The 72,089-nt window shown below is 46.9% G+C and overlaps 2 protein-coding genes across 2 annotated transcripts; one reads left to right on the top strand and one right to left on the bottom strand.

Moving 5' to 3' along the window:
- Positions 1 to 21,586: 21,586 nt before the first annotated feature.
- LOC121009382 (ficolin-1-A-like) lies at positions 21,587 to 29,111 on the top strand. The gene is made up of 8 exons (XM_040442468.1): positions 21,587 to 21,732; positions 23,509 to 23,622; positions 23,705 to 23,758; positions 25,002 to 25,028; positions 25,675 to 25,802; positions 27,191 to 27,320; positions 27,479 to 27,613; positions 28,602 to 29,111. Exons 1-8 carry the CDS (start codon positions 21,642 to 21,644, stop codon positions 28,841 to 28,843), a joined length of 921 nt encoding a protein of 306 aa, XP_040298402.1. The 5' UTR covers positions 21,587 to 21,641; the 3' UTR covers positions 28,844 to 29,111.
- A 1,445-nt stretch (positions 29,112 to 30,556) lies between these two features.
- LOC121009381 (dual specificity testis-specific protein kinase 1-like) lies at positions 30,557 to 63,755 on the bottom strand. The gene is made up of 9 exons (XM_040442467.1): positions 63,665 to 63,755; positions 39,414 to 39,613; positions 35,327 to 35,448; positions 34,222 to 34,270; positions 33,164 to 33,313; positions 32,860 to 33,033; positions 31,205 to 31,288; positions 31,015 to 31,101; positions 30,557 to 30,846 (listed from the first exon to the last, which is right to left on the bottom strand). Coding segments are annotated over exons 1-9 (969 nt in total). The 5' UTR covers positions 63,666 to 63,755; the 3' UTR covers positions 30,557 to 30,744.
- Between the last annotated feature and the right edge of the window lie 8,334 nt (positions 63,756 to 72,089).

Here is a 72,089-nt window from a genome sequence, read left to right as displayed (position 1 = left end):
GACTCTCCAAATAGTAGGCCTTGAGCCTCCTTTCCCGTCTCTGTCAGTGCCAGGTTTGCGAGCTTTGGTTCAATTTTGAACAAGATGGCCTTGCGCCGTTCCATGGATAGGGACGTATTCACGTTTCCCGTAATGCAAATGGCGCGCTGCACCCATTCGCGCAACTCTACTGGGTCTACCTGACCGCCCTCAGCCTTAGCTGACTCCGCCAGATCAAAAATCTTGGCTAGAGGGCCGAACACGTCCAGGAGCTTGTCCTGGCAGGAGCGCAGGGCTGACTCCAGGCCCTTACGCGGGTTCCAACCCGCTTTAGAAAGGAATTGGATCATTTTCGGATCCACAGACGGGGTATCGCAGACCTTGTTGGGGATGATCGGTCTGGGGCATTCCGCCCTGAGCTTATTGCGGGCCTCTCTGGATAGAGGGCACCGCACCCGCGCCTCCAAATATTTGGACACATGGTCCAAAGGTAGCCATTCCGCGGAACGCGGGTGATGGAGTGAGTCAGGGTTAAATAACGGGTCCCCAGAGGGGTCCACCAAATCTGCAGGAATTGCGTCTGCAAACGACCTCTGAGTACTACACCCGGGTAGCGGGTTAGATTCCATGACCCCGGAGGGATCCTGCTCTGCCTCCTCAAAGGCGTCATCAATAGCCTCCTCCTCAGAACCGACCTCAGAGTCGGAAGCCCAATCCTGTTGTGCTCTAGCACATTTCCATTCTCGCGTGCGTTCTGCCTGACGCGGACAGGCTCTCTTGCGCGAACCAAGCGCGCCAACATTGGTGGCAACATCATCACCAGTCAAGGTTGTTCTGGAGGCATGCGGCCCAGGCCCGGCTGGTTTGGAAACCGTAGCGGGCTGCGGCATACTAGAGGTAGCTGGATGGGCAGCTAGGGTCTGTGCAATGGATTGGGATATGACAGATGTCATGGATCCCATAGCTGCTGCAATGGCATTTGAAACAGACATCTGCAAAGCCTGAGCTTGATTTGCCTGCATTCTGCCCTGATCAGTGTGCCCAGAAGGGGTTAAATCGGCCAGAGGAAATTCCTCCTCTGCTGAGCCCTGATCACTAATGTGGGACCTAGGCATCTTCTGGCCCTAGTATTGCCCCAACTTCCTGATCTAGGAAAATCTATAATGGGATGTCCCTATGGAGTGAATGGCAGGGGGATTTGCCCCAAGCCAACGGAGAAAAAAGGGACAGCGCCGGAGGGAGAGGGCAAAGTACAACCTGTCTGCATGCAGGAAACGCTGGCAATGATGTCCTGAGCGCAAGTAAACCAGAAGCGCCCGAAATCTCGCGAGATCTCGGGCGCCGCGCTCAGAAGCAGAGAGCCGGAGGCGGGAAATCCCCCGACAGGAGAGATCAAAGAAAAAACGCCGCGTCAAGCGCAGCACTGGAAATCCCCCGCTCTGAAGACAGAAACAGGCGGGGGAAGAGCCAATATGAAGGGGAGGAAGCAGTAAGTACCCGGATAGGGGTACAGGGGTGCCAGCAATATATATAATGCCTAAGAAGGGCTAAAATGAGACCCATAAAGATATAGGCAACCTGTAGGGGCAAAACCCACACCACAAATAGAGCCAGCAGGCTCCCCCAAACAAAAGGTTAAGAAACCACAAAAGCCTATAACTATATATGTATATATATATAACCCAACACAGTATAGTCACACAGTATAGTCACAGTAATGCTTTGAATGTACTTATCTCTGCGGTCAGCAGCAAAGAAAGAGGAGGTTTTACAGGAGGAGTTACCTATTATACTAGGACTATGGGGAGGGGTTTGGTCACATGTTCATTTTTTCTTTGCTGCTATTGGTCGGAGTAAAGAAGGAGAATAGCAATAGGAGCCTCCGGGTCTTGTAATAAAATCTGTATGTAGTGAGCTCCCTCTAGTGGTGACTGTATAATCTGTATGTAGTGAGGCCCCTTTAGTGGTGGCTATATAATCTGTATGTAGTGAGCTACCCCTAGTGGTGGCTGTATAATCTGTATGTAGTGAGCTCCCTCTAGTGGTGGCTGTATAATCTGTATGTAGTGAGCTCCCTCTAGTGGTGGCTGTATAATCTGTATGCAGTGAACTCCCTCTAGTGATGGCTGTATAATCTGTATGTAGTGAGCTCCCTGCCACAGCCTCAGTGTTGCGCGCTGTGACACGTTCGCCGGGCATGCTGTTGCCTGGGGCAATGTGTTGTTATGCAGCATGTATGTGTTCTGCCCCTCATAACATGGTTCTTTCCCTGTCTGGTGCTGGAGGGGTTAAAGGGGTTATCCGAGTTAAAAAAAAAAAAAAACACTTAAAATCCATCAGGATATACATATAATTTGGTTAAGCTAGATTTCATCAAGTTAAAACCCATATTTACACCTTTTCATGGTTCTGTCATTGCTGTGTTTACATGATGTACACTGCTCAAAAAAATAAAGGGAACACAAAAATACCACATCCTAGATCTGAATTAATTAAATATTCTTCTGAAATACTTTGTTCTTTACATAGTTGAATGTGCTAACAACAAAATCACACAAAAAAAAAAAATGGAAATCAAATTTTTTAACCCATGGAGGTCTGGATTTGGAGTCACACTCAAAATTAAAGTGGAAAAACACACTACAGGCTGATCCAACTTTGATGTAATGTCCTTAAAACAAGTCAAAATGAGGCTCAGTAGTGTGTGTGGCCTCCACGTGCCTGTATGACCTCCTGATGAGGTGGCGGACGGTCTCCTGAGGGATCTCCTCCCAGACCTGGACTAAAGCATCTGCCAACTCCTGGACAGTCTGTGGTGCAACGTGACGTTGGTGGATAGAGCGAGACATGATGTCCCAGATGTGCTCAATTGGATTCAGGTCTGGGGAACGGGCGGGCCAGTCCATAGCATCAATGCCTTCGTCTTGCAGGAACTGCTGACACACTCCAGCCACATGAGGTCTAGCATTGTCTTGCATTAGGAGGAACCCAGGGCCAACCGCACCAGCAAATGGTCTCACAAGGGGTCTGAGGATCTCATCTCGGTACCTAATGGCAGTCAGGCTACCTCTGGCGAGCACATGGAGGGCTGTGCGGCCCTCCAAAGAAATGCCACCCAACACCATTACTGACCCAATGCCAAACCGGTCATGCTGGAGGATGTTGCAGGCAGCAGAACGTTCTCCGCGGCGTCTCCAGACTCTGTCACGTCTGTCACATGTGCTCAGTGTGAACCTGCTTTCATCTGTGAAGAGCACAGGGCGCCAGTGGCGAATTTGCCAATCTTGGTGTTCTCTGGCAAATGCCAAACGTCCTGCACGGTGTTGGGCTGTAAGCACAACCCCCACCTGTGGACGTCGGGCCCTCATATCACCCTCATGGAGTCTGTTTCTGACCGTTTGAGCAGACACATGCACATTTGTGGCCTGCTGGAGGTCATTTTGCAGGGCTCTGTCAGTGCTCTTCCTGTTCCTCCTTGCACAAAGGCGGAGGTAGCGGTCCTGCTGCTGGGTTGTTGCCCTCCTACGGCCTCCTCCACGTCTCCTGATGTACTGGCCTGTCTCCTGGTAGCGCCTCCATGCTCTGGACACTACGCTGACAGACACAGCAAACCTTCTTGCCACAGCTCGCATTGATGTGCCATCCTGGATAAGCTGCACTACCTGAGCCACTTGTGTGGGTTGTAGACTCCGTCTCATGCTACCACTAGAGTGAAAGCACCGCCAGCATTCAAAAGTGACCAAAACATCAGCCAGGAAGCATAGGAACTGAGAAGTGGTCTGTGGTCACCACCTGCAGAACCACTCCTTTATTGGGGGTGTCTTGCTAATTGCCTATAATTTCCACCTGTTGTCTATCCCATTTGCACAACAGCATGTGAAATTGATTGTCACTCAGTGTTGCTTCCTAAGTGGACAGTTTGATTTCACAGAAGTGTGATTGACTTGGAGTTACATTGTGTTGTTTAAGTGTTCCCTTTATTTCTTTGAGCAGTGTACAATGCTGAGGGGGCGTACAACAACAAAGCCTGAGCTCTGCCTCATGAATATTTCTGGGCGTGAACAACCTGAGCTTCCCCTCACCGTGCTCTGCACTTTGCAAAAAAAAATAAAAATACACACACAGGGCAGAAGATCTTCCTGTCACATTGCAGCTGTACAGTACACCACGTGTGTGCACTTAGGGGTAGGTAGAGGTACATTTTCAAAAGAAACATGTCCCACAAGATCTCCCTACTCCTGAGTGGAGCAGTTCATCCTTACCGCAAAGCTGAGTTCAGAAACTCGAGGTAACAACATAGCGGAGCTGAGTGCAGGATATTGTGGTAATATCCAGCACCCAACTCTGCTATGTGGTGACCTCGATATTCTGCATTCAGCTCTGCGGTAAGGATGAACTGCTCCTTATGATTTCTGGTCGCGTTTGCACTCAGGGGTACGGAGATCTGATGGAACATTTTTGGCTGGAAAATCTACCTACACCTAAGTGCGCACGCGCAGTTTCGAGCATGTGCACAAAGTGCTTTTCCCACAGCGCTTCCATGAATTTTTGATAATCAAGTGGATGTGCGCTTGCAAAATGCCGCACAAACCCTCATCCAGCTGATTTCTGTGTGGCCGCATCACTTGCGGTGCAGCCTCTTCACTTGCGGTATAGAGCTCTGGCAAGGTATAGAAATTTTCCAGAACAAAGGCAGTGTAAAATAACTAAAGGACGGATCCGTCCTTCCGGTCTGCGCATGCGCAGACCGGGAAAACGGAGAAAAATACTGCCAGAGGGATCCGTCCATCCACATGGCAAGCGAATCGACGGATCCATCCTTTCGGTGCATTCGTAGACGGATCCGTTCTTGCAATGCATTTCTAGACGGATCCGCACACGGATTCGTCTACAAATGTTGTCAGTTGACAAACCGATCGGCAGATCCGGCAGGCAGCTCCGACTACGGAACTGCCTGCCGGATCACACTAAGGCTCCATTCACACGTACGTTGTGTGTTGCGGATCCGCAAATTGCGGATCCGCAACACACCCGCCCGGCACCCCTATAGAAATGCCTATTCTTGTCCGCAAGCTGCGAACAAGAATAGGACATGTTCTATCTTTTGCGGAGCTGCGCACCTGAAGATCGGGGCCGCGCTCAGCGGATCCGGACAGCACACTGTGTGCTGTCCGCATCTATTCCGTCACCATAGAAAATGAATGGGTCTGCACCCGTTCCGCAAAATTGCGGAACGAATGAGGACCCATTTGCGGATGTGTGAATGGAGCCTAAGGGTACTTTCACACTAGAGGCAGGATCGATCCAACAGGCTGTTCACCCTGTCGGATCCGCCCTGCCGCTATTTGGCCGTGCCGCTGGACTGCCGCTCTGTCCCCATTGACTATAAAGGGGACTGTGGTGGAGCTATGGCGCAGCACGGCGGTGCACAGGGAGCTGCCGCTTGACTAAAAGTACTGGATTTCCGACTTTTTAGGGTACTTTCACACTAGCGTTAGTGTGATCCGGCAGGCAGTTCCATCGTCGGAGCTGCCCGCCGGATCCGCCAATCAGTGTGACAACTGACAGCATTTGTAGACTGATCCAGGTGCGGATCCGTCTAGAAATGCATTGCAATAACGGATCCGTATATCCGCTTGTCATGTGGATTGACGGATCCCTCTGTCAGTCTTTTTCACAGTTTTCATGGTCTGTGCATGCGCAGACTGGAAGGGCGGATCCGCAAGGCAGCTCCGTCGTCAGAGCTGCGTGCCTGCTGGATCCGCCGATCAGTGTGACAACGGACAGCATTTGTAGACGGATCCAGGCGTGGATCCGTCTAGAAATGCATTGCAATAACGGATCCGTCCAGCGGCACGGCCAAATAGCGGCAGGGCGGATCCGACAGGGTGAACAGCCTGTCGGATACGTCCTGCCGCTAGTGTGAAAATATAATTAGCATTATCTGTATCTAAGCAATATCTATATTATTCAAATATATATTCAATATGGATATTGCTTAGATAAATATATATATTGGTGGCAGATAAGGATTTTATATAGCTGAATAATGATGATGATAATAATGATGGCCAATTATTTATTTCTATTTCCCAGGGGGTGTTCAATGTGTACTAGTGTGGGGGAGGGGGGCAGGGCTGTAATAACGATCCCCAGATGCAGAGGGGAACGTTTACAAACTGCCACCTCTCGCCCCAGTGAATGCAGGAGGGAGAAACATACCCTGTGCTGCCGGAGAAGAGATCGCCTCGGCTCTGGTACGTACTGCGCATGAGCGATCACATACAAGAGCCGAGGCAGTGAGGAGAGCACCAGAGGCTCTGACGTTTCGTTTACAGAGCCTGGCCACTCCCTCAAGCAGGGAGACGGCTGTAAACGAGACTTCATCAGCAAAGCAGGCTTACTGACGTCGGGGGTCACATGACCCAGAACTGAACTGGCCAAATAGTGATAGATAGGTGATGAAAGTGATTTTAATAAACTTTCACTGGACTACAATAAAAGTAATTGGAATAGATTTATTTAAGTCGGATAACCCCTTTAACTTCCTGGATGGGTGTGGCCACTGGATGGATGGGTTGTGGTTTTTATCACCTGTGGCTTCCAGGCTGGAGTCAGTTGTACTCCAGCCTTTGTTGGCGCTGGAGCTATGCTCCAGTCCTGGGTGTTTCATCTGCCCAGTCTTTGAGGGCCTCCTAGTGGGACATCGATGTCTTTCCGATATCATCTATGTCAGTGTTTCCCAACCAGTGTGCCTCCAGCTGTTGCCAAAGGCTGTCCGGGCATGCTGGGAGTTGTAGTTTTGCAACAGCTGGAGGCACACTGGTTGGGAAACACTGATCTATGTCATCCCATTGTCTACCTTTCCTTCACTACCCTTGCATATGTTTGGTGATGTTTATGTATGGGTGGTTGTTGTCTTGTCTAGTGGTTGTTACATGTCTGGTCTGGTTGTGTCTGTAGTCTAGTATGTTTGCTAGAAATGTTCCGTGTGTTGTGCCCCCGGAAGTGGGTCTCAGGGTTTCCTGGAGGTGGAACCACTAGGTGGTGTGCAGCTCTGCTGGTGGCCGCTATGCATCCTGTCTGCATGGGGGTTCGGTCGTTGTTGTTGCTGCGGCAGGTAAGTGCTAGTTTGTTCTGGGCTTTTGCCTGCCGATTCAGTAGCTGTGCACTGTCTGTCCCTTATCATGCAGCTAGGCCAGTGAGACTCCTGTTCAGCCATGTCTGGGATGAACAGGTTGTCTCAAGCCCTTTCTTTATTTGAGGGATTATCAGGGCGACTCAGGGTCCTAGGTTCCTGGGTATGAACCGTCCTACCATCCAGGTCTGCTCATACGGTGAGGAATAAGGGCGAGGATTAGGGATGCTCTAGGAGGTGACCTGCTCTCTTTTCCCAGTGTTCTGGCCTAGTTGCTGCCATATTGACCACACTTGGCCTTATAGTCTGTATATAGTGATCTCCCTCTAGTGGTGGCTCTATAATCTGTATGTAGTGAGCTCCCTCTAGTGGTGGCTGTATAATCTGTGTGTAGTGAGCTCCCTCTAGTGGTGACTGTATAATCTGTATGTAGTGAGCTCCCTCTAGTGGTGGCTGTATAATCTGTATGTAGTGAGCTCCCTCTAGTGGTGGCTGTATAATCTGTATGTAGTGAGCGCCCTCTAGTAGTGACTGTATAATCTGTATGTAGTGAGCTCCCTCTAGTGGTGGCTGTATGATCTGTATGTAGTGAGCTCCCTCTAGTAGTGACTGTATAATCTGTATGTAGTGAGCTCGCCCTAGTGGTGGCCGTATAATCTGTATGTAGTGAGCCTCTTTTTAGTGGTGGCTGTATAATCTGTATGTAGTGAGCTCCCTCTAGTGGTGGCTGTATAATCTGTATATAGAGAGCTCCCCTAGTGGTGGCTGCATAATCTGTATGTAGTAAGCTCCCTCTAGTGGTGACTGTATAATCATTATGAAGTGAGATCCCGCTAATGGTGGCTGTATTATCTGTATGTAGTGAGCTCCCTCTAGTAGTGGCTGTATAATCTGTATATAGAGAGCTCCCCTAGTGGTGGCTGCATAATCTGTATGTAGTAAGCTCCCTCTAGTGGTGACTGTATAATCATTATGAAGTGAGATCCCGCTAATGGTGGCTGTATAATCTGTATGTAGTGAGCTCCCTCTAGTGGTGGCTGTATAATCTGTATATAGTGATCTCCCTCTAGTGGTGGCTGTATAATCTGTATGTAGTGAGCTCCCTCTAGTGGTGGCTGTATAATCTGTATGTAGTTACCTCCCCCTTGTGGTGGCTGTATAATCTGTATGTAGTGAGCTCCCTCTAGTAGTGGCTGTATAATCTGTATGTAGTAAGCTCCCACTAGTGGTGGCTGTATAAACTGTATGTAGTGAGCTCCCTCTAGTGGTGGCTGTATAATCTGTATGCAGTGAGCTCCCTCTAGTGGTGGCTGTATAATCTATATGTAGTAAGCTCCCTCTAGTGGTGGTTGTATAACCTGTATGTAGTGAGCTTCCTCTAGTGGTGGCTGTATAATCTGTATGTAGTGAACTCCCTCTAGTGGTGGCTGTATAATCTGTATGCAGTGAGCGCCCTCTAGTGGTGACTGTATAATCTGTATATAGTGAGCTCCCCCTAGTGGTGACTGTATGATCTGTATGTAGTGAGCTCCCTCTAGTGGTGGCTGTATAATCTGTATGTAGTGAGCTTCCTCTAGTGGTGGCTGTATAATCTGTATGTAGTGAGCTCCCTCTAGTGGTGGCTGTATAATCTGTATGTAGTGAGCTTCCTCTAGTGGTGGCTGTATAATCTGTATGTAGTGAACTCCCTCTAGTGGTGGCTGTATAATCTGTATGTAGTAAGCTCCCACTAGTCCACCCCTGTTGAAATGTATCCACCACGGTGATCATCCCTGGTCCCCCTCCTAGCACGCCCAGTAAAAAGCGGATTTTGCCGGGTGCAGTCAGGCGTTGGTGCTGGGGAAATGTATTATCATATGGTGACCATGCTAGCTGGCTGGAGTTCTCCAGAACAGGAGCTGCTGGTACAGAGTGGCTACACCTTCTGGCTCATATTGAGGTTTCCAAATGGAGGACCACCACCTCTCCCCCCTTGATGTCCATACACCCTAAAACGGCATATTAATAGGAGTTGTCTTTTGGAAAGCCTAGAGAGGTGGTCATATACAATATTAGGTGGTTTCAGATTTATGGCTGATGTCACTAAAAGGCACATTTAGAAATAGGAACATTTGGAAAAAAACTGACAAATCAGCAGATTGAGTAACATCAGATCTTGAGAAATGTGCGAGGAATAGATGGTCACTTCCAGGGCTGTCAGCAGTTTCCATCGGGATTCTTTTAGTCATTTCATTTAGTAATCACTGCTTTCAATTCCTAGAGGTTATACAATATTATCACTGCCTGAAAATACCCCACATTGTAATCACTATTTTCTATAATTTTTTATATATATATATATATATTTGGCACCAAAATATTGATCCGGGTTACATTTAAATAGCAGGGATTACACCCTAACTCCATGCTATGGGCCGGGCCTGACAGGACTCAGCCAGCCAAGGATCTCCTAGGGCCCATGGCGTGTACCAGACGCATCTGGCAGCAGTGCAGTAGTAAATTCCCTCTGAAGTCCACTCATTCCGCCATGACCTCCTTCCTATATCACCCCACGCTTCCTGCTAGTCTTATCACGTCTACAACGAGACCATGGTTTCAGCGGGGGGTGTTTCGGTTCGCTGATATTGTGGACCCCTTCACTAGGGTCCTCCTACCGTTTACTACCCTGCAGGCCAAATATGATCTCCCCCCTTCCTCCAACTTCTTCTACAGTATATCCAGATTAGGCACTTTGCCCAGTCCATCTTTTCGGGGGTTACGGTTTCCCTTCCGACCCCCTTTGAGCGCATATGCAGGGAAGGGGTACATGCAAAGGGGTTTAATTTCTGAGATTTACTCCATATTGCTGACTCCATTCCCGGATCGGGCCCAAAGGCATTCCTACATGGTGCGGTGGGAGGAGTACCTGGGGAGTACCTTACCGGACTCACTCTGGCACCTTTATATGGAGGAGGGCAGCGATATCATCTATGTCGGTACTTCACCAGGAGAACCAATATAAGATCTTAATGTACTGGTATCACACTCCTGACCTCCTCCATAGAATGAATCCAGTAGTTCCGGGTGATTGTTGGAGATGTGGCTTACATAGGGGTACATTGCCTCACATTTTCTGGGATTGTCCCAAGATACTGGACTGAAGTAGGCGCCCTCCTGACCGATGTTTTTGGAATTGAAATCCGACCGGAACCTGTGTCCTTCCTGCTTATTGTGGTCCCCATACAAGTCAAAAAACGTGCACTCAAGCTGCTGCTACTGATACTAACAGCAGCTCGTTGTCTAGTCTCCCGAGCCTGGAAAAGCCCCGATCCACCACGGGTTTCTGATTTGTATGCCAGGGTGATGGAGGTCCGAACAATGGAGTACTCCACTGCTATGTTTCAGGACAAAATGGCTCTCTTTAATGCCATATGGGACATATGGGATACTTACTGGGCCACTAGGCAACATTGAAGAACCCTGGTGGAAGGATTGTTCCCTTTCAATACTATAGGCTAAAACAGACAATGCTGTGTAAACACCCAGTGGCCTCCTCAGATGCAGGATAATGCGCGGCTGTATATTGCCCCCTTAGATCTTTAAAGGGACACTGACAGGGCCAATAAGCATATTGAGGTATATATATGGCAGTACAGGTCTTATAATGGGTATTACAATCATCTAAGTATCCCCCCTGTCCACATTATACATACAGTAAACTTAAGTTTTATAACCTGCTCCAACGGTCTTCAATCTGCCCAAGGGGCGGCGTTTCACCTCTCTTGCGCCCAGCCAGCCTCCCCCAACTGCCGCTTTGAAGCGCCGCCCAGCTCATGAATATTCAGTTTGCTGGGCGACTTCTGCGGTCCCCGCTCTGAAGCGCTGCGCTTAACAGTGCCCTGCGCATGCGCCGGATCTTGTGAAGTCGGGGACAGTAAGCGCCGCCCCGCGAAGTGAATATTGATGAGCTGGGCGGCGCTTACTGTACCGGACTTCACAAGATCCGGCGCATGCGCAGGGCACTGTTAAGCGCAGCGCTTCAGAGCGGGGACCACAGAACCCGCCCAGCAAACTGAATATTCATGAGCTGGGCGGCGCTTCAAAGCGGCAGTTGGGGGAGGCTGGCTGGGCGCAAGAGAGGTGAAACGCCGCCCCTTGGGCAGATTGAAGACCGTTGGAGCAGGTTATAAGACTTAAGTTTACTGTATGTATAATGTGGACAGGGGGGATACTTAGATGATTGTAATACCCATTATAAGACCTGTACTGCCATATATATGCTTATTGGCCCTGTCAGTGTCCCTTTAAATACCTTCTCCTAATTGTCTCTAGGTACACTCCTGTTAATAATTACCTGTCTTCGGCATCCACTAGCCGCCCCCAAAGGGGATGTCATCTCCTCCTCCTCCTCCCCCACCGAACCAGGAACGCCTATACTTGTGTTCCATTCCTACCGGAAATACATCAGGGCCAAGCGTTCCACCGTGGAACGCACTCCCCATCCGGATATGTCATTAGGTTTATTCTCCAGTACAGCAGGTCGTGCGTTACACAGTGGAACGCAATCTCAATACCACATCAAGGAGACAAATAATTGGAGAGGAGGGTATTTAGAACTCATCAGGTAGGACAGGGATAAAGGGGACAAAAATAGTGAGAATGGGCAATAGAAAAAAAAAGGGGCCATTATACATCCACAGTACAAAGGATTCCTATTTCCTTTGCCACCGTTTTTTTGCGTATAATGTTGCAGCGTCCCACTCCTGTACGTGGGCACTGCAAAGTTTTTATATTATATGTTGTATCATGTTGTATTGCACTTTTGTATAAAGATCCCTGTTAACAGGCTGTTAGGTGCACTACACAGATTCCACCACTAGACAGGGATAGCACCACAGTATATATACCAAAGTTCAAGCCTAGTTAGGGAGTTTAAAGTGTGGGAGTTGGAGGAGATGGAGTGAGGAGCAAGGGGGAAGGAGAGGACCCCCTCCTCTCAGCTCTCTCTTGGGCTCCACGTCTCAGAGGAGCCAATTCGTTTCTCTGTGTCAAGCTAGGAAAGCCGACAGAGGTGAAACCTTGATTCTACCGTCTACTCTTCCAGAGTGCCAAGTGGATTTTACCATTTTCTATGTGGAAAGACAAAGGAAGGACAATAGCCATTATTCTAGGCTTTAGGCGCCTTTGTATCAAGGTGAAGGATTTATTACCTTCCGGCAGCCTCACTGTTGCTTCAAGGACAGACAGGCCATCTGTTGTAGCACTTGAGTGTAGAAGATAAGGATTGGAATCACCTTTATTGAGATTATAACAAGGCAAAGGGCTAAACAACCTCCTACCATAGCCTGAGATATAGCCACATATACAGCCTGTTACCTGGATTTACAGCAACCAACCACCATATTCATAAGAGACTGTTTATATCTGGATGTAAATTGCTGTCAAGACCCTGTTTACAGTAAAGTTCTTTGTTGGATTCGAACTCTGTCTCATTCTTCCATCTCCATACTACAACCACTCTCATCATTTTGCACCACCAAGGTGCTGGCGTCACGACTTTGCCTAGTTCAGGGGCCCAGCCACACAAGCCCCCAGAAAATCCAATCACCATCAAGGGCACCTCGATCACCACCTGGCCGATGACCCCTGTAATAGAGTGTGCCCCGGAGAATTTGGTGCTCTTTTCCCCTTCACTGTAGCCCGGCCCAGGGAGCGTCAAAACTGTGAGTAAAGAACTGTTATTATTCCTCGGTACACCGTCGACCTCACAAGTTATCCCCCTGCGGTCTCGGCTCGCTGCATATAAAATTGGCGTCACAAACAGCATACAAATCCTTTGTGCCTCATAGAACAGGATTGGACATTGTATAACTGTGCGCCTGGGGCAACGTGTTGTTATTCAGCATGTATGTGCTCTGCCTCTCATATCATAGTTCTTCCCTGTCTGGTCCTGGAGGGGTTAACTTCCTGGATGGGTGTGGCCACTTGGTTTTTATCACCTATGGCTTCCAGGCTGGAGTCAGTTGTACTCCAGCCTTTGTTGGCGCTGGAGCTATGCTCCAGTCCTGGGTGTTTCATCTGCCCAGTCCTTGATGGCCACCTAGTGGATCATCGATGTCATCTATGTCATCCCGTTGTCTACCTTTCCTTTACTACCCTTGCATATGTTTGGTGATGTTTATGTATGGGTGGTTGTTGTCTTGTCTAGTGGTTGTTACATGTCTGGTCTGGTTGTGTCTGTAGTCTAGTATAATTGCTAGACATATTCCCTGTGTGTTGTGCCTCCAGAAGTGGGTCTCAGGGTTTCCTGGAGGTGGAACCACTAGGTGGTGTGCAGCTCTGCTGGTGGCCGCCATGCATCCTGTCCTCATGGGGGTTCGGTCGTTGTTACTGCAGCAGGTAAGTGCGAGTTTGTTCTGGGCTCTTGCCTGCCGATTCAGTAGCTGTGCACTGTCTGTCCCTTATCATGCAGCTAGGCCAGTGAGACTCCTGTTCAGCCATGTCTGGAATGAACAGATTGTCTCAAGCCCTTTTTTTATTCGAGGGATTATCAGGGCGACTCAGGGTCCTAGGTTCCTGGGTATGAACCGTCCTACCATCCAGGTCCGCTCATACGGTGAGGAGTAAGGGCGAGGATTAGGGATGCTCTAGGAGGTGACCTGCTCCCTTTTCCCGGTGTTCTGGCCTAGTTGCTGCCATGTTGACCACACTTGGCCTTAGTCTGTATATAGTGATCTCCCTCTAGTGGTGGCTGTATAATCTGTATGTAGTGAGCTCCCTCTAGTGGTGGCTGTATGATCTGTATGTATTGAGCTCCCTCTAGTAGTGACTGTATAATCTGTATGCTGCATATAAAATTGGCGTCACGAACAGGATACAAATCCTTTGTGCCTTTATAGAACAGGATTGGACATTGTATAACTGTGCGCCATAGTGGACTGCCTTATGTGAATGACCTCCATTTGTTTGACCATTTTGTTGGGCTAAAGAACTGTTCAAATTACTTAAAAAGTGCTTGAATGTGCTGTGCCAATAGTCTACACTAAAATTGCACTGTTAAAACTGGAGAAATCGCAGACTTTTGGGTCACTGGCCCTGCTTGCTGTGACTGAATTGACTTTTTCCTTTTTTTCCTTGAACCTAAAATGGCCGCCGGAGGCCTTCTTGCTTAATTTATGGCACCATCACTCTGCAAAACGCCCTGCTTGGCGGGAAACATTAAGTGCCACCCCATGCGCGAAAAGTTTTTCTGCTGTGCCATGATCTCATTAACATGGATTACAATATGAGCGCCGCCCCCCCCTATGCTGCAGAACCTAGGGGCGTGCAAGGGGAGCCTGCGTGATCACTGGATCAGTCTGCTAGACGAGTGGCTGCTTTTAGACATGCAGAGAGACGCTGTGCCTGCAGATATGTTTCCACCGCCTGGGCCAGAGTGCGAGATGGGTGCACCGCCGGCATACAAACCAGGTGAAGGACTGCTGCCTTATCCTTGCCCATGGCTGCGTGAAGGACCCTGGAATTATCACCAAGGCATCTATGTAACTATTGCACGAGAACCGCCGTCACCGCGACCACGAGGTGGGTTCGCCACATCTAACCCTTTATGGCCTGCGCTTATGGCAGAGATCCGCGAGGCCGCGGTGAAGAAAACCAACCAAACCAAAATCTATTTTGAAGAGCTGACTAAACGCCTAATGGAACACCCAGCCGACAGCCATCCCCGGTTGGAGAGGTGAGTGGGAGTCGTGTTAGCCTTCGACAAGGAAAGAGGCTTTGGGTTCTTGAAAGATCAAGACACAGGCAGAGACTACTATGTGAACCGCCGGTCCGTCAAGAGGAGCTATCTACCTGACCGGCTACACAATCTTCAGGTGGGAGAGTCAGTGGAGTTTACCTTCACCGAGGGCATGCGAGGCCCATACGCCACTGCGGTGTCCAGACCACGACCCGAATCGGAGGACTGGGAAGGTTCGGATGATGACGCCGAGACAGGTAGAGAACCAACTACCCCGCCAGGACCTGTCCTGTCCAGCATCAGGCCTCCTTTATTGGGCCTAACCTCTTTTGGCAGCCGACCGTCCTAGAGGGAGGAGCCAGGCCTTTTCCGTCGCCTGACCTCAGCAAAAGGGCAAAAGAGGTAGCCACAACTGAAGAGCGGGAGAAGCTTTGGGCCTACCTGGAGAGTCAATGCCAGATGGCTGCGCAGGAGGAGAAGAATGACCTCCGTGAGCAGGATCCTGAAAAACAGGTTAACACCGGAGTCGGCCTGCCCCAAGCCTGCACATGCTCCAGAGAAGCTGTGCTATGCTGTTCGTTAACCGTCGCTCTGTCAAGCGCGCGTACCTGCCTTAGGCCCGACACAGTCTCTAGAAGGGCGACCAAGTGGAGTTTACCCCTATGGAGTCCCTCAAGGGCCCATTTGGTACTTGCGTGACCCTCTTGGAGAAGCCCCTCGTCCCAACGGCAGCACCGGAGTGCTGGCAGGAAGACCCAGCATCTGCGGGACGGGTTCGATGCCTGCAAGAAACTGCAGGGGGAGTACTGCGCTTTTGTGAAAAACCCAAGCCAAGCCGGAGCTGCTAATTCCAGGATTGCCCCCGCCACCAATTTGCCAATTGGGATGCGTATCCACCACTACCTTTACCTACAGTCCCACGGTGGAAACGTATCAGCTCCCATGGAAGATGATGTCGGCAATGGAGAGCGCCTCCCGTGATTCACCACCACGACCGGAGAATTACCTACCAGCTCCCTTGCAGCAGGAGGTTCTAAATCCCTTCCCTATGGCAGGAGGTTCCGGTCCAGCCAAGCAAAGAGTTGCAACTACGATGACAAGTCTGACCCCCAGGTCACTACCAAGATCCGCCAGCAGGAGTCGCCAGAGCACCACCGTTGCTGCACGCCTGGACTACAAGAGGCAGGAAAGGCCCCTGTAGTTGTTCAGCAGCAGTGAGGAGGACATCAGGTCCTTCCTCTAAGGAGCTTATCCACCAGCCTGCTTAAAGAAAAAAGAACCATGGACTAATGGGAGCCATGTCATGGACTGGACTTGACGGGTGAGGACTTGTTGGCTGTGTTTTATTTTGTTTTTGTTACCCTGTTTTGTCCTCACCCAGATGGCCATGTTTGTCAGGACTCCCCCATCTTCAGGAATATTCCAGATTGCAAATGTCTGCGTCAAAATTCCCTTTTTTCCCCCTTCTCAGGTTAATTGGGAGCCCCCCTTTTCTTAAAAGGGTTCTCATTACCATTGCTGCTACCTTAGGTTTTATATTACTACCCCATGTGGATTACAAATGACATTGTTGCCTTATATGGATTACAAATAAGGACGACGTTACTTCCCGTGGATTAGGCTACTTTCACACTAGCGTTCGGAGCGGATCCGTCTGATGTTTCATCAGACGGATCCGCTCCGATAATGCAGACGTTCGCATCCGTTCAGAACGGATGCGTCTGCATTAAAACTTAGAAAATTTTCTAAGTGTGAAAGTTGTCTGAGCGGATCCGTTCAGACTTTACATTGTAAGTCAATGGGGAACGGATCCGCTTGAAGATTGAGCCATATGGTGTCATCTTCAAGCGGATCCGTCCCCATTGACTTACATTGTAAGTCTGGACGGATCCGCTCGCCTCCGCACGGCCAGGTGGACACCCGAACGCTGCAAGCAGCGTTCGGTGTCCGCTCACTGAGCGGAGCGGAGGCTGAGCGCTGGCAGGCGGATGCATTCTGAGCGGATCCGCCTCCACTGAGAATGCATTGGGGCCAGACGGATGCGTTCGGGGCCGCTCGTGAGCCCCTTCAAACGGAGCGCACGAGCGGACACCTGAACGCTAGTGTGAAAGTAGCCTTACAAAGGACTTTTGTGCTTCATGTTCCAGTCTGGTGCCCTTGATCCGTCAGCACTGAAGCAAAGGACTCAAATGTGACTTTATTGCACTATTTGATTGCATTATATATGTGCCTTATATATTTGCACTAACCTTTTGAAGTTTTCAGGAACGTTTAAAGTATTGTACCCATTGTGTGTATTCCTTTACGGGTACCGCAATGTGATCTTATCCACTTTAATTGGACTCTGCACTTTATACCATCAGCCAGATAGTTAGCACCTTACTTTTTTGCTCATATGGACTGCCTCTGAGGACGTTAATACTAATGGTTCTTATGTTACCTTGTGTTAGTTTTGAAAGCCTAGGCATTGTATTGTATTTTTGCTACACAAGGGGAACCAAGCGATAAGTCACAAGCAGATCTAACATCGTCAAGGGTCACCTCGCTGCTAATGTGTGTTTAGAGGGATTAGCCCTCCTGGAGTTCTTGGAGAGAACCGGCTCCTTCTCCTAATTTAGTGTGTCCTAAGGCCTTGCATGCCGCCTTAAGGAAAATTTTGTAGCTACCGGTTTAGTCATCAAGGTGACCATGCGAAAAGCTATTTATAGACCTTGGTGCTTGGAAGGGAATACAGGATAAAGCCACCCTTCTATTTGAGGGCGTCTCAACGCATCGTGGAGGGATTACATTACATGATACCCCCACACTCCATATACGACTATGGCCATGTTGTGGAGTATTTGAGAGCTTTGCGCAGTCTTGTTGGTTCACTTGTTATTATCGAGAGGGCAAACTGTGAATAGAAACCCTACTCATATGGTCAGGAACCTAGTGGCCGGCTCTTGCTGGGAGTAGGTAAAGAGTTGGGCGGGTGCCTACTCCCCACGTTCCAGAACCAGGTTTTGGAGCTGGGATTTAAATTCCCAGGCAGCAACCTCAGCTGGGAGGAGAAGGAAGGGAAATCACTGTGAGTCTGGATGGTTTTTGCAGTGTGTGGAGGTGAGGCCTGGACACCGATACAGGCGTACAGAGCGCCCAGCATCCTGTGAGAATACTTTATGTGGCTGTGCGATCGGCCAGGACAGGACTCATTCCAGTAAAGGAGCCAGGTGAAGCTCTCTGTTATTTTGTGTGTGAACGAACACCAAGTGACTGTTCTGCTTTTCTGTTTGAGCAAGTGTGAAATAAACGCTCTTTTGCTTCATTACCTGGACTCCATTTGCCTCTATACTGCACCCGCACCCCTGTCTACCGGAGTAAATTCCCACATAGTCCACATTCTCATGCAGCACTTTAACGTTTCCTTGGTACCCTTAGAGCATACCCGAAGGGTAACAGTTTAAAAACACTATAAAACTTTAGGTACAGTTTGCATTTAAAGTAAGGGGGAATGTAATGCCCCAGAGTGGCATTACCACTCCTACGCCCTGCTTCAATCTGTGTATGCTAATATCATGTCATCTTGTGTATTTATTTCAGGTCCACTACAATGTGCATTCCTAATAATGTATGTAACTGTTATGTTCAAATGTAATCTGCCTGGTTTACCAGCAGGAGGCAGCAAACATGGCAGAGCTACAGTTAGGTAGAATGGAGCTTTCCATTCCATTCTAAACCCCCCCCCAGAGGGAAGTGGGCGAGTAGAAGGAGGGTGTTCTGATATGTATCTATCAATCAATCCTATATTATGTACTAATGCCATACCTTTTTGTTTATACTTCAATAAAACGAGTTCAAATTCTCCCTAGGTTGTAACAAGGAGTCTCTATCTAACGATACTCTCTAAGAACCTCCTCCCCTCTCTATGTGGCTTTTAGATTCCTTGCTTGTCTTATAAATCCAGAGGGATTTGAACAATTTCTCCTTACCCTCATATAACGGGTGGTGGCTATCCTATCTTAGAAAACTATTTGTAGCCGTGGGTTTACGATAGATCTCAGTCTTCAAACCGCCCTACTGTTTTTTAATCACATCAAGAAGGGATCTTTTTGTCATCTGCCTCCCATGTGAATTTAAGGCCCACCTTGTTCTCATTAAGGGACTCCAGAAATTCCCTAAACAAATTCTTCGTTCCATTCCACAACACCAAGATATCAATAAATCGGCCCTAATACAGGATGTTAGACGTCCAAATTGTCCTCTCTTCCTGGAAAACTTTTTTGAGTCTTTCCAACGGCCCAAGAGCAGTTTCGCGTAAGTTGGCGCACAGGGACTCCCCGTTGTGGTAAACCTTGGTCATTTGCCAAGTTCCTCAAGGCCTCTATTTCTTCCTTATTTAGATTATTTTCAAAAATTGTATTTCGTGAGGGAATTTGTACTAATTGTTCATTGAGCACTTTAGAGAACACATCAATAAACGATGTCTCCTGGGAAAGGGGGGGGCTTCTTTGTACTTTGTGAAGGGTCCTCGCCCTTCTTTCTTTTCCACCTCCTCCTGCGCATTATCCTGCATCTGAGGAGGCCACTGAGGAGGCATGTTTTCACCTATAGTATTGAAGGTCCCCTGAAGAGCCCAGTATATCTTAGGCGCTGGAGAAACGCTGGAGTTATTTTAGAGTTTTTGAGGGTTTAGCCACCGAGAAGTGGGATCGCCCCTTTCGGGGCGGGTGCTCCGCTTATAGGCAGGGGTAGTTAAGAGAGCCATCAGGGACAGCTGACCTGGCTCCACAAAAGGACCCGACTTCTCTTGAGGAATCCAAAGGGAACAGAGGAACTCTGATGAAATAAAAAGATAAATCCTATGGAGAAGACATTCGCACTTTTTCTAGATCCTAATTGGTGGTGAAGGATTGAACGGTTTAACTAGGCCTCACCCATGTAACCCGGATCAATATTCTGGTGCCAAATATATATAGGATATAAAATTATAGAAAATAGTGATTACAATGTGGGGTAATTAATGGTATTAGTAAAAGTTATATTTTAATAGTGGTATTTTCAGTCAGTGATAATATAATTTTATATTGTCATTCAAATCATATAAAGAGGTAATCTCCAGACACAGACTGTATAATCTGTATGTAGTGAGCTCCCCCTAGTGGTGGCTGTATAATCTGTATGTAGTGAGCTCCCTCTAGTGGTGGCTGTATGTAGTGAGCTCCCTCTAGTGATGGCTGTATAATCTGTATGTAGTGAGCTCCGTCTAGTGGTGGCTGTTTAATCTGTATGTAGTGAGCTCCCTCTAGTGATGGCTGTATAATCTGTATGTAGTGAGCTCCGTCTAGTGGTGGCTGTATAATCTGTATGTAGTGAGCTCCCCCTAGTGGTGGCTGTATAATCTGTATGTAGTGAGCTCCCTCTAGTGGTGGCTGTATAATCTGTATGTAGTGAGCTCCCCCTAGTGGTGGCTGTATAATCTGTATGTAGTGAGCTCCCCCTAGTGGTGGCTGTATAATCTGTATGTAGTGAGTCCCCTCTAGTGGTGGCTGTATAATCTGTATGTAGTGAGCTCCCTCTAGTGGTGGCTGTATAATCTGTATGTAGTGAGCTCCCCCTAGTGGTGGCTGTATAATCTGTATGTAGTGAGCTCCCTCTAGTGGTGGCTGTATAATCTGTATGTAGTGAGCTCCCTCTAGTGGTGGCTGTATAATCTGTATGTAGTGAGCTCCCTCTAGTGGTGACTGTATAATCTGTATGTACTGAGCTCCCTCTAGTGATGACTGTATAATCTGTATGTAGTGAGCTCCCTCTAGTGGTGACTGTATAATCTGTATGTAGTGAGCTCCCTCTAGTGGTGACTGTATAATCTGTATGTAGTGAGCTCCCTCTAGTGGTGGCTGTATAATCTGTATGTACTGAGCTCCCTCTAGTGGTGACTGTAGGCAGTTATAATTTTATCATGTAACATTATGGCTGTGTGAAGTGAATTTGATGAAGACTATTTTGCTCCAGTGTCTTCCATGCATAGATTGGTATTTGTCGTGTGACTGTGAATATGATAACATGATGAGTGACAACCCAGTGTCTGATGAGGGTTATTAATGCATCATTGATTTATCTTCAATGCCCAGAATATTAGACAATTCCGCTTATTTAGGCTACTTTCACACTTGCGGCAGAGTGATCCGGCAAGCAGTTCCATCGCCAGAACTGCCTGCTGGATCCGGGAAAACGTATGCCAACTGATGGCATTTGTAAGACTGATCAGGATCCTGATCAGTCAAAAAAATGCATTGAAATTCCGGATCCGTCTTTCCGGTGTCATCCGGCAAAAATGGATCTGGCATTTTATTTTATTCACCTTTTTTTCGGTCTGCGCATGCGCAGGCCGGAAGGACGGATCCGGCACTAATACATTCCTATGGAAAAAAATGCCATATCCGGCATTCAGACAAGTCTTCAGTTTTTTTGGCCGGAGATTAAACCGTAGCATGCTGCGGTTTTATCTTTTGCCTGATCAGTCAGAAAGACTGAACTGAAAGCGTCCTGATGCATCCTGAACGGATTACTCTCCATTCAGAATGTATGGGGTTTAAACTGATAAGTTCTTTTCCGGTATTGAGCCCCTAGGACGGAACCCTATGCCGAAAAAGAAAAACCCTAGTGTGAAAGTGCTCTTATTGCAGCTTTGTATCTGCTGAGTTTAGCAGCGGTGACGTCTTCCGGGTATGAGGAACCTCATATTGAGACACAGCGGAAGGTGCAAATCTGCTGATGTAGAAATTGTTCCCAGGTTATATAAAGCAGCAGTGCAGTGGGCAGTGCGGGATGGAAGCAGCAATAAAAGGGTGTGTGCCGACAGCTGCCTGGCTCCTGCTCTGGCTGATGGCTGTGAGCTCCACGGAAGACATCTGTCCTGGTAAGTCATGGTCCAGACCCTTGGCAGAGGAGTCCAGTGGTGATCGTGTTAGTTGCGTCATCAGCCACCATTTATAGGAGTCTGACTGCAGGCAGGACGAGCACTGAGCACATGGAAGTGATCCCCAATATGATGCGGGAAGTATGCCACCTGGTGCTCAGAAATGGTATTGCATGCTTCATTCTCTAGTCAGTAACTGCAAGGTTTTATAAAGTGTGGAATTTTGAGAGCATCCTGATAAGCTTAGATACACATCCCAGCAGACAGTATCACACAGGATAGGATTAGATACACAGCTCAGCAGACAGTATCACACAGGACAGGATTAGATACACAGCTCAGCAGACTGTATCACACAGGATAGGATTAGATACACAGCTCAGCAGACTGTATCACACAGGATAGGATTAGATACACAGCTCAGCAGACTGTATCACACAGGATAGGATTAGATACACAGCTCAGCAGACAGTATCACACAGGACAGGATTAGATACACAGCTCAGCAGACTGTATCACACAGGATAGGATTAGATACACAGCTCAGCAGACTGTATCACACATGATAGGATTAGATACACAGCTCAGCAGACAGTATCACACAGGATAGGATTAGATACACAGCTCAGCAGACAGTGTCACACAGGATAGGATTAGATACACAGCTCAGCAGGCAGTATCACACAGGATAGGATTAGATACACAGCTCAGCAGGCAGTATCACACAGGATAGGATTAGATACACAGCTCAGCAGACTGTATCACACAGGATAGGATTAGATACACAGCTCAGCAGACAGTATCGCACAGGATAGGATTAGATACACAGCTCAGCAGACAGTATCGCACAGGATAGGATTAGATACACAGCTCAGCAGACAGTATCACACAGGATAGGATTAGATACACAGCTCAGCAGACAGTATCACACAGGATAGGATTAGATACACAGCTCAGCAGACGGTATCACACAGGATAGGATTAGATACACAGCTCAGCAGACAGTATCACACAGGATAGGATTAGATACTCAGCTCAGCAGACAGTATCACACGGGAGAGGATTAGATACACAGCTCAGCAGACAATATCACACGGGATAGGATTAGATACACAGCTCAGCAGACAATATCACACAGGATAGGATTAGATACACAGCTCAGCAGACAGTGTCACACAGGATAGGATTAGATACACAGCTCAGCAGGCAGTATCACACAGGATAGGATTAGATACACAGCTCAGCAGGCAGTATCACACAGGATAGGATTAGATACACAGCTCAGCAGACTGTATCACACAGGATAGGATTAGATACACAGCTCAGCAGACAGTATCACACAGGATAGGATTAGATACACAGCTCAGCAGACAGTATCACACAGGACAGGATTAGATACACAGCTCAGCAGACAGTATCACACAGGATAGGATTAGATACACAGCTCAGCAGACTGTATCACACAGGATAGGATTAGATACACAGCTCAGCAGACAGTATCACACAGGATAGGATTAGATACACAGCTCAGCAGACTGTATCACACAGGATAGGATTAGATACACAGCTCAGCAGACAGTATCGCACAGGATAGGATTAGATACACAGCTCAGCAGACGGTATCACACAGGATAGGATTAGATACACAGCTCAGCAGACGGTATCACACAGGATAGGATTAGATACACAGCTCAGCAGACAGTATCACACAGGATAGGATTAGATACACAGCTCAGCATACCCAATCGCTCATATTTTCTTCTCTTTTAATCCTAGATGTTAAGGTCATTGAAATTCAAGGATCAGACAAACTGACCATTTTAAGGGGATGTCCAGGAATTCCTGGTGCCCCTGGTCAGCCTGGACCCCCAGGACCTGCAGGACCTAAAGGTATCATGTTTTATCTCATCTTTTCCTATTTAAACCTTTCCCTGACATGAGATGAATGCCTGAGAATTTCTTCTATTCTTAGGGGAGAGCGGAGCCCCAGGAATTCCAGGGAAAATGGGTCCACAAGGAGTTAAAGGTACAACATTCCTGATACATTATAATCCCGGGCCTGGATACTGGAGTGGGCCGGTGCAAGGATTATTACCACCCCTAGCAAGATAAAAATTGTCACTCTTTTCTCCCCCCCCCCCCCCCCCCCTCCCTGGTCACTCTTTTCTCCCCCCCCCCTCCTCCTCCCTTGTCACTCTTTTCTCCCCCCCCCTCCCTTGTCACTCTTTTCTCCCCCCCCCTCCCTTGTCACTCTTTTCTCCCCCCCCTCCCTTGTCACTCTTTTCTCCCCCCCCTCCCTTGTCACTCTTTCCCCCCCCTCCCTCCCTTGTCACTCTTTTCTCCCCCCCCCTCCCTTGTCACTCTTTTCTCCCCCCCCCTCCCTTGTCACTCTTTTCTCCCCCCCCCCTCCCTTGTCACTCTTTTCTCCCCCCCCCTCCCTTGTCACTCTTCCCCCCCCCCCCCTTGTCACTCTCTTCTCCGCCCTCCCTCCCTTGTCACTCTCATCTTTGTACAGCTGGTATAAGTTACATATCTTCTTGTATATAGTGATATGGACCATGCTGGTATAACCTGGGCATCTCCTGTATATAATTATATATGTACAGCTGGTATAACCTGGGCATCTCCTGTATATAATTATATATGTACAGCTGGTATAACCCTGGCATCTCCTGTATATAATTATATATGTACAGCTGGTATAACCCGGGCATCTCCTGTATATAATTATATATGTACAGCTGGTATAACCTGGGCATCTCCTGTATATAATTATATACGTACAGCTGGTATAAGTTATACATCTTCTTATATATAGTGATATGGAGCATGCTGGCATAACCTGGGCATCTCCTGTATATAATTATATATGTACAGCTGGTATAACCTGGGCATCTCCTGTATATAATTATATATGTACAGCTGGTATAACCTGGGCATCTCCTGTATATAATTATATGTACAGCTGGTATAACCTGGGTATCTCCTGTATATAATTATATATGTACAGCTGGTATAACCTGGGCATCTCCTGTATATAATTATATATGTACAGCTGGTATAACCTGGGCATCTCCTGTATATAATTATATATGTACAGCTGGTATAACCTGGGCATCTCCTGTATATAATTATATATGTACAGCTGGTATAACCTGGGCATCTCCTGTATATAATTATATATGTACAGCTGGTATAACCTGGGTCTCTTCTGTATGTTGGATGTGGACAGCATTACCTTATAGTAAACGTCGCTGTTTTCTCTCCAGGGGATCCAGGAGTTTGCACTCTAAACTGTAAGTTGTGAGATTTATTAGTTTCTTTTGTAAGGCTACTTTCACACCTGCGTTCGGGTGTCCGCTCGTGAGTTCCGTTTAAAGGGGCTCACAAGCGGCCCCGAACGCATCCGTCCAGCCCCAATGCATTCTCAGTGGACGCGGATCCGCTCAGAATGCATCCGTCTGGCGGCGTTCAGCCTCCGCTCCGCTCAGCAGGCGGACCCCTGAACGCAGCTTGCAGCGTTCGGGTGTCCGCCTGGCCGTGCGGAGGCAAGCGGATCCGTCCAGACTTACAATGTAAGTCAATGGGGGACGGATCCGTTTGAAGATTGAGCCATATTGTGTCATCTTCAAACGGATTGTCCCCCATTGACTTTCAATGTAAAGTCTGGACGGATCCGTCTGAAGCTACTTTCACACTTAGAATTTTTTTCAAACTATAATACAGACGGATCCGCTCTGAACGGATACAAACGTCTGCATTATAGGAGCGGATCCGTCTGTGCAGACATCAGACGGACCCGCTCCGAACGGCAGTGTGAAAGTAGCCTAATTTATAAGTATTTTGTTTTGTTTTTTAATAATTTTGAATTTTTATTTTAAACTTTTTTCCTGTTTTTCCTGGTTTGCTGTTTATTATAATCCATTGGTAATTTCTCTTCAGCTGCCCAGAACTGTAAGGAGCTCCTGGAGCAGGGTCAGTCTCTTACGGGGTGGTACACCATCTATCCACCAGGTGGCGCTCCTCTCACTGTGCTGTGTGACATGGAAAGTGATGGAGGCGGCTGGATTGTAAGTCCCCCCCATGGTCTCTCTTAAAGTGACACTTGGGGCGTCACTCAGCGTCCGCCCTGTATTGTATCGGCCGAGCTGTGCTGCTCTCTGGGGATATATCTCTGCATGACAAGGCGGATCTGCCATTCAGGGCACTAGGAAAGCTGAGTGCGGTTTCCTGTAGGAGCTGTAAATGTATCTGTACCTGGGAAAGCTGGGTAACACTAGGATTTTAAGGGGATACACAGTGCTAGAAGGGTATAGCGGTGGGTGAAGCACACAGAACGTCACAGTTGCATAGAGTTTATCGGACACCTGCTCTCCTAAGGAAAATGGGATACAGATTAGACCAGCGGTCCCCAACCGACGGGGCGCGCAGACGCCAGGCGCATTCATCTGGCCAACATTAGTGGAGACGGAGGGAGGGAATCCGCGGCCGCTGCAGAGCCCAATACAATGAGCGCCGCACCACTGCCACCAATGAATGTGTCTAATATTAAAGTAGGAGGAGGGACGGGTTTACCGCTGCACCGTCTCAGCTTGTGCTCGGCGATGATCCTCCTCCTCTAGTACCCCCATGTACCTCAGATTAAAAGTGTGTGGCCCCCAAGCACATCATCAAATAATGGGCAACATTGGGTTAACCATTAATGAGGTTTCTTACTATTAATGCGAGGCAATGTGCCTCATATTACCAGCAAGTACCTGATGCCGTTAACCCCATGTTCTCCACTATGTTAAGCGGGTACTTGATGAGGCTACTATTAATATGTGCTTTACATTAATGGCCAGTGACCTCATCATACTGCAGTACCCAACACATTAACCCCATGCTGCTCAATGTCCATTATGTCAGGAAGTACTCGCCGGTGTTACTATTAATATGAGGCCCAAGGCTTTATCAATTTAGACCTCCATTTGCTTCACATTAATAGTAAGTGACCCCATCAAGTACCTCCTCACATAATGGGCAATTGATACTTTGCAAAAAAAAGTAAAAAATTAAAAAAATACTCACACGTTAACCCCATGCAACATGTGAGTATTTTTTTTTTTCATGGTATCGAATTGGTGTTGCAATACTTTTGTTTTTTGGGAGTCACATTTAAATAATAAATGTAATCGTTATATAGTTTAATATGCACCTTGTGTTTTTGTCGTGCGCGTGAATCAGTCAGCGCCGAACCAGGACGCCCATAAACCCCGCCCACCCCCTAAGCCACACCCCAGAACCCCCCCCTCTCCTCTGATGTAGGACGTTTGGGACCAGGGGTGGGAGAAATGTTTGTTCTCTTTATTTCTTTAAAATTGCTCAATAAAAACAATCTGATTAAAAAATAAATTAAAAAATAATGGATTTTGAGGGGATGTCATGCATTTATAGAGAGGGGTGATTCTTCTTGTAGGTGTTCCAGAGGCGTGTGGACGGGTCGGTGGATTTTTATCGGGACTGGAATGACTATAAGAAGGGATTCGGAGATCAGAGCGGTGAATTCTGGCTGGGGAACGACAACCTTCATCGCCTGACCTCTCCTGGTAATCAGCCGCTCATTCTGATTATAGGGGGGCACATGCGCGCTAGGCCTCACTCACCCGTCCACCTATAGATGGAGCTGACATTGGGGGCACCACCGTAGTGACATTCTCTCCTGGGGGGGAGCCCCTTTCCTTCCTTATGCATCTCGTCCTTGCAGGGAAGGTCCAGCTCCGGGTCGACCTAACAGATTTTACGGATGTCCACACTTATGCCTCGTACAGTGACTTCAGCATATCCGACGAGGCGCTCAACTACACCCTGGGTCCGGTCCACTTCTTGGAGGGATCTGCAGGTGAGTATAAACACAGCGCCCCCTAACTGAGGGTCCTGAACCTGCCACATTCTGTACAGACATGGGAGCCGCAGCCGATCTGGCCGGTGATGCTTTCCCTGCCCCCAGATGGGCCGTTCAGGGCTCTAGGAAAGCTGGGACAACTTCTAGACAATAGGGCACCGGTCACCTGCTGTGGGGGGGGGACTATAACTCCCAGCAGAGGTGGGAGGCACAGACTGGGGATCCTTGCTCTAGGGTAAAGAAAGTTGTGTTATTAACTGTCCTTATAGGTGCACAGACGTTGTCACCCTGCTTTCCTAGAGTCCTGAGGGGCCCATCTGGGAACAGACAACACATCACTAGGCAGATCACCCATTCAGAGCTCTAGGGAGGCTGTAATGGCTGCCAGATAACCTGCGGCCTTTTCAGCTGTCGATAGGACGGAACTTCTTTACCTGCTTGTGACTGCAGTGTCATATCTACTGTAGCCACCAGGGGGAGCCTATTGCAGGATTGAGTTTAAAGGAGTTCTCCGGTTTCACACTGACAATATTTATCTGCCCCGTGCCCCCCCCTAATGCTGCACATTTTGCCCCATATATCCGTTTTCCATGTCTGCACTTTTAGTTCTCTTTTCTGCAGTCACATGCCACGCCCTGCCTAGCTAACATGGAGAGAGGAGCAATCCCTGAGAATCGTTACAGAGCAAAGCATGCTGGGTTTGGTTGGAAAGTCCACCAGGAAGTGCTGCAGGTAAACAGGAAGTGCTGCAGGTAAACATCCTGCCAGGATGCAGTGAAGCTGAGAAAAGTGCCTACATGAAAAAAAGGTGCATGGAGCAAATAGGTGCCATGTTTAGGGTCCGCTGGGCAAGTATGAAGGAGAACCCCTTAAACCATCAAATCCCGTCCCCTGCAACCATTTAGAACTTCTGGAAAGCTGGGCGATGTCTTACCTGAGAGGAGTAGTAGTAGTTGTAGTCTCACTGCATTAACCACTCTTTCAGGGGACTCTCTAACCTACCACAGGAATAACCAGTTTTCCACAAAGGACCGAGACAATGACAAAGCCAAACATCACTGCGCCATATCGTATGCTGGAGGCTGGTGGTACGGCGCCTGTCACGACTCCAACCTCAACGGACGGTACCTGATGGGGAACCACACGAGCTACGCCAACGGGGTGAACTGGCTGAGAGGAAAGGGCCACCATTACTCGTACAAAGTGTCCGAAATGAAGATCCGCTGATTCCACGAGACTAGGCCGCTTTCCTTTTATTACTTATTAACCCTTTCTTCAATGGACATTTTCTGCAGCATTCTCTTTCTAGACAGTCTGGACTACAGATAAATGGTTTTGTGGCTGCAGCTCCTATGCAGAGCTATGTGTTTCCATGGATACAGATAAACCCTGTGTGGTCTGATTTTACCATTCACTCCATGCCGCCTCCTCCTATAGCTAGTCTGTAACTATGGAACACACAGCTCTGCACGGGAGCAGATTAATAGTTAAAAGTATTGACGTCGTATCATAGATGCATTGGCGCAATAAAACAAATGGTTGCAAAACTGCACACGTTCTTTACAGCTGCCATCTATAGGAGGATCCTAGTCATCTCCAACTAAAGATTATCAATCGGGTTGTCCTAGATTAGAAGATACGTCTGCTTCTTAAAACAGCGCCACACCTCTCATTAGGCTGCGTATGGTATTGCAGCTCTGAGCCATGCTGCTGTACTGGACACAACCCACGGACCGGAGTCTGTCTAATCCTCGCTTTAAAATCACTGTATGATGAAAATGTCTGAACATTTGTAAGATCTCTGTTTGCTCTCAGTGAACAGCAGCATTCTTGTTTAAAGCCTGAAACCCCAGACAGACCTACTTCTTACAGCTGAGGTTTGAAGGGGTTTTCCAGGCTCAGGATATTGAACCTATCCTCAGTGACACCCAGCACCCCCCGCCGTCAACTGTTCCCTGTAGCATCCAGCTCCGGAACTAGCATTTTCAATGGAGCCACGCTTCCTGTTCCACTCCAAACGCAAGTTCCAGCACCCACGGTTACAGGGTCTGTGGGTGCGGGCTGTGACCCCCATTGATCAGTTATTAAATAACCTACCCTGACATGGCATCAATTTCACAAGCCTGAAAACCCGTATACAGCTGCACCAGTCCCTCTTAGCTCTGCTGCACTGGTATCTGGTTCTCATGGAGTTCTGGAGCCACCTAGTGGTAGATGTGGATATTACACCTGCAGAGAAATATCAGGACATTGATCTCAGGATCCTGCTTTAATGGGCGAGGGCCCTAAAACTGCAGAAAACATGGTTTATACAGAAGAGGGCAAGACAAAAATATTACACAGAGGCAAAGGGGTTAAATAATTGCTTGATGGCGATGCTGTTATTTTTAACAATACCCGTAGGAGGTGGTAAAGAGCAGGGGCCAAAATATATATATATTACATATATATACATATACACACACACACACACACACACAGCCCTGGAAAACCATGACCCCCGCCCCCGAGGGGACTAAGGCACTGACGGAAGAGAGTAAGGTGAAGGTGCGACCGCGCCGTGGTTACTACACACAGATTAGCGCCGATCGCTGTGCTTCACCTGTACTTGCCAGGAAAGGCAGGAGAGTCCCGTCCCCCCCAATCAGTGGTCACCCACACGCCGTTACTGCAGCTCCGTCACAATGTGCAGGAGCAACCGATTGAGGTGGAATATACCATACAGGTGCACAGGGGGAGGCCACATCGTCTGCAGTGTCATTATAATAGGGGGGGACATGCCGCATATAACACTAGGAAAATGCAGAGCCAAGATGGCCATCCCCTGCAGCTTGGGATGTGAGTGGAGTAATCTGTTTTCCAGTGGTTTGACGCCATCAGGGGTAACACGTAACCCCCCCCACCGCTCCTCCTCAGGTGTCACATTCTGAATTCATGCGATATTATAACAAGGCAACATTTATTTAAAGTGAAATCCCCCCCCAGCAGGAGCCCGATGGCCGCCATTATGGGGTCATGTGACCATCCAGGAATCTCTCCCCCAAACATACAAAACAGTTCAATAAATATCTGGATTCTTTCCATGGCCCTGACGTCTGTACAGTATTTACAGCCGACACCCGCGGCGCTCAGGAGGAGTCCGGCAGCTCTGTCGGGGAGTCCAGTGTTTCCGCCACATCCTCCAGGGTATCCAGAATCTCGCAGAATGACGGTCGCTTAAATGCTTCGAGCTGGGAAACGAGACAGGGAATAAGGGGTTAATCCTATAAAATACAGGAGGACTGGTAATGACACAGGTGCAGGGCTTGTTACAGGGTGGTGATGTCAACAGCGAATGCTCCCACTCACTGACAGAAAGCAGGGATCTTACAGAGGGGAGGTGAAACCGCGACACCTACCCGACAGCAGCTGGCAGCGACATCCAGCACCGGAGGCGGACAGTCCCTCACCAAGGCCTGAAATCCGACTACGTCCAAACCAAAGTCCTAACGATAGTGGAACAGAAAGAGGAGAACGTTAGACAGCGCTAACAGGACACGATGGGAGCTGTAGTCCTGCGTCTACTACTCCGCTGAATATGACACATACCCGAGTCCTGGGCAGAATCTCAGGGTCGGCAGGAATTCGACCGAGTATTTCACAAAGCACAATTCCAAAAGAGAAGACGTCAACCTGAAAATATGAGAACCGGTCAATAGGAGCAGTATTATAGTAGTTATATTCCTGTACATAGGAGGCAGTATTATAGTAGTTATATTCTTGTACATAGGAGGCAGTATTATAGTAGTTATATCCTTGTACATAGGAGCAGTATTATAGTAGTTATATTCTTGTACATAGGAGCAGTATTATAGTAGTTATATTCTTGTACATAGGAGCAGTATTATAGTAGTTATATCCTTGTACATAGGAGCAGTATTATAGCAGTTATATTCTTGTACATAGGAGCAGTATTATAGCAGTTATATTCTTGTACATAGGAGCAGTATTATAGCAGTTATATTCTTGTACATAGGAGCAGTATTATAGTAGTTATATTCTTGTATATAGGAGCAGTATTATAGTAGTTATATCCTTGTACATAGGAGCAGTATTATAGTAGATATATGCTTGTACATAGGAGCAGTATTATAGTAGTTATATTCTTGTACATAGGAGGCAGTATTATAGTAGTTATATTCTTGTACACAGGAGCAGTATTATAGTAATTATATTTTTGTACATAGGAGCAGTATTATAGTAGTTATATTCTTGTACATAGGAGCAGTATTATAGTAGTTATATCCTTGTACATGGGAGCAGTATTATAGTAGATATATGCTTGTACATAGGAGCAGTATTATAGTAGTTATATTCTTGTACATAGGAGCAGTATTATAGTAGATATATTCTTGTATATAGGAGCAGTATTATAGTAGTTATATTCTTGTACATAGGAGCAGTATTATAGTAGTTATATTCTTGTACATAGGAGCAGTATTATAGTAGATATATTCTTGTACATAGGAGGCAGTATTATAGTAGTTATATTCTTGTACACAGGAGCAGTATTATAGTAGTTATATTCTTGTACATAGGAGCAGTATTATAGTAGTTATATTCTTGTACAGAGGAGCAGTATTATAGCAGTTATATTCTTGTACATAGGAGGCAGTATTATAGTAGTTATATTCTTGTACATAGGAGGCAGTATTATAGTAGTTATATTCTTGTACATAGGAGCAGTATTATAGTAGTTATATTCTTGTACATAGGAGCAGTATTATAGTAGATATATTCTTGTATATAGGAGCAGTATTATAGTAGTTATATTCTTGTACATAAGAGCAGTATTATAGTAGTTATATTCTTGTACATAGGAGCAGTATTATAGTAGTTATATTCTTGTACATAGGAGCAGTATTATAGTAGTTATATTCTTGTACATAGGAGGCAGTATTATAGTAGTTATATTCTTGTACATAGGAGGCAGTATTATAGTAGTTATATTCTTGTACATAGGAGGCAGTATTATAGTAGTTATATTCTTGTACATAGGAGGCAGTATTATAGTAGTTATATCCTTGTACATAGGAGGCAGTATTATAGTAGTTATATTCTTGTACATAGGAGCAGTATTTTAGGTGGTATACTCCTGTCCATAGAGGGCAGTATTATTATACTGGAACTGACCTTAAACCAGTTGCCCTGTTTTCTGAATACAATATTAAGAATAGTGTTCAGTGATTTGATAAGTAACGCACCTTTCGGTCATACGGTTCCCCACGTAACATTTCAGGGGCCATCCAGAAGGCAGATCCCACAAGGGACAACTTCCTTTCTCCATTCTTCAGTGGCGGCTCCACCACCTCTCGGGCCAGACCAAAATCCGTCACAAGTGCTTCTCTCCCACGTGAGGTCACTCTTATAAGACAATTCTGCAAAATACACAAGAAGCTATGAGGCGAACGCCCAGGCAAATAAAATTCTAACAGTTTAGACTGACACAGCCAGTGGAGATTAAGGACTATAATTGGTTCCTTGAAATGTATACATATTTAACATTACCTTGGAGTTCAGGTCACGGTGATAGATATTTTTGGAGTGCAGATAGACCATCCCCCGACTGATGTCACACGACAGCTCCACCTTCTCTTTCCAGCTCAGGTGGACTTCTTTACAGGCCAGGAGCTCCTCTAAGCAGCCGCCATTCACGTACTGGGGGCGGGGAGAGAGCTTGTTAAACCGCAAAAGTGGGGGTGTGGCCCAAAGCAACCAATCTGATTTCAACCTTTTGTACTGCGTGCATAGGGCGGAGCTAAATCCTTTAATGAAGTCTACAGTGATTGGCTGGATGTTCTGCCCCACTCCAGTCACAACCAGAACTGCAATCACAATTCTGCTGCCTTCCAGTTGTAATCTATCAGTGCCGAATATAAACCACCGATATGATGGTGGCATTGCGGGAATTTTTTTTTTTTTTTTTTTTAAAAACAATATTAGTTTTGTGCACGAGAAAGAGAGCAAAACAGGGAAGGATATCTCCCACAGTGTAATACACCGGAAGTCCTATAATGCACCACACACAGCATGTGCGGCCAAGTTCTTACACTGTACCAGCAGCGAGATGTAACCTTCTGCAAAAGCAGCAGAATTATGAGTGCAGCTCTGGATGTGACTAGAGTATAATACCTGGTTTCACTGTAGATCAGTACAGCAAAGTCAACTTTTAGTGGAGCTTTCCTTCTGGAGATGGCGGGCAGGATGTCCGAACCAGAAGTGTTTATGTTACACGGAAACCATGAGGTGAGAACAAGGCACGTTCTGTCCCAGAATTTCTTCCCCCAGAGGACGGCAAGATACCATCAAAGGAGAAGGCAGAAGGCCCGGCAGCTGGACAATGCCAGCGGCCATTATACCGCAATCCCTGGTATAACGGTACAAGAGAGAGAATCTGCAAGATTTAACGAGCATCTCCAACCACATAGGACTGCCCCAATCTTCTATCAGTAGAGTACGTTTCTGGGTAGGGTTCCCCTTTAAATTATGCTAAAACTATAAAAAAAAGGCAGGGCTGTGACCACATCATATGTAAGGAGGTTAATATGATGCATTAAGGAATTTACCTCCAGAATTGGATACAGTTTCTCGTCTTTCACACATATTCCCAGATACCTAAAAAGTAACAAGAAGAGGATTACAAAAAGTTACACGAGTCTCCCCGCAGGGGTAACATGCCAGAGCGAGGGCCTGTAGACATAGGATTGGCGTGATGCCGCAATGATTCTCCAAGCAGTTAGGACTAATAGGATATTCTTAAAGAGGCTGTCCATAAGGAGGTGGTCCCTCCTCAGGACGGTCCTGGAGGACTCGGGGGGGCGCCCAATATATAACTCTGCAATGGATACCCTGCAGACACCGCTGGTTGAGACACTTGCAGCTCTGACGACACTTTGGGCCCCCAAGTTGATGATTTACTGGCACTTTGGGACCCACAGACATAGGGTGCAGAGGTAAATATAGCTGTATATCAAGTACAGAAATGAAGGCGATACCACGGCCTGCCACTAGATGGCGCCGACAACATACAATCTGAACATTACACCTTCCAACCCATCCGCAGGCATCCTCAACCTGCGGCCCTCCAGCTGTTGTAGAACTACAACTCCCACAATGCCCTGCTGTAGGCCGATACCTGTAGGCTGTTCAGGCATGCTGGGAGCTGTAGTTTTGCAACAGCTGGAGGGCCGCAGTTTGAGGATGCCTGTCTTAAATGGTTTGTCCACTTAAGACATGGTGCCCTACTGAGCACCTTGGCTCAGGGCACCTCGTCTGCTGCTAGGATTGTGTAGACTGCGTGCAACTGCAGCAAACCCTCAGCTGTGAGACTTCAGGTCTCTGGGTTTATACAAGATTATTCCCATTTGCTGACAGCAAGCAGAGATCTTGTACATGAAAACGTATAGAGCAAAGTGTATTCAAAAGCGGAAGAACTTTCCATCATACAGTAACATGCATTTAAAGGGGTTGACTAGGATTAGAAAAACATGGCTGCTTTCTTTCACAAACGCTGCCACCCCTGTCCACAGGCCGTGTGTGGAATTGCAGCTCAACCCTACACTTCAATGGTGCAATACCAAAAACAACCTGTGGACGGCGTGGCGCAGTGTGTGGCCATTTTCCCAGTCCTGGACACCCCCTTTAAGAGCGGCCCCTCCCCTTGGTGCTCACCTGACAATGTTGGGATGGGACAGCTTCTGCAGGAGGGAGATTTCTCGGACGATCCCCTCCTCGTCCACCTCGTTTTTATAGATCTTCACCACCATGCTCTTGGAGCCGGCGCCGTGAGTCACCTGCCGCGGGAATACATCGCGTCACTACATGTCGATGTGGACTGTCCCTTTAAGAAGCCCATCTTTTACGAAACGGAAGGATTTGCTGGTCAGGAGCGCGGGAAAGCTGGGTGGTCGCCATATTGTCATCGGATGAAAAGTATAGGTGCGTGCTGGGACGCGATACAGACACCCCACACTGCGCTGGCCCCTGAACAACACAGACTCTGTTCTCTCGCTTGAATGGGGGCCACAACAAACAGGAACGCGAAGGGCACGCCAAAAATGTCAGCTACACAATGCGCTAATGTAATGAAGCTGCACAACAATGGGCCGAGTGTCCTACGAAGGGGACACATGCAATACCCGAAATGGCCCACGTCACACACAGGCTGCTCGGTCCCATCCCCCATACTTTACACTGCAGCTTTGCTTGTTTGGATTGATTGCTCAAGCTCTTTTTATTACGCTCATATTTGTTTTGTTTCATTTATACTCTGGTCTGAAAAAAAACAAACAAAAAAAACAGCTGTTGCCTGGAGACCGTCAACAAGCAGGTCTGACCTTACTATGGCCTACCCAGGACAGCCCGGTGTTAATGATCCAGACGTCAGGGTGTACGATAAAGACAGGAAGAAGGGATCAGCCTGCTGATGGTTTCCGTATGTGTTTGTCACCACTGAGAAAACAAACTTAGAAATAAGTGAAAACATAAGTAGATATTTTTCCGACTTTAGAAAAGGCTCCTAACTACCAGCTAATGTCCTAACTACCTTTAAAGACTGAATCATCTGCAAAATGTAACATAAAAGCTAAACTAGGGGGCGCCATTGCTTCCATTAGATAACCCTAAAAAGGTTCTTATCGAGGGGTTTTGCAATAGTTTAAGCTGCAATACCAGGAGCGACCTGTGGACAGGGGTGGCGCTGTGTCAGGGAGTAAGAAGCCACGTTATAAATGTGGCGTCTGTCAGGTACAAGAAACGTCCCCCCCCCAAAAAAAAAAAAGAGCTGGCGGGGGAGGACGCGGTCCGGTCAGGAAGCAGGCGCTGAACCCATCATTAGAGGGTAGGTTAACAGGCGGCGTTTCCTGAGAGGATGCAAGGACGCGCTCAGAACAAATCCCCTTACATGGGAAAGCTGGGTACAAGCAATATGGCCGCCATTACAGCCCCCCCACAGGGGGTTGTCACCCAGCTTCTCCGGGCTCCTGCAACGATGACAACCTTCTTGTCTGCTGTTTGCATGTCAGTCTTCACTGCAGATATGGCATTCTATTCATTCACGACAGATCATTTGCACTATATAAACACTGCACTTTCCCGTCATTATCTGCCCTCGAGACGGAAGCCGAATGGAGGAGCGAAGAGAAGTGATGGGCAGAAACCGGACGGCCGAGGAGGAAGCCGCAACCCACATCCCGAGCACCCGCTCCTAATGTGAGGCTACCTTCCTGTGGGGGGCGGCCGTGTCAGCTAAACGGCATCTCCACCCAAAACCAGAAATCAGAGCCGTGTATCTAATCCTATCCTGTGTGATACTGTCTGCTGAGCTGTGTATCTAATCCTCTCCTGTGTGATACAGTCTGCTGAGCTGTGTATCTAATCCTATCCTGTGTGATACTGTCTGCTGAGCTGTGTATCTAATCCTATCCTGTGTGATACAGTCTGCTGAGCTGTGTATCTAATCCTATCCTGTGTGATACTGTCTGCTGAGCTGTGTATCTAATCCTATCCTGTGTGATACAGTCTGCTGAGCTGTGTATCTAATCCTGTCCTGTGTGATACTGTCTGCTGAGCTGTGTATCTAATCCTATCCTGTGTGATACTGTCTGCTGAGCTGTGTATCTAATCCTCTCCTGTGTGATACAGTCTGCTGAGCTGTGTATCTAATCCTATCCTGTGTGATACTGTCTGCTGAGCTGTGTATCTAATCCTATCCTGTGTGATACTGTCTGCTGAGCTGTGTATCTAATCCTCTCCTGTGTGATACTGTCTGCTGAGCTGTGTATCTAATCCTACCCTGTGTGATACTGTCTGCTGAGCTGTGTATCTAATCCTCTCCTGTGTGATACTGTCTGCTGAGCTGTGTATCTAATCCTCTCCTGTGTGATACTGTCTGCTGAGCCGTGTATCTAATCCTGTCCTGTGTGATACAGTCTGCTGAGCCGTGTATCTAATCCTATCCTGTGTGATACTGTCTGCTGAGCTGTGTATCTAATCCTATCCTGTGTGATACTGTCTGCTGAGCTGTGTATCTAATCCTACCCTGTGTGATACTGTCTGCTGAGCTGTGTATCTAATCCTATCCTGTGTGATACTGTCTGCTGAGCTGTGTATCTAATCCTCTCCTGTGTGATACAGTCTGCTGAGCTGTGTATCTAATCCTATCCTGTGTGATACAGTCTGCTGAGCTGTGTATCTAATCCTATCCTGTGTGATACTGTCTGCTGAGCTGTGTATCTAATCCTATCCTGTGTGATACTGTCTGCTGAGCTGTGTATCTAATCCTCTCCTGTGTGATACAGTCTGCTGAGCTGTGTATCCAATCCTCTCCTGTGTGATACAGTCTGCTGAGCTGTGTATCTAATCCTCTCCTGTGTGATACTGTCTGCTGAGCTGTGTATCTAATCCTCTCCTGTGTGATACTGTCTGCTGAGCTGTGTATCTAATCCTCTCCTGTGTGATACTGTCTGCTGAGCTGTGTATCTAATCCCATCATGTGTGATACTGTCTGCTGAGCTGTGTATCTAATCCTGTCCTGTGTGATACTGTCTGCTGAGCTGTGTATCTAATCCTGTGTGATACTGTCTGCTGAGCTGTGTATCTAACCCTCTCCTGTGTGATACTGTCTGCTGAGCTGTGTATCTAATCCTCTCCTGTGTGATACTGTCTGCTGAGCTGTGTATCTAATACTACCCCATGTGATACTGTCTGCTGAGCTGTGTATCTAATCCTGTGTGATACTGCCTGCTGAGCTGTGTATCTAATCCTATCCTGTGTGATACTGCCTGCTGAGCTGTGTATCTAATCCTATCCTGTGCGATACTGTCTTCTGAGCCATGTATCTAATCCTATCCTGTGTGATACTGCCTGCTGAGCCATGTATCTAATCCTATCCTGTGTGATACTGTCTGCTGAGCTGTGTATCTAATCCTATCCTGTGTGATACTGTCTGCTGAGCTGTGTATCTAATCCTATCCTGTGCGATACTGTCTGCTGAGCTGTGTATCTAATCCTATCCTGTGTGATACTGTCTGCTGAGCTGTGTATCTAATCCCATCATGTGTGATACTGTCTGCTGAGCTGTGTATCTAATCCTGTGTGATACTGTCTGCTGTCCGGCAGGGTCATCACCCAGCTTTCCCTGACCTCTGGGTGATGCATCCTGTTGGTGGCGGCCATACTGCTCGGCCCTCCTGCGCTGCCGTCGCTCACCACTACTATGTCGCCTATTGTTCAGAAAGGACCGCTACGCCCGGCTCGTATTACGCCCTTTTAACCCCGGGCACACAGAACACAGCGCTGCGGGCGGCACGGCCAAGCACACAATCAATATTTAAGTAGCGGTAGATCTCTGCTTACTGGCCCCGTATCATCCGCGGCTCGCTATGCGTACGCCGCCTCCTTTCACCCACGCGGCTGCGGGCACAGATTAATTATTAATGGTCATGCTTGCCAAGGAAAACAAAGCAACTCCCCTCCAGAACCTGCCGCGACACCCGAGCTGCCCGCCTGGCATCACACATTGTTTCTGGTAATGCAGGGTGACATTCTGTCCTATCCAATCTGAGCTTCAGAGAGTCTGAATACAATGCCAACACTGCAGTGAAGACTGACACCATCAAATTAGTTAGGTACCCAGCAAAATTTTGAGCAGGAGGAGCCTTCCTTAAAATACATACGTCCCACAGGGGCGGGGCCGTGACTACCTGAAGATAACGCTGGTATATCACTGACCTCCAGGGCCACAACAGGGGTCACTTACTTTATACACTTTAGAGAAGAATCCACTTCCTATTGGCTCCGCCGTGAAACTCTCCCAAAATTCCAGCTTCCTGACGGCCGTGCGAAGCTTCTGCCACCGATCCTCCTGGTAGTAGGCGTCCGAGAACTCACCGTAATACGGGCCGGGGCTCGACGGCTCCGGAGAGAAAAGCCCCGACTCATACATGGTGGGGACCGCCACTAAAAGACAGGGACAAGACTCAGCGTCATTATAGTAGTTATATTCTTGTACATAGGAGGCAGTATTATAGTGGTTATATTCTTGTACATAGGAGGCAGTATTATAGTGGTTATATTCTTGTACATAGGAGGCAGTATTATAGTAGTTATATTCTTGTACATAGGAGGCAGTATTATAGTACATATATTCTTGTACATAGGAGCAGTATTATAGTAGTTATATTCTTGTACATAGGGGCAGTATTATAGTAGTTATATACTTGTACATAGGAGCAGTATTATAGTAGTTATATTCTTGTACATAGGAGCAGTATTATAGTAGTTATATTCTTGTACATAGGAGCAGTATTATAGTAGTTATATTCTTGTACATAGGAGCAGTATTATAGTAGTTATATTCTTGTACATAGGAGCAGTATTATAGTAGTTATATTCTTGTACATAGGAGCAGTATTATAGTAGTTATATTCTTGTACATAGGAGGCAGTATTATAGTAGTTATATTCTTGTACATAGGAGGCAGTATTATAGTAGTTATATTCCTGTACATAGGAGGCAGTATTATAGTAGTTATATTCTTGTACATAGGAGGCAGTATTATAGTAGTTATATTCTTGTACATAGGAGCAGTATTATAGTAGTTATATTCTTGTACATAGGAGCAGTATTATAGTAGTTATATTCTTGTACATAGGAGCAGTATTATAGTAGTTATATTCTTGTACATAGGAGGCAGTATTATAGTAGTTATATTCTTGTACATAGGAGGCAGTATTATAGTAGTTATATTCTTGTACATAGGAGCAGTATTATAGTAGTTATATTCTTGTACATAGGAGGCAATTTTTATTAGTAAAAAAAAAAACAAATATGAAATGTACATTTCCAACAAAATTTTCAAAAACAATGGTCATTTGACAGAAATCATAAACCTCTAATAAAGAGTAAACTCATAACTTCAACTTAACTTGGGTCCATTTCTGTTAAAAGAAGAGGGGGGGGGGGGATTGAGCATTTTCCCAATGAATTAAAACTAACGTTAATCCATATACACATTCCTCCATAATGTCACATTGTTTCTATTTTTCCTGACTTCCAGGGATTTGATCCACCTCAGCTCTGACATGATGAGGGTCACTGCTTTTGTGTGCTGGAATGGCTCGTTACTGATGGACACTCTGGTTCTGGTGTTCCAGTGATAGTACTTGATGATGGTAACGATGAGATACATGGTCCCCCGGTCAATGTCACCTACATGAGATGGTACCCCATAGATGATGTCTGGGTATTCAAGAGACTGCAGTCTTGGGATTTTTAGTTTATGGGATATTTCCTGCCATATTTTTCTCCCTCCCCAGCACTCTGATATAAAATATGCCATTGTCTCCTGCTGCAGACACCCCAAGGGACACTTAAAAATGTTTAATTTTCTTTAACAAAAAGCTTTCCTTACAAGGACAGCCAAGCGATGTCATAAAATTTAGGAGGAAGCCTCACCACATTGAGGAACCTCAGACTGTCCTGTAAGATGGTGGTCGTATAGTCTTTCAGTGTGGGCTATAAACAGAAGAAGGTCTTACACATCTTAAAGTACAGATCTTTCCTGGTCTTAGCCTAAATGTAAGACTTCTCTATACCCCACTTCTTCAGGCATCTGAGACCATAGTCCAGGTACTGGGGGAGGTAGTCCTGCGTCCATCTCCCCCTCTTGAGACTGCCACCTCGTACCCAAGATTCTGAAAAAGGCAATATCCAGTCCCGGACACTGTTCATCCACAGGGAGCCATTCTTCAAGTCCAGGCAACCAAAATTAACTTTTAGGAACAAGGAGTCAAAGAACACCCTTGGATTTATCATATCCAGCCACCCTCTCTCCTCTGTAGGTAAGTGATCCCTCTTTTTACTGGGTTCAACCTGTTCCCCCAAAGAAGCTCTAAGAACAGGCTAAAGAGCCTAGCCGAGAAAGATTCTGGCAAAGGAAAGACAGACATATAAGAAGACAGGGACTAGGTAAGTCTTCAACATTTTAACCCTTTCTCTATAGGTCAGCCTCCAGTTCTTCCATCACTAAACCTTTGCATTTCCGGCTTCCAATCTTTCTTCCCAATTTATCCTGGCATTATCTTACCTCCCGAATTTAACCCCAACGATTTTAATATAGGTGGAGGCTTTCGTAAATTGTGGCAGATGAAAGTCTGGATCAGAATTCAGGGTCCAGAAAGCTTGACTCTTCTCAAGGGGGACCAGAGACCCTGAGGCCTCCAAGTAGCTTCTGATGGATGCAGACATCTGTACCTCACAGGGTTCAGATATCACCGTCACATCATCCACGTAGGTAACAACACTCAGAGGCAAGCAGTGGGGGACTGGCACCCCCTGAAAATCAAACTCCTGCAGCGACCTCAGGAACAGGTCTAAGGCAAACACATACAGTAGTTGACTCAACGGGCAACCCTGTCTCACCCCCGCCTCAACCGTGAAAGTGTCACCCTGCCAACCATTGACCAAAGGAAAGTTCTCTGCCTCTCTGTACAAAGTTTTCAGCCAATCTACAAATTGTCCTGGAATACCGTACTTTGACAAAGTGGCCCATAGATACTCATGGTCTACTCTTGACCAGGCAAAAGAGTAGACCAGGCTAAAGCCTTCGACAGACCAACAACATATCTCCCACACCTCAGAGCTTTACATCTCTCAAACATCTCCTTTATCGAGATAACTGCTCCAGAGATGTTCCTCCCTTTTACTGTGCCGGACTGACAGCCTGCCAACAGTGCCCGGGACAAACAGACTAATCTAGACAAAAGGATTTTTGCCAGAATCTTCCTGTCGACATTCAAGAGGGCAACCGGCCTCCAGTTCTTGATGTCACTAGGCTCCTTACCATTAGGGTCAATTCATACGTCCGTAGAATGGGTCCGGATCCATTCCGCAACGTTGCGGAACGAATCCGGACCCATTCATGCTCTATGGGGCCGGAAAAGATGCGGACAGCACACAGTGTGCTGCCCGTATCCGCATCTCCGGAGTAGGGCCCCAATCTTCCGGTCCACGGCTCCCGAAAACAATAGAACATGGTCTATTCAAAGAATAGGCAGTTCTATGGGGGTGCCGGCCGGGTGTATTGCAGATCCGCAATACACTACGGACGTGTGAATGGACCCTTAGACCGAATTAACGAGGACACCCTCATGGATGGAAGAATCAGGTGATTTTTCTAGACAATTTTTGAACACGTCCACGAGGATTGGAGCCAAGTGGTCTCTGAACTTCTTATAAAATTCTGCTGTTATACCATCTGGACCTGGTGCCTTCTTCAGATGTAACTAATTAATGGCCACTTTAACCTCCTCCACCGTCAATTCTGCTGTTGAAGGAGAAGGGTCCAAATCGTTAGTATCAGGGCCTGGAGTTGCCTCCAAGAATCAAGCCATCTTCTCTTTATCCAAAACCTTCCTCTGAATTAAGTCAGTATAGTAAGATCACCACCCCCAGGATACCCTCCCGAGATTCCTGCAAAACACCTCGGGAGTCAGTGAGACCTGGGACCACATTGTTTGCCACATGCTCCTGACAGTTCTCAAAGGGATCAGATGACCCTAAGGTCCCATAATCCATTTCAAGAACCAGGGAGGTGTACCTGCTGTACTGATAATGCCTCATCTCATATTTTAGCCGGTCAATCTTTTGTTGGTCCCCCCCACCACCACCACCACCGAATAGAGTGACTCCAATTCTTTACACAGCTTGAGATACTGGCTGTACTTACTCTTCTCTTTCTTAAAATGACAGTCTCCTGAATAAGGGACTACTCTCTCCTTCATCCCACTGACTGTTTCTGCTGGAATAACAGAAGCCAAATCTATCCTACTACTTCTGTCAGCACAAGAGTAGGTGAAGTTTGGCTTCCTACCTCCCTGTGTGAAGACATCACTGAGACCTGCCTGAGAGATCAAGTTATTCAAGACCTTGGAGTCCCTGGTCACTGCTCGGCCAGAGGATCTGTCACTTGATGTTCTAGCGACATTGAAATCGCCAGCCATTACCACAGGAACTGAGGTAAAGAGATGTTCAGTGAAGTGAAGCAATAACTGGATTCTTTCTGCCACTGACTGTGGGCCACAGATATTAATGAGTCGGAGTCTACCATGAATAGTGACTTCTAGAACCAGACATCTTCCCATAGCCACCTCTGTTAACCGATGTACTGTCACATTATTGGTGGTAAACATGATAGCCACCCCGGCATAAGGCTCCACAGCCAGTGACCAGAAAGAAGGACCAGTCCGCCAATCTCTTTCTGCCTCACCTAAAAGCCCTAATGTGGTCAGAGGGGTCTCCTGCAAGAAGATGACATCTGCACCCAGATACTTGAAATGGTCATACACAGCGTGTCTCATACTCCTTACTTTTATACTGTTCGCATTACTTGAAGCTATTTTTAAAGAAGACGCGGCCATAAGAGCAAAAAAAGTAAAAGCAGTGAAGTCCCCATCATCATAGGTCAGAGTCTGAGTTGTTCTGTCTGCCACTTGTTTCCATGTCTGACTCTACCTGATCTTCTATGGCAAAGGGTCTCCTTTTTGTTTGGGGTCTCCTGTGTCGCCTTCACATTCCTCATCTATCCGTGGTAGCTCTTGCTCGTAGTCACCATCTGACTGTCAGAACCTCACCGGTTGGATATCACCATACATCTGCACCTATAATGACTTATTTATTGACCCTTTGGCCCATGTTGTAATCTGCCTCGGGCTTAAGGGAGGACGTGTCTTTTTTCCTCCGTTTGCCCTGCTTGCTCTTACTCTCCTCAGGTACAGATGGTGATACAAACGAGGCTCCATCTGACTGTTGTTGGACCTGAGGGACAGTCTCCATGTCATCCTACACACTCTCTAAGCCCTGATGTCCTGGCTCTACACTATCCAACCTCTGCTGGACTTCTTGCCTGGTCAGTATTGTCCCTGACATCAAGGCCTCCTCCTCTACAGCCTCTACCTCTTCCTCATCAGGATGCTCTTTGCCCAGATGCATGGCACAACAGCTGTAATCTCTGTGAGGGTGGCCCATATTTCCACACAGATTATATCTGATGGTCTCACAGTTAGCACTTACATGGCCGACCTCGCCACACAGATTGCACTTCACCACAGTGCAGGCACTGGCCAGATGACCGGCCTTGCCACAAGGGCTGACTAGAGTAGAAGCAGACGCATTTCTCTCTCCCAATGTAGAAGGAATTGGGTAGATGCCATGTTATATTGTTCCGCTGGCGCTGTTTGACCAGGACCTTCCACCCTCCCGTGCAGATACCAACATTGTCCCTGTTCTTAGTCAGGTCGGACATAAGGTCACAATGTCTCCTGAGCCACACCACAATATCCTGGGGAGGGACGACCTCATTCCTGAAGATAATGTTAATTGTGACTGTGTCTGGTTTGGAGATTGGAATAAAAATTTATTTATTCCAACCCTCTGTCTCAAAACCTGGTGAAATTAGCCCAGAACCTATGCAGATTAGACATGAGCTTAAAACTAACGTCAAACCCTGTCTATCTGGTAGGTTTATCACTGCCAAAATCTCTGCTGGCATGAAACCCATCTGGTAACAGAAGTTCTCGGACCACAAACCTATCGGGAGGTCTTCTTTGGCGCCTCAGTGTTTGAACCTCACCACATTCCTTCTTTTAAAGGCCTGGCCTGTGTAGCCTGCACTAGAGAAGAAGGATGGAGCGGAGCAGCTCTAGGCATTTCTGGGGGGTTCCTGGAGAGTCTCACAGGCCTGATCTACAGGGGGGGTATGTTCTAGGGGGAAATCCTGCACATTACTCTGCACAGCTTCTTCCACCCCGTCCACCTCTATGTCACCATCAGATAGGTCCCACACAGACTGTATGTCCCCTCCCGCCTCTGACCCAGCAGGTCCATGTCTGCCATCATTCCCAGTCTGTCCCCAGCAATAGAGCTCTGCTCTGTCACCACATCACCCTGACACCTTGGTGAATGTCCACTGTCCTGATGCTGTCCAGTGCCTGCTGGGACTTGTGGTGCCTCTGCTAGGACTTGTGGTGCCTCTGCTAGTTCCTGGTACCTTTGCATGGTCCTGCTCAGAGAGAGCTTTAGAACTGTGTAGTTGCTGCTGCACAGTGCCTGCTGGGACTTGTGGTGCAGGTCTCGGTGGCTGCCGTTTCACAGTGCCTGCTCGGACTTGTGCTTTAGGTCTCTGTGGCTACTGTTGCATGGTACCTGCTGGGATTTGTGGTGCAGAGCTGTGTTGTGCTTGCTTTCCTCTGCGTGCATCTCCCTCTTTGAATGATAAGCTTGCCGTCTGCAGCACAGGCCGTGACATCTGCCAGGGATCAACTGGGGAAATATGTGACCCTGATTCTGCAACAGAGGATCTGGAATCCAATTCAGTGTTCTGCCTATATGTGGCAAACCGTTCCTGGTTCCTATAGGACTCTGCCAGGGGCCCCATCTTCTCCAGGACACAGTCCATCTCCCTCACCACCCCAGCCAGCTCTACGCCCAGTGAGTGCAGTCTGCCATCATACAAGGTGTTACTCTCAGGATTTGCAGTCTTAAGTTTATACAGACAGTCTATCTGCATCTGCAGCATTTCCTTATGGTGGTTCATCTCCCCATTCTCCTTATCAGCCCTGGGATCTCCTCCGCCAGCTGCAGCTCAGGTACACGTTCTGCCTCCTTCACCGGTGGTCTTGCTTTGGCCAAAGTCTGAGGTGGTTTGAATTCAAAGTCCTTCAGCTTCCCCATTCCAGGCTTCATCACTGGTCTCATCACTGGCTCCAGAGTCTGCACCTTTGATAATCCTGGAGGCTCCTGGAGACTTTGCTGCAGGTTTCCCCTGAACCATCTCCACAGGCTTCTCAGCATGTTTGATACTTCCACCACCAGCCTGAGATCTTGTGCAGCCTGAGCACTCCATGTTGGACACCAGATCTGTAGTGTACGGGAACTGTAATACCCGTCACTACCAAAGTGTCACTTGGTGTGCTGTCGTCCCTCCTTAATTATGGAGAAGTTGGTATATGTCAGTTTTATAAAATGTCATGTAATGTATGTATTTTCCTGTTACTGAAACTTGCATGTACAGGCCTGCTAGGGGTGTCATTCCAGCTTCTAGTCAATAGAGGGAGCTAGGGAGCCCTAGTTTATATAAGGCCCAGTCAGGGAAGTGCAAGGCAGACGGAGTCTAGTGTCTGTAATCTACAGTTGGAGATTAGACAATGTCAGAGACAAGTCCAAGCCTGAAGCCTGCTGTCCAGGAGAAGATTCCCTCCTGAATTCCCATATGCAGAAACAGGAATATGTTAGCTCAAGAGCCTGAGGAAGTTTCCAGAAGCTGAGAGAGACAGAGGCAAAGATCAGGAAAGCCAGAGGTACTCGGAAAGACAGAGGAGGTACTTATTAAAGCTATAGCCAAGGATATAAAGCCAGAACTAGGTTAATGGGCCTTAGTGAAGAATTGCTGTATTCCAGGATCAGACAGAATTAGAGTGCAAGCTCCTGTGCTGCAAGTCCTGTGTTCAACACTCTGTAATCACCTTGCTGTAACTGAATTGCCTGCATTGACCGAATTGCAAAATCGACTGTATGCCAAGGAACTGCGATTCCAATATTGTCTCTGCTTGAAAATTACTAAAGTTGGAGTTCTGTTTTAATACTACGTTTCCTCAATTTATTCCTGCATCCGCAAACGGCGTGCCACCGTTTACTTGGCACTGGCGTCACAAACTATTTCTACCTATACCTGCCCTTGCAGTGAGTCAGCTGTACCAGGTTAGTGTATATTGCACTACATCACCCAGAAACACCTATTGCACACAACTTGAGTACGCTGCAGATCCTGCACAGGTTCTCCTGCAATGTCAGTCTTTCCAGGGAGGTTCTCCCTGTCTGTGAGCTGGAGGGGTGAGCTGCACACCTGCTGCATGGGACGAGCTCTGTCCTCCATGATGGGCACCTTGCTGGATTTTCCCTGTACTTTTGAAACTTCCATCAAAGGATTATTTTTCAGAGCCACTTGGTTCTCCAGGATTCTGTAGACCTTGCATGGCAGACCCACTCACCTCATGTTTCTTAGAAGCAGTTGCTCCTGTTTCATTGCTTTTCTCTCTTCCATTTCTTCATTTATTTTTCTTGAGCTGGAAACACTACCATTCTGAGCATTTCTTCCAACAGGTAGGACTTTGGGATTTACATCCACATTTGGAAGAGTTTGGCAGTTTCCTCCTAGTGAAGGCCTGGAAGCCTGGGCCTTTCTTGGGGAGCTTCCCCACCCAGGGTGGCCCCTTCTGGGGCTTTCTCCAGACATCAGGAGTACCTCTAACACACGTCATCACTACTATAGTATTATAGTAGTTATATTCTTGTACATGAGTGGCAGTATTCTAGTAGTTATATTCTTGTACATAGGAGGCAGTATTATAGTAGTTATATTCTTGTATATAGAAGCAGTATTATAGTAGTTATATTCTTGTACATAGGAGCAGTATTATAGTAGTTATATTCCTGTACATAGGAGGCAGTATTATAGTAGTTATATTCCTGTACATAGGAGCAGTATTATAGTAGTTATATTCCTGTACATAGGAGCAGTATTATAGTAGTTATATTCTTGTACATAGGAGCAGTATTATAGTAGTTATATTCTTGTACATAGGAGGCAGTATTATAGTAGTTATATTCTTGTACATATGAGCAGTATTATAGTAGTTATATTCTTGTACATAGGAGGCAGTATTATAGTAGTTATATTCTTGTACATAGGGGGCAGTACTATAGTAGTTATATTCGTGTACATAGGGGGCAGTACTATAGTAGTTATATTCGTGTACATAGGAGGCAGTATTATAGCAGTGATATTCCTGTACATAGGAGGCAGTATTATAGTAGTTATATTCTTGTACATAGGAGGCAGTATTATAGTAGTTATATTCTTGTACATAGGAGGCAGTATTATAGTAGTTATATTCTTGTACATAGGAGGCAGTATTATAGTAGTTATATTCTTGTACATAGGAGCAGTATTATAGTAGTTATATTCTTGTACATAGGAGGCAGTATTATAGCAGTTATATTCTTGTACATAGGAGCAATATTATAGTAGTTATATTCTTGTACATGAGTGGCAGCTCCAATTACTTCCTACATCTTGTATTGAGGTCTCATTAATTAGCTGGGTGACGTACAGTTCTGGAAGCCATATTGTTTGTAAGAATGGAGCACCACATCCCATGGGCCCAGCTGCATCCAGACATCAATGTGAGCCTTGTTACTATGAAGCGGGCAGTGTGCTGGCATTTCCGCCCTCCTCTCGTTGCCTCGCTACCCCGGTCGGCCGTGTCGCCATGTCATTGTACGGAGGCTTTGACAGCCCGTGCCCCTCCCCCATTCACCCACCCCCCTCGCCAGGGTCAAAAAAACAAGACTCACAATAGTTTAGCGACATCTGCAGAGCATCACTGATCCCCTTACACAATCGAGTGATGCGTAATTCCTTTATTAGGAGCCATGCTGGCAGCCGCTGTTCCTGGCATAGACACATCAGGGGCCCAGGTGATGCGGTGATGCCAGGAGCTGTGCCAGCAGAAGCACAATAGTCTGGGAGAGGCACGGGCACCGCTAACAAACAGGTGTGTAAACCTACTGATCACGACGGGGGAAATGATGAGAGTCGTCGGCCCCTTTATCGGAGGATCATCGCAACCAGGAATAGAGTCAGAAAGCCGCGCAATTTTTTATTTTGCCCACTAGGGGGAATGAATAGTGCAGGAATTCGGATCTGAATCTCAATTCTATCACCTCAATGCCAGTCGGGCACCTGACCACAGAAAGTCTAACAAACAAAGACAAACCCCTTTAAGAATTTAACATGCGACTCCAAGTATCCGATTTCATCCTTGGATCTCCTATATTTCCACCCCAGTCAGTAGGCAGCCCTGACAACTGCAGACTGACACCCATCAGACACCACAGGTGCAATCACTTACTCTCCACTTGAATGTCAGTGGTGAAAGGACTAGATTATATCCCTAACCAGCCAGCGTAACGTCAAGCGTCTCCGTGTACTCGTCTCTGCAGAAACAGTCAACAAGATGCTGTTAACGGATCCACCAGGCAGATTATGCTACATACAGTAATGACCAGTCCCTGCTAATTGCATCCTGTATACCGTTATATCCTCCCCCCATTAGTATATACACTGCGTGCAGAATTATTAGGCAAATGAGTATTTTGACCACATCATCCTCTTTCTGCATGTTGTCTTACTCCAAGCTGTATAGGCTCGAAAGCCTACTACCAATTAAGCATATTAGGTGATGTGCATTTCTGTAATGAGAAGGGGTGTGGTCTAATGACATCAACACCCTATATCAGGTGTGCATAATTATTAGGCAACTTCCTTTCCTTTGGCAAAATGGGTCAAAAGAAGGACTTGACAGGCTCAGAAAAGTCAAAAATAGTGAGATATCTTGCAGAGGGATGCAGCACTCTTAAAATTGCAAAGCTTCTGAAGCGTGATCATCGAACAATCAAGCGTTTCATTCAAAATAGTCAACAGGGTCGCAAGAAGCGTGTGGAAAAACCAAGGCGCAAAATAACTGCCCATGAACTGAGAAAAGTCAAGCGTGCAGCTGCCAAGATGCCACTTGCCACCAGTTTGGCCATATTTCAGAGCTGCAACATCACTGGAGTGCCCAAAAGCACAAGGTGTGCAATACTCAGAGACATGGCCAAGGTAAGAAAGGCTGAAAGACGACCACCACTGAACAAGACACACAAGCTGAAACGTCAAGACTGGGCCAAGAAATATCTCAAGACTGATTTTTCTAAGGTTTTATGGACTGATTAAATGAGAGTGAGTCTTGATGGGCCAGATGGATGGGCCCGTGGCTGGATTGGTAAAGGGCAGAGAGCTCCAGTCCGACTCAGACGCCAGCAAGGTGGAGGTGGAGTACTGGTTTGGGCTGGTATCATCAAAGATGAGCTTGTGGGGCCTTTTCGGGTTGAGGATGGAGTCAAGCTCAACTCCCAGTCCTACTGCCAGTTTCTGGAAGACACCTTCTTCAAGCAGTGGTACAGGAAGAAGTCTGCATCCTTCAAGAAAAACATGATTTTCATGCAGGACAATGCTCCATCACACGCGTCCAAGTACTCCACAGCGTGGCTGGCAAGAAAGGGTATAAAAGAAGAAAATCTAATGACATGGCCTCCTTGTTCACCTGATCTGAACCCCATTGAGAACCTGTGGTCCATCATCAAATGTGAGATTTACAAGGAGGGAAAACAGTACACCTCTCTGAACAGTGTCTGGGAGGCTGTGGTTGCTGCTGCACGCAATGTTGATGGTGAACAGATCAAAACACTGACAGAATCCATGGATGGCAGGCTTTTGAGTGTCCTTGCAAAGAAAGGTGGCAATATTGGTCACTGATTTGTTTTTGTTTTGTTTTTGAATGTCAGAAATGTATATTTGTGAATGTTGAGATGTTATATTGGTTTCACTGGTAAAAATAAATAATTGAAATGGGTATATATTAGTTTTTTGTTAAGTTGCCTAATAATTATGCACAGTAATAGTCACCTGCACACACAGATATCCCCCTAAAATAGCTAAAACTAAAAACAAACTAAAAACTACTTCCAAAAATATTCAGCTTTGATATTAATGAGTTTTTTGGGTTCATTGAGAACATGGTTGTTGTTCAATAATAAAATTAATCCTCAAAAATACAACTTGCCTAATAATTCTGCACTCCCTGTATGTCAGACGCAACTAGCCTGCCCGTTTGTGGTTTCCAGTGAGCAAAGAGTTTTAGGGGGCATATAAAGCCCGTCAGGGCCGCAGCCTACTCGCCCAGTATTGAATGAAAGCAAGAACAATAGTTCAATACACAGCAACTTGCTGATGGTTTCCAACACAATTTCCAGTTCTATATGATGCGTAATAAAAATACTAATAAAAATGTTTATCAGCGGTGGAAGAAGGGACGACAGATGGAGAGAGGCACCTCCTGGACATTCCCACGACGCGGCCCCCGACCGTTTTGTATAGAGAATCGTCCTTTTGTATGGAGCAGAATTCCAAAGCCTACTACATCACGGACGCCCCCTCCTCCCCCATATATCCTCAGACATAGGGACCATCTTATAACAAGTCCCTTTGATAAGAGCGGATTAACGTTTCTTTTGGGACAGAAATGGAAACCGGTTGGCGGCTTTATGTGTCACCCGATCCAAACCACAGCCCTTCCCTTGTGTGCGACATGAGACGCGGGAGGACGGCCGCACGTCTACTAGGCGATAGCTCTTCTTCGTTACCCGCACTATATGATATATAGCGGCGGCCATAGGACATGGAGTCGGCCAGACACTACCCATCTTAAAAAGGGACCATCTCTCCATTTATAGTGTAGGTGAATAGGATTATCGCTCTATGGGTAGCGGCCGACTGTAGTGGTCTTCTATAGGCCAAGTGACGGGAAGTGCAGAAACCGCCCTCCATGATCATTACTTTATGAGACAGTATGGGGGACATGAATGGATTTAAAGGGACGTTGTCAGTAGGGTCAGATAATGACATCCTTACAACGTCCTATCAAAACTGAAATAATGGGTGCGATTTCACCCACTAAGTTGCTTGAATAGCGTCAATCAGGGGACCAGAAGTTGTCAGCTCCACCCCCTGACGCGATAGAAACAAGGCACTTCCTGTTTCTAACTGGCCAGATGTCCAGCTATGTGACCTCCGCTGGTTCGGCCGAGAGGGTGGAAAAGGGTCAGAAGTTGGAAGAGGCGCCCTCTGGTCTAGTGATTTTAGGATGACCTCACGCAAGTCCGTCCACAAGTCATCTCCAAGGACAGACCTCCATCTTTATGGTAGGGGTAAAAGAGATTTGTCTATTTCTCTGGTTGCCATGGGAACAGTGCTCACTTTACCGTACGGCTGCAAAGAAAACAAAGCAGCACTCTGAAACCAAAAACCAAAGTGCTCAAAACCAAGACCCAATCTATGCGGCTCTTATAGGGTTAACCTGTGTAGTTACGAACGCGCAGAAACCCCATTCCGCTCATCCCAGATTTACCAGTTATTAAATAGTTAACAGGATTACAGGAAATCTCTTTCCCGCCGCAGTCACTGTAAGGAATCCTCCGAAGGTCAAGAATGTTGTTGTTGTTGTTGTTGTAGAAGAAGCGGCTGCCGGGCTTAAGACCGGAAATTTCCTAGAGCGACTAATTAGTGCAGATACTTACACAAGAGTCTGAGCAGCCGCTCTCAGACCCATAATGACTTGAGACGGGATAAGTCAGCAGGTAGGGGCGGCCTGACGCTCAGGATTATACGGCTCCTTCCAAACTCCCGACTCCTCAGATCACCGACTACTGGAGAAAAGGGACCAAGACGTCCCCGACAAGCAACCGGTCACCGGCAGGTGACATGTACCACCACATGAGACACGGACATCTCCACTCATACAGGGTGGACTCCACGTCTATGAGAACACGCCCTCCGCGAAAACATATGCACTTAGGCTACTTTCACATTGGGCCCTATTCTCTCCAATAGATTTATTAATGATCTTGTAGAAGGCTTAAAACAGTAAAGTATACATTGAAGAAGACACTAAAGTAACTGACACGGAAGAGGCCAGTAGACTGTATACATACACGAGTGTGGGAGTGTGTGTGTGAGAGTGTGTGAGAGTGAGAGTGTGTGAGAGTGAGAGAGAGTGAGTGAGAGTGAGTGAGAGTGTGTGAGAGTGTGTGAGAGTGTGTGAGAGTGTGTGAGAGTGTGTGAGAGTGTGTGAGAGTGTGTGAGAGTGTGTGAGAGTGTGTGTGTGAGAGTGTGTGTGTGAGAGTGTGTGTGTGAGAGTGTGTGTGTGAGAGTGTGTGTGTGAGAGTGTGTGTGTGAGAGTGTGTGTGAGAGTGTGTGTGAGAGTGTGTGAATATATATATACACACACACACACACTACAGAGGACAGTATACTCTATATATACACACACACACACACTACAGAGGACAGTATACTCTATATATACACACACACACTACAGAGGACAGTATACTCTATATATACACACACACTACAGAGGACAGTATACTCTATATATACACACACACTACAGAGGACAGTATACTCTATATATACACACACACACTACAGAGGACAGTATACTCTATATATACACACACACACACTACAGAGGACAGTATACTCTATATATACACACACACACTACAGAGGACAGTATACTCTATATATACACACACACACTACAGAGGACAGTATACTCTATATATACACACACACACACACACTACAGAGGACAGTATACTCTATATATACACACACACACTACAGAGGACAGTATACTCTATATACACACACACACACTACAGAGGACAGTATACTCTATATATACACACACACACACTACAGAGGACAGTATACTCTATATATACACACACACACTACAGAGGACAGTATACTCTATATATACACACACACTACAGAGGACAGTATACTCTATATATACACACACACACACACACTACAGAGGACAGTATACTCTATATATACACACACACACACTACAGAGGACAGTATACTCTATATATACACACACACACTACAGAGGACAGTATACTCTATATATACACACACACACACACACACACACTACAGAGGACAGTATACTCTATATATACACACACTACAGAGGACAGTATACTCTATATATACACACACACACACACTACAGAGGACAGTATACTCTATATATACACACACACACTACAGAGGACAGTATACTCTATATATACACACACACACACTACAGAGGACAGTATACTCTATATATACACACACTACAGAGGACAGTATACTCTATATATACACACACACACTACAGAGGACAGTATACTCTATATATACACACACACACACACTACAGAGGACAGTATACTCTATATATACACACACACACACTACAGAGGACAGTATACTCTATATATACACACACACACTACAGAGGACAGTATACTCTATATATACACACACACACTACAGAGGACAGTATACTCTATATATACACACACACACACACTACAGAGGACAGTATACTCTATATATACACACACACTACAGAGGACAGTATACTCTATATATACACACACACACACACACTACAGAGGACAGTATACTCTATATATACACACACACACACACACTACAGAGGACAGTATACTCTATATATACACACACACACTACAGAGGACAGTATACTCTATATATACACACACACACACACACTACAGAGGACAGTATACTCTATATATACACACACACACACTACAGAGGACAGTATACTCTATATACACACACACACACACACACACACTACAGAGGACAGTATACTCTATATATACACACACACACACACACTACAGAGGACAGTATACTCTATATATACACACACACACTACAGAGGACAGTATACTCTATATATACACACACACACTACAGAGGACAGTATACTCTATATATACACACACACACTACAGAGGACAGTATACTCTATATATACACACACACACACACACACACACTACAGAGGACAGTATACTCTATATATACACACACACACACACACTACAGAGGACAGTATACTCTATATATACACACACACACACTACAGAGGACAGTATACTCTATATACACACACACACACACACACACACACACACTACAGAGGACAGTATACTCTATATATACACACACACACACACACTACAGAGGACAGTATACTCTATATATACACACACACACACACTACAGAGGACAGTATACTCTATATATACACACACACACTACAGAGGACAGTATACTCTATATATACACACACACTACAGAGGACAGTATACTCTATATATACACACACACTACAGAGGACAGTATACTCTATATATACACACACACTACAGAGGACAGTATACTCTATATATACACACACACTACAGAGGACAGTATACTCTATATATACACACACACACACACTACAGAGGACAGTATACTCTATATATACACACACACACTACAGAGGACAGTATACTCTATATATACACACACACACTACAGAGGACAGTATACTCTATATATACTACAGAGGACAGTATACTCTATATATACTACAGAGGACAGTATACTCTATATATACTACAGAGGACAGTATACTCTATATATACTACAGAGGACAGTATACTCTATATATACTACAGAGGACAGTATACTCTATATATACTACAGAGGACAGTATACTCTATATATACTACAGAGGACAGTATACTCTATATATACTACAGAGGACAGTATACTCTATATATACTACAGAGGACAGTATACTACTACAGAGGACAGTATACTGTATATATATACTACAAAGGACAGTATACTGTATATATACTACAGAGGACAGTATACTATATATATACTACAGAGGACAGTATACTGTATATATATACTACAGAGGACAGTATACTACTACAGAGGGATCTGGATAGATTGGAGGCTTGGACAGATAAGTGGCAGATGAGGTTTAACACTGACAAATGTAAGGTTATGCACATAGGAAGGAATAATGCAAGTCACCCGTACATACTAAATGGTAAAACACTCGGTAACACTGACATGGAAAAGGATCTAGGAATTTTAGTGAACAGCAAACTAAGCTGTAGAAACCAGTGTCAGGCAGCTGCTGCCAAGGCCAATAAGATAATGTTTTGCATCAGAAGGGGCATAGATGGCGGTGATGAGAACATAGTCCTACCACTTTACACATCACTAGTCAGACCACACATGGAGGACTGTGTACAGTTCTGGGCTCCTGTGAACAAGGCAGACATAGCAGATCTGGAGAGGGTTCAGAGGAGGGCAACTAAAGTAATAACTGGAATGGGTGAACTACAGGACCCTGAAAGATTATCAAAATTAGGGTTATTCACGTTAGAAAAAAGACGACTGAGGGGAGATCTAATTACTGTGTATAAATATATCAGGGGTCAGTACAGAGATCACTCCCATCATCTATTTATCCCCAGGACTGTGACTGTGACGAGGGGACATCCTCTGCGTCTGGAGGAAAGAAGGTTTGTACACAAACATAGAAGAGGACTCTTTACGGTAAGAGCAGTGAGACTATGGAGCTCTCTGCCTGAGGAGGTGGTGATGATGAGTACAATAAAGGAATTCAGGAGGGGCCTGGATGTGTTTCTGGAGTGTAATAATATTACAGGATATAGCTACTAGAGAGGGGTCGTGGATCCAGGGAGATATTCTGATGCCTGATTGGAGTCGGGAAGGAATTTTTTCCCCTTAAGTGAGGAAAATTGGCTTCTGCCTCACAGTTTTTTTTTTTCCTTCCTCTGGATCAACTTGCAGGATGACAGGCCGAACTGGATGGAGAAATGTCTTTTTTCGTCCTTATAAACCAGCCATGCTCAACCTGCGGCCCTCCAGCTGCTGCAAAACTATAACTCCCAGCATGCCTGAACAGCCTACAGCTATCAGTCTACAGTAAGACATTGTGGGAGTTGTAGTTTTACAACAGCTGGAGGGCCGCAGGTTTGAGCATGCCTGTTATAAACTATGTTACTATGTTAGCGTTTTCAATTCCGTTATTGAGATCCGTCATAGGATCTCAATAGCGGAAGTAAACAAATCAGTTTTGTTCCCATTCATTAACAATGGGGACAAAAATGAACTAAATGAAACGGAGTCACCAAAATGCATTCCTTTCCATTTGGTTGCGTCCCCATCGCGGACAGAAAAACGCTGCAAGCAGCGTTTTTCTGTCCGCGATGTGGTGTGGAGCAAGACACCATTGAAAGTCAATGGGGGATGGATCCGTTTTCTATTGTGCCATATTGTGTCAGTGAAAACGGATCCGCCCCATTGACTTACATTGTGTGTCTGGACGGATCCGTTTGGCTCAGTTTCGTCAGACGGACACCAAAACACTGCAAGCGGCCTCCAGAGCGGAATGGAGGCAAACTGAGGCATTCTGAGCGGATCCTTATCTATTCAGAATGCATTAAGGGCAAAACTGATCCGTTTTGGACCGCTGAGCCCTGAAACCAAAACACCATTGTGAAAGTAGCCTTAGTCATGCCTACTGATTTCTCCATACCCCGGCGTGCTTCCTTATTGATATAAAAACACATTAGGTGTGATCACATAATAGTTGTTATTTCAGTGCTGATCGTGCGCTGCACACGTCATTCACCCAGTGTCATCAGACGTAACGCGGGCGAGAGATAAGATTCGGATAAGGAAAGCAAAGAGAGACTGCGCGTACAAATAGAAAACCAAGGGCACGAAGATATTTATATGCTAATCAATATTTATACACAAGAAGCAAATGGAGGAACCTCCTGGAAAAACTATAGATATATCTGTAATACTGCCTCCTATGTACAAGAATATAACTACTATAATACTGCTCCAATGTACAAGAATATAACTACTATAATACTGCTCCTATGTACTAGAATATAACTACTATAATACTGCCTCCTATGTACAAGAATATAACTACTATAATACTGCTCCTATGTACAAGAATATAACTACTATAATACTGCCTCCCATGTACAAGGATATAACTACTATAATACTGCCTCCCATGTACAATAATATAACTACTATAATACTGCCTCCCATGTACAAGAATATAACTACTATAATACTGCCTCCCATGTACAAGAATATAACTACTATAATACTGCTCCTATGTACAAGAATATAACTACTATAATACTGCTCCTATGTACAAGAATATAACTACTATAATACTGCTCCTATGTACAAGAATATAACTACTGTAATACTGCTCCTATGTACAAGAATATAACTACTATAATACTGCCTCCTATGTACAAGAATATAACTACTATAATACTGCTCCTATGTACAAGAATATAACTACTATAATACTGCTCCTATGTACAAGAATATAACTACTATAATACTGCTCCTATATACAAGAATATAACTACTATAATACTGCCTCCTATGTACAAGAATATAACTACTGTAATACTGCCTCCTATGTACAGGAATATAACTACTATAATACTGCTCCTATGTACAAGAATATAACTACTATAATACTGCCTCCTATGTACAAGAATATAACTACTATAATACTGCTCCTATGTACAAGGATATAACTACTATAATACTGCTCCTATGTACAAGAATATATCTACTATAATACTGCCCCTATGTACAGGAATATAACTACTATAATACTGCTCCTATGTACAAGAATATAACTACTATAATACTGCTCCTATGTACAAAAATATAACTACTATAATACTGCTCCTATGTACAAGAATATAACTACTATAATACTGCCTCCTATGTACAAGAATATAACTACTATAATACTGCCTTCTATGTACAGGAATATAACTGCTATAATACTGCTCCTATGTACAAGAATATAACTACTATAATACTGCCTCCTATGTACAAGAATATAACTACTATAATACTGCCTCCTATGTACAAGAATATAACTACTATAATACTGCCCCTATGTACTAGAATATAACTGCTATAATACTGCTCCTATGTACAAGAATATAACTGCTATAATACTGCTCCTATGTACAGAATATAACTACTATAATACTGCCTCCTATGTACAAGAATATAACTACTATAATACTGCTCCTATGTACAGAATATAACTACTATAATACTGCCTCCTATGTACAAGAATATAACTACTATAATACTGCTCCTATGTACAAGAATATAACTACTATAATACTGCTCCTATATACAAGAATATAACTACTATAATACGGCTCCTATGTACAAGACTATAACTACTATAATACTGCTCCTATGTACAAGAATATAACTACTATAATACTGCCTCCTATGTACAAGAATATAACTACTATAATACTGCTCCTGTGTACAAGAATATAACTACTATAATACTGCTCCTATGTACAAGAATATAACTACTATAATACTGCCTCCTATGTACAAGAATATAACTACTATAATACTGCTTCTATGTACAGGAATATAACTACTATAATACTGCTCCTATGTACAAGAATATAACTACTATAATACTGCTCCTATGTACAAGAATATAACTACTATAATACTGCTCTTAAATAACAGGATTAGTAACACAAAGTATCTGCAAACCTATTTCAATGTAATTTGCAACATTTTTTTTCTAAGTGGAGTTCCCCTCTAAGGAAGGTCCCAGTCCCTGAATTATCCTATTTTTTCTTAGAAACTCTACAAGATTTATCTGCTACTTGTAAGAAACTGAAGAAGAGAAGAGGTTAAATTTTCACAGATAATAATTTTTCCATGAAGTGAGTGAATCATCATCTGCAGCGGAGCCTCATCAGCCGCCCACCTCCCCTGCATCGTGCATCATCAGACATGTGGCCCTCTGGTAAACAACACGGCCCCAGGGCCAACTGCACGACCCACTCAGTGGAGAGAAGAGCAAACCGAGAGGTTGTCACAGCCCCGCCCCCTGCTGATGACATCACTCATATCAGGACATTGTGATCAGACATGAGATCCAGGCACCTTATACTACAGTAACATTTATTCATTACTGCTGACAACCTGCCTGTATATCATGTCTGAGAGGTTGTCACAGTCCCGCCCCCTGCTGATGACATCATTGATCAGAGAAGAGAAGGGGGGCGCTCCCTAGTGTAATATCTTCAAATGTCTGTGTGCAGTACCCAGGTAAGTATGAAAGTGAATTCACTCCCTGGACAGGAGGTCACCAGGCCGGAGGAGACACGTGGAGAAGAACGCCCAGAAGAAGAGGGAAAAACTGGGCACTGGTATAAAATGTCTTATGAAAAATAAAAACATGACAATCACGCGTTTTGAAGGTGGTCCGCCTCCATCAGGCTGCTTCATCAAGGTAGGTACAAGATATATACACACACAGTGATGACCCGGAAGTGAATGGTGCATTCCGTATTTTTTGGACTATAAGATGCACCTAGGATTTAGAAGAGGAAAATAAGAAAAAATATATATTTTCCAACAGACCTCAGAGCAGACCCCCAAATCAGATTTTCGCATTCTTAATCAGACCCCCCCCCCCCAAGCGCGGGGACTGCGCGGCAGGGGGCCCGAGGAGGCGCGGGGACTGCGCGGCGGGGGGCCCGAGGAGGCGCGGGGACTGCGCGGCGGGGGGCCCGAGGAGGCGCGGGGACTGCGCGGCGGGGGGCCCGAGGAGGCGCGGGGACTGCGCGGCGGGGGGCCCGAGGAGGCGCGGGGACTGCGCGGCGGGGGGCCCGAGGAGGCGCGGGGACTGCGCGGCGGGGGGCCCGAGGAGGCGCGGGGACTGCGCGGCGGGGGGCCCGAGGAGGCGCGGGGACTGCGCGGCGGGGGGCCCGAGGAGGCGCGGGGACTGCGCGGCGGGGGGCCCGAGGAGGCGCGGGGACTGCGCGGCGGAGGGCCCGAGGAGGCGCGGGGACTGCGCGGCGGAGGGCCCGAGGAGGCGCGGGGACTGCGCGGCGGAGGGCCCGAGGAGGCGCGGGGACTGCGCGGCGGAGGGCCCGAGGAGGCGCGGGGACTGCGCGGCGGAGGGCCCGAGCAGGCGCGGGGACTGCGCGGCGGAGGGCCCGAGGAGGCGCGGGGACTGCGCGGCGGAGGGCCCGAGGAGGCGCGGGGACTGCGCGGCGGAGGGCCCGAGGAGGCGCGGGGACTGCGCGGCGGAGGGCCCGAGGAGGCGCGGGGACTGCGCGGCGGAGGGCCCGAGGAGGCGCGGGGACTGCGCGGCGGAGGGCCCGAGGAGGCGCGGGGACTGCGCGGCGGAGGGCCTGAGGAGGCGCGGGGACTGCGCGACGTTCGCATAGCTGTGTCTATTCACCGTTCCCCCTCCACTCTCTTTTTGGTGCGTACATTAATGTTTACCTGTCTTGCGGTAACACTTGTGATGTCACTTCCTGTCCTGGCTTGTTTTAATTAATCATTTCTTTTTGGCGCGGTTATCCTAATGCTGGGATCACGTTTAATTTCCTTTATATACTTTTCATGCGTTATGTATTTAGCAGTGTATTAACCAGTTATATACCATTCACTTCCCGGTCATCATTGTGTATATACATCTTGTACCTACCATGATGAGGACGGCGGACCGCCATTGAAACGCGTTGCTGATTATCATGTTTTTATTTTATTTCTTGCAACATTTTGTTTATTGAATTTTTTCTTTAAAAAGGTCAGATACAACATAACAAGCTTTCCCATGATACATAAAAAAAAAACCGAGGTAAATAGTAAATTTAGACTTGATTAGGTACAAGTAGTAAACCTAAATCAGGAAAAGATTACATCATAATTTTTGGTGAGTTGCTTCGTCACGTTTCATACCAGTCCGCAGTGCAGCGCGCCGGGTTTTTCTCCCCATCCCTGATAGATTTACACTGGGATCAGACATGAGATCCACACTCCTTATACTACAGGAACATCTATCACATCTGACAACCTGCCTGTATATAATGTCTGAGAGGTTGTCACCGCCCCGCCCCCTGCTGATGACATCACTGATATAATGACATGTGATCAGATGTGAGAGCCACACCCCTTATGTAGTCAGGAGAAGAGACTGAAGACATCAAGTCCTGGACACATCTGCAAAAAACATTCTTCTCGCTTTATCTGTCCCTGGGAAAGCTGGGTCTGTAGTCAGGAAGGTCTCCGCTGCAGCCCTCACAATAGCTCACTATGGAGCGGGCACCGACCATGTCCCAGCATGCGCCCCCTAGAGGCTGACAGAACAGGTAACAGGGGGCTCCATCACGCCATAGCTGGGTGACAACCCCTGCAGCAGCTTTGACAGAGGCCGTGTTAGTTGTCAGCCAGCTGAGGCTCGTGATCAAAACCAGCCATGTTGCCCATAGCAACCAATCACATTGCACTGAAGAGCCGTTAAAGGAACACATACCCTAAAAACACCTCCCCCTCCCTGCACAATCGCTGAATGGTACTGGAATCCCTGCAGCGGCATCCGTTTTTTTTTTTCCGACGTGGCGGATATTTTAGGACATTCACAGACGACCATAAACCAGCAGTCTCTGATGTGACTGCTCTTGGGCTGAAGACCAGCAACTTTAATTATACCAGGGAACTGCTAATTTAGGCATTTTCAGACGAGTGGAGCACCCCTTTAAGTGCACTGCCTATCCCTTCCACGTCCCTCATTACTACAGTGTGTATTTAGCTCCGAGGTCCACAGGTCCCTTGCGTACGGCAATGAGGGCGAGGCTAGAAAAGCGACACAAGCCCAAAATTAATAACCTGCGATATCTGAGCGGACCACACACGGGGCAGGGAGGCGCGTTAACCCCTGGCAGACCGGGACAAACTGGAAAAAAGGTTAAAAATAAATAATTACAAAAAAATTCCAGCATCCGCACAGAAAAGAATAGTGAGAAGTGACCCATAAACACCTAGACACAGAGGTCATACTTCTCACAGCTGAAGGTTTGTTACATTGTATCCAGTCCAGACAATCCTCTGTGATATAAACACATCAGCAGCACACATCCAAATCTGTCCTGGTGGTTTGTTACAATGTATCAGTCTGGAGTCTGAACTGTCTAGACTGGATACAAGTGTAACAAACCCTCAGCTTTGAGATAGGTCTGCACTGGTTTTCAGCCACTGCATGTAAACAAGAATGATTCCATTCACTGACCACAAGCAGAGATGTTGCAAACAGTGCCCCAGGGTGTACTGGAAGGATGCAGGACATCGCACGGGGAAGCATCGCACCCCCCTCTAGTAACAGCCGCAGAGGTGTGAACTGTGGCACTCCAACCTGTGATAACACTACAACTCCCAGCATGCTCAGACCAAGGTACCCCCACAGGAGCAACCCCTCACCCTCCAAAGACCCATACTCATCAGCAAGTGGGGCCACAGCACAAGTGGCAGGGGCCCCGGTGTGTACTCACTGTGCAGGGCTCAGGACGCTGCTCTCATCTCTCCGCGAGTCTGCCGGGGTCTGAGCCTCCACTGTCAGCCGAGCGCCCTCCAGCGCCCCTGCCGGCCACACTGAGGAGCTGCACCCTCCGTACACAGAGAAGTATCTGGGAATAGCGCCCCTGCCGGCCACACTGAGGAGCTACAAGCTGAGGAGAGGCTGCACCCAACAGGTGAATTAGGTCTCATTAGAACAACACCAGCAGCTTCTAATGTCATCATAATCTCCAAGGTCATGGACTGCTGCTGTATCTAATCCTGTCCTGTGTATCTAATCCTATCCTGTGTGATACTGCCTGCTGAGCTGTGTATCTAATCCTGTCCTGTGTGATACAGTCTGCTGAGCCGTGTATCTAATCCTATCCTGTGTGATACAGTCTGCTGAGCCGTGTATCTAATCCCATCATGTGTGATACTGTCTGCTGAGCTGTGTATCTAATCCTATCCTGTGTGATACTGACTGCTGAACTGTGTATCTAATCCTGTCCTGTGTGATACTGCCTGCTGAGCTGTGTATCTAATCCTATCATGTGTGATACTGTCTGCTGAGCTGTGTATCTAATCCTATCCTGTGTGATATTGTCTGCTGAGCTGTGTATCTAATCCTATCCTGTGTGATACTGTCTGCTGAGCTGTGTATCTAATCCTGTCCTGTGTGATACAGTCTGCTGAGCCGTGTATCTAATCCTATCCTGTGTGATACAGTCTGCTGAGCCGTGTATCTAATCCCATCATGTGTGATACTGTCTGCTGAGCTGTGTATCTAATCCTATCCTGTGTGATACTGACTGCTGAACTGTGTATCTAATCCTGTCCTGTGTGATACTGCCTGCTGAGCTGTGTATCTAATCCTATCCTGTGTGATACTGTCTGCTGAGCTGTGTATCTAATCCTATCCTGTGTGATATTGTCTGCTGAGCTGTGTATCTAATCCTATCCTGTGTGATACTGTCTGCTGAGCGGTGTATCTAATCCTCTCCTGTGTGATACTGTCTGCTGAGCTGTGTATCTAATCCTATCCTGTGTGATACTGTCTGCTGAGCTGTGTATCTAATCCTATCCTGTGTGATACTGTCTGCTGAGCTGTGTATCTAATCCTATCCTGTGTGATACTGTCTGCTGAGCTGTGTATCTAATCCCATCATGTGTGATACTGTCTGCTGAGCTGTGTATCTAATCCTATCCTGTGTGATACTGTCTGCTGAGCCGTGTATCTAATCCTCTCCTGTGTGATACAGTCTGCTGAGCCGTGTATCTAATCCCATCATGTGTGATACTGTCTGCTGAGCTGTGTATCTAATCCTATCCTGTGTGATACTGTCTGCTGAGCCGTGTATCTAATCCTCTCCTGTGTGATACTGTCTGCTGAGCCGTGTATCTAAACCTATCCTGTGTGATACTGTCTGCTGAGCCGTGTATCTAATCCTATCCTGTGTGATACAGTCTGCTGAGCCGTGTATCTAATCCCATCATGTGTGATACTGTCTGCTGAGCTGTGTATCTAATCCTATCCTGTGTGATACTGACTGCTGAACTGTGTATCTAATCCTGTCCTGTGTGATACTGCCTGCTGAGCTGTGTATCTAATCCTATCATGTGTGATACTGTCTGCTGAGCTGTGTATCTAATCCTTTCCTGTGTGATATTGTCTGCTGAGCTGTGTATCTAATCCTATCCTGTGTGATACTGTCTGCTGAGCTGTGTATCTAATCCTCTCCTGTGTGATACTGTCTGCTGAGCTGTGTATCTAATCCTATCCTGTGTGATACTGTCTGCTGAGCTGTGTATCTAATCCTATGCTGTGTGATACTGTCTGCTGAGCTGTGTATCTAATCCTATCCTGTGTGATACTGCCTGCTGAGCTGTGTATCTAATCCTCTCATGTGTGATACTGTCTGCTGAGCTGTGTATCTAATCCTACTCTGTGTGATACTGTCTGCTGAGTTGTGTATCTAATCCTACCCTGTGTGATAATGTCTGCTGAGCTGTGTATCTAATCCTATCATGTGTGATACTGTCTGCTGAGCTGTGTATCTAATTCTACCCTGTGTGATACTGTCTGCTGATCTGTGTATCTAATCCTGTCCTGTGTGATACTGTCTGCTGAGCTGTGTATCTAATCCTATCCTGTGTGATACTGTCTGCTGAGCTGTGTATCTAATCCTATCCTGTGTGATACAGTCTGCTGAGCTGTGTATCTAATCCTGTCCTGTGTGATACTGTCTGCTGAGCTGTGTATCTAATCCTGTCCTGTGTGATACTGTCTGCTGAGCTGTGTATCTAATCCTATCTTGTGTGATACTGTCTGCTGAGCTGTGTATCTAATCCTATCCTGTGTGATACTGTCTGCTGAGCTGTGTATCTAATCCTGTCCTGTGTGATACTGTCTGCTGAGCTGTGTATCTAATCCTATCCTGTGTGATACTGTCTGCTGAGCTGTGTATCTAATCCTATCCTGTGTGATACTGTCTGCTGAGCTGTGTATCTAATCCTCTCCTGTGTGATACTGTCTGCTGAGCTGTGTATCTAATCCTACCCTGTGTGATACTGTCTGCTGAGCTGTGTATCTAATCCTATCATGTGTGATACTGTCTGCTGAGCTGTGTATCTAATTCTACCCTGTGTGATACTGTCTGCTGAGCTGTGTATCTAATCCTCTCCTGTGTGATACTGACTGCTGAGCTGTGTATCTAATCCTATCCTGTGTGATACTGCCTGCTGAGCTGTGTATCTAATCCTATCCTGTGTGATACTGTCTGCTGAGCTGTGTATCTAATCCTATCCTGTGTGATACTGACTGCTGAGCTGTGTATCTAATCCTATCCTGTGTGATACTGTCTGCTGAGCTGTGTATCTAATCCTATCCTGTGTGGTACTTCTGCTAATCTGTGTATCTAATCCTATCCTGTGTGATACTGCCTGCTGAGCTGTGTATCTAATCCTATCCTGTGTGATACTGTCTGCTGAGCTGTGTATCTAATCCTATCCTGTGTGATACAGTCTGCTGAGCTGTGTATCTAATCCTATCCTGTGTGATACTGCCTGCTGAGCTGTGTATCTAATCCTATCCTGTGTGATACTGACTGCTGAGCTGTGTATCTAATCCTATCCTGTGTGATACTGTCTGCTGAGCCGTGTATCTAATCCTATCCTGTGTGATACAGTCTGCTGAGCTGTGTATCTAATCCTATCCTGTGTGATACTATCTGCTGAGCTGTGTATCTAATCCTATCCTGTGTGATACTGTCTGCTGTATCTAATCCTATCCTGTGTGATACTGTCTGCTGTATCTAATCCTATCCTGTGTGATACTGTCTGCTGAGCTGTGTATTTAATCCTATCCTGTGTGATACTGTCTGCTGAGCTGTGTATCTAATCCTATCCTGTGTGATACTGCCTGCTGAGCTGTGTATCTAATCCTATCCTGTGTGATACTGCCTGCTGAGCTGTGTATCTAATCCTATCCTGTGTGATACCTCTGCTGAGCTGTTTGGTAGACATGTGCAGGTGGCGCCGCTGATCGATTCTCCGATTTCCGTCGCTCTCGGACTCTCCCGCTCTGGTGCTGCTGGGACACATCATGGCGCACACTACGGGATAAATATGGCGGCACCAGGTCGTCGCCCTCGGGGTTTCCATACTGTGGCCTCTAGGGCCGTGTTCACATCTGTGCTGCAGACTACAGGACAATATAGCGCAGCGATAATCTGCCCGGTGTCAATGGGGTCACCCGGGAACGGTTTGTTATGGTCATGTGACGGCGCTTCCATTATAGTAGAACAGGTGTGAAGCCTTGCAGCAGAAGCGGTGTGAGAGGATGGGGGTTGTAGTGCTCCCTTCCCCCGCGGATTATTTAGCCGTGCTGTAAAGGGAATCCTCTCCCGTACATCACTCCTGCGCATATTAGCACCTAGATTATAGGGAAACTCGGCCAGTCCATAATCCGGGATTAGAGCGCCGGCAACGAATCCAGAACCGCAGATGTCTCCAGAGGGATTATTCCTCACAGATGACTAAGAGTCTCCGAGTGGGAGAATAAGAGAGGGAGCGAGACAGGGATGAAAGACTGCCACGCATCAGACACGAGAGAGAGAGAGCGAGACAGGGATGAAAGACTGCCACACATCAGACACGAGAGAGAGAGAGAGAGAGAGAGAGGGAGCGAGACAGGGATGAAAGACTGCCACACATCAGACACGAGAGAGAGAGGGAGCGAGACGGGGGATGAAAGACTGCCACACATCAGACACGAGAGAGAGAGAGGGAGCGAGACAGGGATGAAAGACTGCCACACATCAGACACGAGAGAGAGAGGGAGCGAGACGGGGATGAAAGACTGCCACACATCAGACACGAGAGAGAGAGCAAGACGGGGGATGAAAGACTGCCACACATCAGATGCGAGAGAGAGAGAGAGAGAGGGATCGAGACAGGGGATGAAAGACTGCCACACATCAGACACGAGAGAGAGAGAGAGCGAGACAGGGATGAAAGACTGCCACACATCAGACACGAGAGAGAGAGAGAGAGAGAGGGAGCGAGACAGGGATGAAAGACTGCCACACATCAGACACGAGAGAGAGAGAGCGAGACAGGGATGAAAGACTGCCACACATCAGACACGAGAGAGAGAGAGCGAGACAGGGATGAAAGACTGCCACACATCAGACACGAGAGAGAGAGAGAGCGAGACAGGGATGAAAGACTGCCACACATCAGACACGAGAGAGAGAGAGCGAGACAGGGATGAAAGACTGCCACACATCAGACACGAGAGAGAGAGAGAGGGAGCAAGACGGGGGATGAAAGACTGCCACGCATCAGACACGAGAGAGAGAGAGAGGGAGTGAGACAGGGATGAAAGACTGCCACACATCAGACACGAGAGAGAGAGAGAGAGAGAGAGAGGGAGCGAGACAGGGATGAAAGACTGCCACACATCAGACACGAGAGAGAGAGAGAGAGAGAGGGAGCAAGACGGGGGATGAAAGACTGCCACACATCAGACACGAGAGAGAGGGAGCGAGACAGGGATGAAAGACTGCCACACATCAGACACGAGAGAGAGAGGGAGAGGGAGCAAGACGGGGGATGAAAGACTGCCACACATCAGACATGAGAGAGAGGGAGCGAGACAGGGGATGAAAGACTGCCACACATCAGACACGAGAGAGAGAGGGAGCGAGACAGGGATGAAAGACTGCCACACATCAGACACGAGAGAGAGAGGGAGCAAGACGGGGGATGAAAGACTGCCACACATCAGACACGAGAGAGAGAGAGAGGGAGGGAGCGAGACAGGGATGAAAGACTGCCACACATCAGATGCGAGAGAGAGAGAGAGAGAGAGAGAGAGGGAGCGAGACAGGGGATGAAAGACTGCCACACATCAGACACGAGAGAGAGAGAGAGAGGGAGGGAGCGAGACAGGGATGAAAGACTGCCACGCATCAGACACGAGAGAGAGAGAGAGCAAGACGGGGGATGAAAGACTGCCACACATCAGACACGAGAGAGAGAGAGGGAGCGAGACGGGGATAAAAGACTGCCACACATCAGACACGAGAGATAGAGAGGGAGCGAGACAGGGGATGAAAGACTGCCACACATCAGACACGAGAGATAGAGAGAGAGAGCGAGACAGGGGATCAAAGACTGCCACAAATCAGACACGAGAGAGAGAGGGAGAGAGAGAGAGAGGGAGGGAGCGAGACAGGGGATGAAAGACTGCCACACATCAGACACGAGAGATAGAGAGAGAGAGCGAGACAGGGGATCAAAGACTACCACAAATCAGACACGAGAGAGAGAGGGAGCGAGACGGGGGATCAAAGACTGCCACACATCAGACACGAGAGAGAGAGGGAGCGAGACGGGGGATGAAAGACTGCCACACATCAGACACGAGAGAGAGAGGTAGCGAGACGGGGATGAAAGACTGCCACACATCAGACACGAGAGAGAGAGGGAGCGAGATGGGGGATGAAAGACTGCCACACATCAGACACGAGAGAAAGAGAGGGAGCGAGACGGGGGATCAAAGACTGCCACACATCAGACACGAGAGAGAGAGAGAGGGAGCGAGACAGGGGATCAAAGACTGCCACAAATCAGACACAAGAGAGAGAGAGGGAGCGAGACGGGGGATCAAAGACTGCCACACAGACACGAGAGAGAGAGAGGGAGCGAGACAGGGGATCAAAGACTGCCACAAATCAGACACAAGAGAGAGAGAGGGAGCGAGACGGGGGATCAAAGACTGCCACACAGACACGAGAGAGAGAGGGAGCGAGATGGGGGATGAAAGACTGCCACAAATCAGACACGAGAGAGAGAGGGAGCGAGACGGGGGATGAAAGACTGCCACACATCAGACACGAGAGGCAGAGATCGATCAGATGATTGACAGGTGCAGTAATATCTGCCACATGTGAATACACTATTCAACCTGTGAAACCGGCCAGGTGATTGTGTCCAGACAGCACAAAACCTTCACAGGCGACTGCTGCCTCATATTTAAGACAACCAGTGTTGCTGTAATCCTCTGCGCTGCTGTGGCAGATCATCTCACTATATGATGTGCTCGCCTGGTCATGTCCCAGCCCGTTGTAGACGCATGGGCCGCCCTGCAGCAGCCTGGTGTCCCTGCTGCTCGGCGGTGTACACTGCGGTGTTGGGCAATCGGAGGAATGTGCGGTGACGACGCGGTGTCGGTTTGGCTACAAGTGACACAGGACAAAGTCCTGCAATGTGAGGAAGGCGAGAGCACCCACAGCACATTCCTGACATCGCTCCGCAACTAAACACCACCCAGTGTGTATGTGGAGGAGCACGTGCCACAGGGCACCCCGGCCAGTCACCATGGGTACAGTACTGGGAGCCGCAAGTGTCAGCGTCATTATCCTGTACCCCGAGTGTCAGTGTCATTATCCTGTACCCTGAGTGTCAGTGTCATTATCCCGTACCCCAAGTGTCAGCGTCATTATCCTGTACCCCGAGTGTCAGTGTCATTATCCTGTACCCTGAGTGTCAGTGTCATTATCCTGTACCCCGAGTGTCAGCGTCATTATCCCGCACCCCGAGTGTCATTATCCTGTACCCCGAGTGTCAGCGTCATTATCCTGTACCCCGAGTGTCAGTGTCATTATCCTGTACCCCAAATGTCAGTGTCATTATCCTGTACCCCGAGTGTCAGTGTCATTATCCTGTACCCCGAGTGTCAGCGTCATTATCCTGTACCCCGAGTGTCAGTATCCTGTACCCCAAATGTCAGTGTCATTATCCTGTACCCCGAGTGTCAGTGACATTATCCTGTACCCCAAGTGTCAGTGTCATTATCCTGTACCCCGAGTGTCAGTGTCATTATCCTGTACCTCGAGTGTCAGCGTCATTATCCTGTACCCCGAGTGTCAGTGACATTATCCTGTACCCCAAGTGTCAGTGTCATTATCCTGTACCCTGAGTGTCAGTGTCATTATCCTGTACCCCGAGTGTCAGTGTCATTATCCTGTACCTCGAGTGTCAGTGTCATTATCTTGTGCCCAAGTGTCAGTGTCATTATTCCAGGGTACAGGATAATGACACTGACACTCGGGGTACAGGATAATGACACTGACACTCGGGGTACAGGATAATGACACTGACACTCGGGGTACAGGATAATGACACTGACACTCGGGGTACAGGATAATGACGCTGACACTCGGGGTACAGGATAATGACGCTGACACTCGGGTACAGGATAATGACGCTGACACTTGCGGCTCCCAGTACTGTACCCATGGTGACTGGCCGGGGTGCCCTGTGGCACGTGCTCCTCCACATACACACTGGGTGGTGTTTAGTTGCGGAGCGATGTCAGGAATGTGCTGTGGGTGCTCTCGCCTTCCTCACATTGCAGGACTTTGTCCTGTGTCACTTGTAGCCAAACCGACACCGCGTCGTCACCGCACATTCCTCCGATTGCCCAACACCGCAGTGTACACAGCCGAGCAGCAGGGACACCAGGCTGCTGCAGGGCGGCCCATGCGTCTACAACGGGCTGGGACATGACCAGGCGAGCACATCATATAGTGAGATGATCTGCCACAGCAGCGCAGAGGATTACAGCAACACTGGTTGTCTTAAATATGAGGCAGCAGTCGCCTGTGAAGGTTTTGTGCTGTCTGGACACAATCACCTGGCCGGTTTCACAGGTTGAATAGTGTATTCACATGTGGCAGATATTACTGCACCTGTCAATCATCTGCAGCGTACTCAAGTTGTGTGTAGTAGGTGTTTCTGGGTGATGTAGTGCAATATACACTAACCTGGTACAGCTGACTCTCTGCAAGGGCAGGTATAGGTAGAAATAGTTCGTGACGCCAGTGCCAAGTAAACGGTGGCACGCCGTTTGCG

This window comes from Bufo bufo, chromosome 8, assembly GCF_905171765.1.
Source record: "Bufo bufo chromosome 8, aBufBuf1.1, whole genome shotgun sequence".
NCBI classification, from domain to species: domain Eukaryota; kingdom Metazoa; phylum Chordata; class Amphibia; order Anura; family Bufonidae; genus Bufo; species Bufo bufo.
This window is presented reverse-complemented; position numbering and strand designations above follow the sequence as displayed.

Excerpts from the sequence above, each read along its gene's own strand:
- LOC121009382 (XM_040442468.1), top strand. The coding sequence starts at position 21,642 with ATGGAAGCAGCAATAAAAGGGTGTGTGCCGACAGCTGCCTGGCTCCTG. Across the intron at positions 23,759-25,001 it reads GGGTCCACAAGGAGTTAAAG|GGGATCCAGGAGTTTGCACT; the intron begins GTACAACATTCC and ends TTTTCTCTCCAG. Across the intron at positions 27,614-28,601 it reads CTTCTTGGAGGGATCTGCAG|GGGACTCTCTAACCTACCAC; the intron begins GTGAGTATAAAC and ends CCACTCTTTCAG.
- LOC121009381 (XM_040442467.1), bottom strand. Across the intron at positions 34,271-35,326 it reads TCCCATCCCAACATTGTCAG|GTATCTGGGAATATGTGTGA; the intron begins GTGAGCACCAAG and ends GTTACTTTTTAG. Across the intron at positions 31,289-32,859 it reads GGGAACCGTATGACCGAAAG|GTTGACGTCTTCTCTTTTGG; the intron begins GTGCGTTACTTA and ends TCATATTTTCAG.